This window comes from Bos indicus, chromosome 5, assembly GCF_029378745.1.
Source record: "Bos indicus isolate NIAB-ARS_2022 breed Sahiwal x Tharparkar chromosome 5, NIAB-ARS_B.indTharparkar_mat_pri_1.0, whole genome shotgun sequence".
Lineage (NCBI taxonomy): Eukaryota > Metazoa > Chordata > Mammalia > Artiodactyla > Bovidae > Bos > Bos indicus.
Window position 1 is genome coordinate 100303561 of NC_091764.1, and position 72089 is coordinate 100375649.

The window sequence follows — 72089 nt, forward strand, 5'->3', positions numbered from 1 at the left end:
TTGTCCCCTTCTCCTCCGGCCCTCAATCTTTCCCAGTGTCAGGGTCTTTTCAAATGAGTCAGTTCTTCCCATCAGGTGGCCAAAATATTAGAATTTCATTCAACATAAGTCCTTCCAATGAACACCCAGGACTGATCTCCTTTAGGATGGACTGGCTGGATCTCCTTGCAGTCCAAGGGATTCTCAAGTCTTCTTCAACATCACAGTTCAAAAGCATAAATTCTTCAGCTTTCAGCTTTCTTTATAGTCCAACTCTCACATCCATAAATGACTACTGGAAAAGCCATAGCTTTGACTAGATGGACCTCTGTTGGACCTGTCTTATTTACCACATATTAAATATGAAGTGAACTTTTACTCCTCATATTAAATATTACTTTTTACATAATGCTATCCTCATACTTGAGTAAACTCCCCAATATGTTTCTATGTGCTGTGCTGTGCTTAGTTGCTTAGTCATTGTGATCCCATGGACTGTAGCCTGCTAAGCTCTTCTGTCCATGGAGATTCTCCAGGTAGGAATACTGGTTAGCTCTCTTTATTTTTAATTATGTGTTTGTCTGGCCAAACATCAGTGGAAATGGAGTTATGACCTACAGAAAGTTATCCCTTTATAAAGTCAACAAGAATATTAACTAAATTATCAAAATGAATTTTCTTAGGACACTGGAAATTCACAAAGACTTGCAAAAATCTACTACAACTTATTCAAGAAAACAGCTGCATCTCCTTAAGAACAGGGACTTCAGGGGAGTTTTCACTTTGTCATCCGTTTCTTCTCAGCCACATAGTAGACTTGGAACCCAACAGTCTTGCAACTACAGTAGCTGTGAAAACCAGTGACCGAACAGGAACTGGAAAGGACATTAACAATTTGGAGGTCCTCAAAACTGATTATCAGAGTAGTCATTATTTGAACCAGCTGGCACTTCCCTGGTAATTCCCACCTGTAGGGTAAATTTTTACTTGACCTGAAACAGTCAAACAGAGCTTGCTCAGTGAAGCCAGCTTTTTCCCCAAAGACATTTGTCAAAAACTATCAGTACCAGTTGTTGAAAATTATACCTTCCTGATGTGGAAGTAAGTGTTGGGGCAAAGAAAAGTCTGATAAAGGTAGTTTAAGAGAGAAACTTGGGGGATACGACTGTCATAGAAGGCTTTGAAAAATTTAACATGCTTTTAGAAATATGGAAAGTGACATTCAAGTATAAGGCTGTGAACATGTTCAAGAAAGACGTGATAAGGCACTAAATTCTCACTTCTGACTGACAAGGCTCTATACAAATATTAACACAAAGCTTTTCAGTTGGCTATTTTAAATATTTTCAAAGGAATAAGGCAACCATGCTCTCAAGCATGTATGAGAATAATGTCTTAGCAAGTAGAAAATCTCAGTAAAGATACAGAGAAACAAAAATACACAAAAGAAACAAATAGAATTTCTGGAGTTGAAAATTACAAGAAATGAAACTAAAAACTGACTAGCAGGGCATAACAGTGGTTTTGGCTAAAGAATCAATGAACTTGAGAGTAAATTGACTGAGAGTATCCAGTCTGGGAAAGAGAAGAAAAAAAAGAAGAAGAAAAACCTCACAGAGGTTTGGAACACTAACAAGCAAATCTATGTAGGCATATAGGAGCACCAGAGGGGGAGGGATGGAAAGGAGTAGAAAGTTTTTAATTATAATTACATAAATTTCAGGTGTACAGCATTATAATTCAATGTATATGTACACAACAGAGTGATCACTAAATACTAACCATCATCATGCAGTTGCCCTTCTTCAGTCATTTAACCCATCCCACCATCACCTTCCCCTCTGGTAACCAATAATCTGACTGCTATACCTATAAGTTTGTTTTTGTTTATTTTTGTTTGTTGCTAAATTTTTTTGATTCCACATATAAGTGAAATCATATGATATTTGTCTTTCTACCTCTGAATGTTTCACTCAGGCTAATGCCCACATATGTAGATGTTTATTTCTGGCCTCTCAGTTCTGTTTGAGCAATCTCTGTGTCTCTTTTTGTGTTGGTACCACACTATATAACTATAGTATATATAGCAGTTTCTCATTGTTTTGTAGTATGGTTCAACATCAGGCTGAGTAATATTTTCAGCATTGTTGTTCTTTCTCAAGATTGCTTTGACTATTCATGGTCTTTTTGATTCCATACAAACTTTAGAATTATTTGTTCCAGTTTTGTGAAAAATGTCATGAGTATCTTGATAAGCACTACATTGTAGTTGTAGTCTGTTTTTGGCTTCCCTGGTGGCTCAGACGGTAAAGCGTCTGGCTGCAGTGCTGGAGACCCAGGTTCGATCCCTGGGTTGGGAAGATCCCCTGGAGAAGGAAATGGCAACTCACTCCAGCACTCTTGCCTGGAAAATGCCATGGACTGAGGAGCCTGGGAGGCTATAGTCCATGGGGTCACAAAGAGTTGGACATGACTGAGCGACTTCACTTTTTGGGTTACAGACATTTTAACAATATTAGTTCCCAATCTATGAGCACAGAATATTTTCCATTTATTTGTGTTTTCTTCAATTTCTTTCACCAATACCTTATAGCTTTAAGTACAAACCTTTTACCTACTTGGATAAGTTTGTTCCTAGGTCTTTTATTCTTTCTGGGTAGTTGAAATGGAACTTATTTTCTCTTTTGGATAGCTTGTTATTAGTATGTAAAAATGCCAGACATTTCTATATATTGATTCTGTATCCTGTAACTTTGCCAAATTCACTTACTACTTCTAGCAGGATTTGGAGGTGGAATTTTTAGGGTTTTTCTATATATAGCATTGCTCAGTCATGTCTGACTCTTTGCGGCCCCATGAACCACAGCATTCCAGGCCTCCCTGTCCATCAAACCCACGTCATGGAGTCCACCCAAACCCATGTCCACTGAGTCAGTGATGCCATCCAACCATCTCATGCTCTGTCATCACTTTCTCCTTCTGCCCTCAATCTTTCCCAGCATCAGGGTCTTTTCAAATGAGTCAGCTCTTCGCATCAGGTGGCCAAAGTATTGGACTTTCAGCTTCAGCATCAGTCCTTCCAATGAACACTCAGGACTGATCTCCTTTCGGATGGACTGGTTGGATCTCCTTGCAGTCCAAGGGACTCTCAAGAGTCTTCTCCAACACCACAATTCAAAAGCATCAATTCTTCTGGGCTCAGTTTTCTTTATAGTCCAAATCTCACATCCATAAATGACTACTGGAAAAACAATAGCGCTGACTAGACAGACCTTTATTGGCAAAGTATTGTCTCTGCTTTTTAATATGCTGTCTAGGTTGGTCATAACTTTCCTTCCAAGGAGTAAGCGTCTTTTGATTTCATGGCTGCAATCACCATCTGCAGTGATTTTGGAGGCCCCCAAAATAAAGTCAGCTACTGTTTCCACTGTTTCACAATCCATTTGCCATGAAGTGATGGGACCAGATGCCATGGTCTTAGTTTTCTGACTGTTGAGCTTTAAGCCAACTTTTTCACTATCCTCTTTCACTTTCATGAAGGGGCTCTCTAGTTCTTCTTCACTTTCTGACATAAGGGTGGTGTCATCTGCATATCTGAGGTCATTGATATTTCTCCCAGCAATCTTTTCTCCAGCTTGTTCTTCATCCAGCCTGGCATTTCTCATGATGTACTCTGCATATAAGTTAAATATGCAGGTGACAATATACAGCCTTGATGTACTCCTTTTCCTATTTGGAACCAGTCTGTTGTTCCATGTCCAGTTCTAACTGTTGCTTCCTAACCTGCATACAGGTTTCTCAAGAGGCAGGTCAGGTAGTCTGGTATTCCCATCTCTTGAAGAATTTTCCAGTTTGTTGTGATCCACACAGTCAAAGGCTTTAGCATAGTCAATAAAGCAGAAATAGATATTTTTCTGGAAATCTCTTGCTTTTTCCATGATCCAATGGATGTTGGCAATTTGATCTCTGGTTCCTCTGCCTTTTTTAAAACTAGCTTAAACATCTGTAAATTCACGGTTCATGTATTGTTGAAGCCTGGCTGGGAGAATTTTGAGCATTACTTTGCTAGCATGTAAGATGAGGGCAACTGTGCAGTAGTTTGAACATTCTTGGGCATTGTCTTTCTTTGGGATTGGAATGAAAACTGAGCTTTATTAGTCTTGTGGCCACTGCTGAGTTTTCCAAATTTGCTGACATACTGAGTGCAGCATTTTCACAGTATCATCTTTTAGGATTTGAAATAGCTCAACTGCAATTCCATCACCTCCACTAGCTTTGTTCATAGTGATGCTTCCTAAGGCCCACTTGACTTCACATTCCAGTATGTCTGGCTCTAGGTGAGTGGTCACACCATCATGATTATCTGGGTCGTGAAGATCTTTTTTTGTATAGTTCTTCTGTGTATTCTTGCCACCTCTTCTTACTATCTTCTGCTTCTGTTAGGTCCATCCCATTTCTGTCCTTTATTGAGCCCATCTTTATATGATGGTATCTAATTTTCTTGAATAGATCTCTAGTCTTTCCCACTCTATTGTTTTCCTGTATTTTTTTGCACTGATCACTGAGGAAAGCTTTCTTATCTCTCCTTGCTATTCTTTGTAACTGTGCATTAAAATTGGTATATCTTTCCTTTTCTCCTTTGCTTTTTGCTTCTCTTCTTTTCACAGATATTTGTAAGTCCTCCTCAGACAGCCATTTTGCTTTTTGGAATTTCTTTTTCTTGGGATTTGTCTTGATCCCTGTCTCCTGTACAGTGCCACAAACCTCTGTCTGTAGATAATCAGGCACTCTGTCTATCAGATCTAGTCCTTTAAATCTATTTGTCACTTCCACAGTATAATCATAAGGGATATGATTTAGGTCATAGCTGAATGGTATAGTGGTTTTCCCACTTCCTTCAATTTAAGTCTGAATTTGGCAATAAGGAGCTCGTGATCTGAGCCACAGTCAGCTCCTGGTCTTGTTTTTGCTGACTGTATAGAGCTTCTCCATCTTTGGCTGCAAAGAATATAATCAATCTGATTTCAGTGTTGACCATCTGGTGATGTCCATGTGTAGAGTCTTCTCTTGTGTTGTTGGAAGAGGGTGTTTGCTATGACCAGTGTGTTCTCTTGACAAAACTCTATTAGCCTTTGCCCTGCTTCATTCTGTACTCCAAGGCCAAATTTGCCTATTACTGCAGGTGTTTCTTGACTTCCTACTTTTGCATTCCAGTCTCCTATAATGAAAAGGACATCTTTTTTGGGTGTTAGTTTTGAAAGGTCTTGTAGGTCTTCATAGAACCATTGCACTTCAGCATTAGTGATCTGGGCATAGATTTGGATTACCATGATATTGAATGGTTTGCCTTGAAAATAAACAGAGAATGCATCCAAGTATTGGACTCTTTTGTTGACTATGATGGCTACTCCATTTCTTCTAAGGGATCCCTGCCCACAGTAGTAGATATAATGGTCATCTAAGTTAAATTCACCCATTCCAGTCCATTTTAACTTGCTGATTCCTAGAGTGTCGACATTTACCCTTGCCATCTCCTGTTTGATTACTTCCAATTTGCTTTGATTCATGGACCTAACATTTCAGGTTCTATGCAATATTGCTCTTTACAACATCGGACCTTGCTTCTTTCACCAGTCACATCCACAACTGGGTGGTATTCTTGCTTTGGTTCTGTCCTTTCATTCTTTCTGGAGTTATTTCTCCACTGATCTCTGGTAGCATATCGGGTACTTACTGACCAGGGAGTTCATCTTTAAGTGTCCTATCTTTTTGCATTTTCATACTATTCATGGGGTTCTCAAGGCAAGAATACTGAATTGGCTTGCCATTCCCTTCCCCAGTGGACCACATTTTGTCAGAACTCTCCACTATGACCTGTCCATCTTGGGTGCCCCTAAACAGCATGGCTTAGTTTCATTGAGTTAGACAAGGCTGTGATCCATGTGATCAGATTGGGTAGTTTTTGTGATTGTGGTTTCAGCCTGTCTGACCCCTGATGTCCTCTTTCAGCACTTACTGTCTTACCGGGCTTTCTCTTACCTTGAATGTGGGGTATCTCTCACAACCGCCACTCCTGACCGTGGACATGGGGTATCTCCTCTCAGCCACTGGCCACCCCAGCACCGTGCAGCCACCACTCACCAGGATATACTGGAACAAGTTATGGACATCACCAGATCAGATCAGATCAGATCAATCGCTCAGTCGTGTCTGACTCTTTGTGACCCCATGAATCGCAGTACGCCAGGCCTCCCTGTCCATCATCAACTCCCGGAGTTCACTGAGACTCACGTCCATCGAGTCAGTGATGCCATCCAGCCATCTCATCCTCTGTCATCCCCTTCTCCTCCTGCCCCCAATCCCTCCCAGCATCAAGGTCTTTTCCAATGAATCAACTCTTTGCATGAGGTGGCCAAAGTACTGGAGTTTCAGCATTAGCATCATTCCTTCCAAAGAAATCCCAGGGCTGATCTCCTTTAGAATGGACTGGTTGGATCTCCTTGTAGTCCAAGGGATTCTCAAGAGTCTTCTCCAACACCACAGTTCAAAAGTATCAATTCTTCAGCGCTCAACCTTCTTCACAGTCCAACTCTCACATCCATACATGACCACTGGAAAAAACATAGCCTTGACTAGATGAACCTTTTTTGGCAAAGTAGTATCTTTGCTTTTCAATATGCTATCTAGGTTGGTCATAACTTTCCTTCCAAGGAGTAAGCATCTTTTAATTTCATGGCTGCACTCACAATCTGTAGTGATTTTGGAGCCCAGAAAAACAAAGACTGACACTCTTTCCACTGTTTCCCCATCTATTTCCCATGAAGTGATGGGACCAAATGCCATGATCTTCGTTTTCTTAATGTTGAACTTTAAGCCAACTTTTTCACTTTCTTCTTTCACTTTCATCAAGAGGCTTTTTAGTTCCTCTTCACTTTCTGCCATAAGGGTGGTGTCATCTGCATATCTGAGGTAACTGATATTTCTCCCAGCAATCTTGATTCCAGCTTGTGTTTCTTCCAGTCCAGCATTTCTCATGATGTACTCTGCATATAAGTTAAATCAGCAGGGTGACAATATACAGCCTTGATGAACTCCTTTTCCTATTTGGAACCAGTCTGTTGTTCCATGTCCAGTTCTAACTGTTGCTTCCTGACCTGCATACAAATTTCTCAAGAGGCAGATCAACACCAAAATCAGATTGATTATATTCTTTGCAGCCAAAGATGGAGAAGCTCTATACAGTCAGCAAAAACAAGACTGGGAGCTGACTGCGGCTCAGATCATGAACTCCTTATTGCCAAGTTCAGACTTAAATTGAAGAAAGTAGGGAAAACCCACTAGACCATTCAGGTATGACCTAAATCAAATCCCTTATGATTATACAGTGGAAGTGAGAAATAGATTTAAGGGAGTAGACCTGATAGATAGAGTGCTTGATGAACTATGGACTGAGGTTCATGACATTGTACAGGAGACAGGGATCAAGACCATCCCCATGGAAAAGAAATGCAAAAAAGCAAAATGGTTGTCTGGGGAGGCCTTACAAATAGGTGTGAAAAGAAGAGAAGCAAAAAGCAAAGGAGAAAAGGAAAGATATAAGCATCTGAGTGTAGAGTTCCAAAGAATAGCAAAAAGAGATAAGAAAGCCTTCCTCAGTGATCAGTGCAAAGAAATAGAGGAAAACAACAGAATGGGAAAGACTAGAGATCTCTTCAAGAAAGATCTCTTCATTTTAGAAATACCAAAGGGACATTTCATGCAAATATGGGCTCAATAAAGAACAGAAATGGTATGGACCTAACAGAGGCAGGAGATATTAACAAGACGTGGCAAGAATACACAGAAGAACTGTATAGAAAAGATTTTCATGACCAAGATAATCACGATGGTATGATCACTCACCTAGAGCCAGACATCCTGGAATGTGAAGTCAAGTGGGCCTTAGAAAGTATCACTATGAACAAAGCTAGTGGAGGTGATGGAATTCCAGTTGAGCTATTTCCAGTCCTGAAAGATGATGCTGTGAAAGTGCTTCACTCAATATGCCAGCAAATTTGGAAAACTCAGCAATGGCCACAGGACTGGAAAAGGTCCATTTTCATCCCAATCCCAAAGAAAGGCAATGCCAAAGAATTCTCATACTACCACACAATTGCACTCATCTCACACGCTAGTAAAGTAATGCTCAAAATTCTCCAAGCCAGGCCTCAGCAATACGTGAACTGTGAACTTCCAGATGTTCAAGCTGGTTTTAGAAAAGGCTGAAGAACCAGAGATCAAATTGCCAACATCCACTAGATCATGGAAAAAGCAAGAGAGTTCCAGAAAAACATCTATTTCTGTTTTATTGACTATGCCAAAGCCTTTGACTGTGTGGATCACAATAAACTGTGGAAAATTCTTCAAGAGATGGGCAATCCAGACCACCTGACCTGCCTCTTGAGAAACTTGGACTGTGAAGAAGGCTGAGCGCCGAAGAATTGATGCTTTTGAACTGTGGTGTTGGAGAAGACTCTTGAGAATCCCTTGGACTGCAAGGAGATCCAACCAGTCCATTCTAAGGGAGATCATCCCTGGGTGTTCTTTGGAAGGAATGATGCTAAAGCTGAAACTCCAGTACTTTGGCCACCTCATGCGAAGAGTTGACTCATTGGAAAAGAGTCTGATGCTGGGAGGGATTGGGGCCAGGAAGAGAAGGGGACAACAGAAGATGAAATGGCTGGATGGGATCACCGACTCCATGGACATGAGTTTGAGTGAACTCCAGGAGGTGGTGATGGACAGGGAGGCCTGGCGTGCTGCGATTCATGCGGTCGCAAAGAGTCGGACACAACTGAGTGACTGAACTGAATGAACTGAACTGAGAGGGAAATGTAGTGATGTAAACACCTATAGTAAAAAAAAGAAGAGAGATCCAACTCAATAACCTAACTTTCACCCAGAAGATATTAGAAATAGAGCAGCCAACCAAATCTACAGCAAGATGATAGAAGGAAATAATGAAATATGAGAAGAAATGGAGAATAGGAAAACAATAGAGAAAGATCAGTGATACCAGAAGGGTCTTTTATAATCAGGAACATATTAAAACTTTGACTACAATGAGTAAAAGAGACAAAACTAAATTACTAAATATCTGCCTTACTTGACAGTCTGTGTACTCTTTATAAGCATAGGTGTCATGGTTGCTTTGCCAATTCTGTATCCCAAGGACCTATTTCAGTGTTATGCATAACGTAGGTGCTCATTAAATATTTGCTAAATGAATCATCCATTTGTGATTTCCTACCTAAGGGTCTACCACTTGTATCACAAGACATGTTAAACCTCTCAGTTTCTGGCTTGTATTACTGATATGAACTATCCTTATTTTGGTTCCTTTTATCTGGTTTTGTTGCTCCCCACCCATTTCCTTAAATTCTCTGCTATAGAAAATGTCTATGGTGTTTGGACAATAGTGCTTTAAATTTTTTTCTAGTTACCTGGTGTGGTTTTAAAATTTCCTGTTAGGAAACTAAGATAAACGTAAGCTAGGAACGTAAAGTTCCAGACTTGAACACGAAGATAAACAGAAAAGATTTCTTTTTGATAAATATTTTGCAGTAATCACTTCAGATCGTTATGGTTTACCAGCCCATAGACAATTCCTCACTTCATCCATCCTTACAGCAATCAGAATCAATAGGCTCTTCCATGTAACCCTGGTGTTTCAGGAGGCAGTGGCTACCATTTTTTAACTCAGAAAATAAATCCTAACTGGTCTCCATAATTATGATGATATCAGTTCTTTGCCAGCAATTGGATTATAAAAGATCAGTGAGGTATAACAGCTCACATTTGTTAAGCACCAACTTTAAGCCATGCACTATTATAAGTGTTTTACATGTATAAGCTATTTTTTTGCAACTACTTTATGTGATAAGTATAAATATTATTTCATTGTAAAGTTAATAAAATTGAGGTACAGTTAAAATTACTAAAATTTAATTAGTATAGATTTGATACTCCCTGATAAAGAGGAATTGCCCAAATTATCTGGAATAGACTTTCTCAGAGATATGCAACATCTAGGCTAAAATATTCAAATTACCAAAGATTTTTGAAGAACCTGAAAAAAAATACTCTAGTAACTAGAACATGAGTTATCTCCAGGCAGGAAGAAGTGTAAGAACTAAGAAGAGAAGAGAAGGTTATTTCAAAAGATATGCCAATAACAATGGCCTGAGTGGAGAAAACAGAAATGCTCTCAAGTTTCCAGCAAATTCCCACTGACAAATCACATTCACTTCATCTCAGTAGAAGTGAAAGGTTAGATATTATAGAATATAATATACATTTGCATATTTATTTCTCTTTTTTGCTGGTTGCCCTCATGTCTTCAATGTCAGGAATGAAAGAGTAACTATTATTGCATATCTTGTAGACATGAAAAGGATAATAAAAACATTTAATGAGCCAACAAATTTAGCAATTCCAATGAAATGGCCAAAATCCTTGAAATTGCAATTTAAAATGTCACAGAAAATTGCCTTATATCTTTTAAAAAACTTGAAATTGTCATCAAAAATCTTCCCTTACAAAACAGAACAAACAACAAAAATCTTCAAGTCTGATGATTTTATGTGTCAACTCCTGTAAACAATTAAAAAAATAATTTCAAATATAAAGTCTTTCATAAAAATAGTGAAACACTACCAAATCTGCATTTTCTAAGGCTCCAAAATCACTGCAGGTGGTGACTGCAGTCATATTAAAAGACGCTTGTTCTTTGGAAGAAAAGCTATGACAAAACTAGACAGAATAGTAAAAAGCAGACACACCACTTAGCTGACAAAGGTCTGTATAGTCAAAACTATGGTCTTTCCAGTAGTCATGTACAGATGTGAGAGTAGGACCAGAAAAAAGGCTGAGTGCCTAAGAATTGATGCTTTCTAACTGTGGTGCTGGAGAAGACCCCTGAGAGTCCCTTGGACTGCAAGAGATTAAACGAATCAATCCTAAAGGAAATTAAACCTGGATATTCATTGGAAGGACTGATACTGAAGTTAAAACTCGAAAACTTTGGCCACCTGATGCGAAGAGCTGACTCATTGGAAAAGACTAATGCTGGGAAAGATTGAGGGCAGGAGGATAAGGGGACAACAGAGGATGAGGTGGTTGGATGGCATCATGGACTCAATGGACATGAGTTTGAGCAAATTCCAGGAAATAGTGAAGGACAGGAAAGCCTGGTGGGCTGCAGTCTATGGTGTTGCAAAGAGACAGACACAACTCAGTGACTGAACAAAACAACAATCACTGTTTACATTTTCTAAGTTATCCAGCTCTTCTTACTAACAGTTTTCACATACACATTCTTCTACATGTGTAATCATCTAAGATATATCATATGTAATGATATAATTAACTTATTTCTACCTTCAGTTTCTACCCACTCCCCTCTTCCTCTCTGAGAAATGTCTACTACTGCTGTAGCCAGAAATTATTTATTTTTTCTATAAAAATTTTAAACTAAACCATTCATTTTGCAAATTATCTAGTATGACATTAGCACATATTTCTATTACTGCCTTACATGCTTTTCCAATCTTTATTGTATTTAGATTTGTGGGATTATATCTCCTATCTATGTTGTTGGGTCTTAGAGAACTGTGATTAGATCACAGATTTCTCTGTGTCCTGTACGACACACCCGTCACAGTGTTTGGAACCTTGCAAACAATAAAAGTATTTTGTTCAAGGACTAATTTATTGATTAACTACAGGTGTATTAGCGTTTAAGATAACTGAAGTGTTTCTTTCTATAGATAGGGGAAAATACAGTGTAATTCTTTTCTCTTAGTAAATTTCCTACTGCCATAGGTTTACACAAAAGATTTAGCTATAAAGCCCAATTTATACAGCACTGCTTCAGCTGAATTTGTTCTATTAGTCCTGGACAATTATATTACCTACAGACATTAATAATCATGGCCCAGATAATCATGATGGTGTGATCACTCACCTAGAGTCAGACATCCTGGAGTGTGAAGTCAAGTGGGCCTTAGGAAGCATCACTATGAACAAAGCCAGTGGAGGTGACTGAATTCCAGTTGAGCTATTTCAAATCCTAAAAGATGATACTGTGAAAGTGCTGCACTCAGTATGCCAGCAAATTTGGAAAACTCAGCAGTGGCCACAAGACTAATAAAGGTCAGTTTTCATTCCAATCCCAAAGACAGGCAGTGCCAAAGAATGTTCAAACTATTGCACTCATCTCACATGCTAGTAAAGTAATGCTCAAAATTCTCCAAGCCAGGCCTCAGCAATATGTGAACCATGAACTTCCAGATGTTCAAGCTGGTTTTAGAAAAAGCAGAGGAACCAGAGATCAAATTGCCAACATCCACTGGATCATCAAAAAAGCAAGAGAGTTCCAGGAAAACATCTATTTCTGCTTTATTGACTATGCCAAAGCCTTTGACTGTGTGGATGACAATAAACTGTGGAAAATTCTTCAAGAGATGGGAATACCAGACCACCTGACCTGCCTCTTGAGAAACCTGTATGCAGGTCAGAAAGCAACAGTTAGAACTGGACATGGACCCTTTTCCCCTACCCCGTGTTTCCCCGTGTGTCCTGAGCACCACGGCGACACCATGTTGGGCATGATCAAGAACTCGCTGTTCGGGAGCGTAGAGACTTGGCCTTGGCAGGTCCTGAGCAAAGGGAGCAAGGGAGATGTCTTCTATGAGGAGAGGGCCTGTGAAGGCGGGAAGTTTGCCACAGTGGAAGTGACAGATAAGCCTGTGGATGAGGCTCTGAGGGAGGCAATGCCGAAAGTCATGAAGTATGTGGGAGGCTCCAATGATAAGGGACTCGGAATGGGGATGACAGTTCCTATTTCCTTTGCTGTGTTCCCCAGTGACGATGGGGACCTACAGAAGAAATTAAAAGTCTGGTTCTGGATTCCAAACAAGTTTCAAAGCGACCCACCAGCTCCCAGCGATGACAGCATTAAGATCGAAGACAGGGAAGGCATCACTGTCTATTCCACGCAGTTTGGTGGTTATGCTAAGGCAGCTGATTACGCTGCCCAAGCCATCCAGCTGCGGTCCGCCCTGGAGAGCACAGCCAAGTACCAGACTGACTTCTACTTCTGCACTGGGTATGACCCTCCCATGAAGCCCTACGGACATCGCAACGAGGTTTGGCTGGTGAAGAGCAGTGAATGAGTCACTGGCTGTGCCCCAAGCTCCGCGGGGGTCTGCATCTGTGCCCACTTCCCCTGGGAGGAAGCAGTGCACCCGTGCCGCTCCAGCAGAACCAACTTCCCTTCAGAGCCAGTCACTGCCAATTTCCTGAGATAAGCACGGTCCAGATGCTGAGGCTCTGTTTCTCTTGGTGGGAAATAACATACCCACGATACACATGCGTCCTTCTAACTGACTTATAGACAATTCAGTGGTAGGCCAGAAAAACCCAGCAGCATTTTTCCAGCTCTCTGGATCCCCTAAAAACAGATATTTACAAATCATGAAAACTGTATTTTTATTAATCCATGGAAGAAGTGTGATTTACGCGTGATCTTTCATATGTAATTCTTAGAAGAGCTTTCTTTAAAAAGAAGCCAAAAATAAAGATCTTTGACTTAAAACAGCTGAAACAAACAAAAAAAAAGAACTGGACATGGAACAACAGACTGGTTCCAAATAGGAAAAGGAGTACATCAAGGCTGTATATTGTCACCTGCATATTTAACTTATATGCAGAGTACATCATGAGAAATGCTGGACTCATTGAAGCACAAGCTGGAATCAAGATTGCTGGGAGAAATATCAATGTCCTCAGATATGCAGGTGACACCACCATTATGGCAGAAAGAGAAGAACTTAAGAGCCTCTTGATGAAAGTGAAAGAGGAGAGTGAAAAAGTTGGTTTAAAGCTCAACAGTCAGAAAACTAAGATCATGGCATCCAGTCCCATCACTTCCTGGGAAATAGATGGGGAAACAGTGGAAACAGTGGCTGACTTTATTTTGGGGGGGGCTCCAAAATCACTGAAGATGGTGACTGCAACCATGAAATTAAAAGATGCTTAATCCTTGGAAGGAAAGTTATGATGAACCTAGACAGCATATTAAAAAGCAGAGACATTACTTTGTCAACAAAGGTCTGTCTAGCCAAGGCTATGGTTTTTCCACTAGTCATGTATGGATGCGAGAGTTGGACTATAAAGAGAGCTGAGCGCTGAAGAATTGATGCTTTTGAACTGTGGTGTTGGAGAAGACTCTTGAGAGTCCCTTGGACTGCAAGGAGATCCAACCAGTCCATCCTAAAGGAGATCAGTCCTGAGTATTCATTGGAAGGACTTATGTTGAAGCTGAAACTCCAATAATTTGACCACCTGATGCAAAGAACTGACTCATTTGAAAAGACCCTGATACTGGGAAAGATTGAGGGCAGGAGGAGAAGGGGACGACAGAGGATGAGACGGTTGGATGGCATCACCGAATCAATGGATATGAGTTTGGGTAAACTCCGGGAGCAGTGATGGACAGGGAGGGCTGGTGTGCTGTGGTTTGTGGGGTCGCAAAAAGTTGGACATGACTGAGCGACTGAACTGAACTGAACAGACACTAATGTGCCTTTCTTAAGTTGGCCCAGGCACCCTACATATTTGTCTTTTTTTTTTTTTTTTTACTTCAGAAGAGCTTTAATCATGAAATATAGTCCAAGAAAAAGAGGTATCACTTGCATCAGTGCAACTCACATTTGCCTTGCCTTTCTCTTTTAACAGTCTTTGCTGTATTTGTCTTAGCAAAGTGACAAATTATTAGCCATTTGGAGTGTATGACATTAAAATTTCCCTGTAAGCAGAATTCACTTTTATTTAACAGGTCCATGGTGCTAATGATCCATCTTCTGGTGATCATTCATATTTTATAAATCACCAACTGAAAGCATTAGTTTTTAAAATAATTCTTGATCTTAAATTCTTGGTTTTAAAATCTACTATAAAGTTTGTATCTATAGTATTTAAATAACTTGCAATCAATTTATTGATTACATAACAAATTTCTAGTTGTCTAACTTAAGGGCAGTAATCTTGCAGGATGGAAATGCAGCAACAATGACAGCCACATAAAAAACACTATGTGAAACAAGAGTTGAAATATGGGTTCAAATGTCATATTGGTTAGTAAAACGCACCTCTAGTGAGCAAACTATTTATTTGAGGTTTAAAAAATCTCTTACATTTGTTTCTGTACAGTGTTCACAGTGCATATATTTAAATTGAGCTTGCTAAATGAATTAATTCTGAAATATTGAATTAAATCAATTAAATGTGTTTAGTTAAGAGTTTTTTTTAATGCTTCTCATATTTCCCTTTCACTGTTTGTGTCTTCTTACAATCATTTATCATAGAAATTCTTCTTAGATATATATATATAAAATATATAATATGTGACATATATTATATGTCATATAATTGAAACATTTCTCTAGCAATAGATATTTTAAGATATTTGAAAGAAAAGATGTTATGTGAAAGGATTAGAGAGATTACACCATTCATAGGAATGGGGAATATAGATATGTTATGAAGAACCATGTGAGATGGAAGGAGAAAATAAAATCATCAGTTAAGTAGCAGCATCAGTAGACAAGAAATAAAAATTATAAGCTTGACAATAAAGGATAATTAGTTTTGAGGTGACTTTTAAAAAGCAGTCAAAGTTCAAATTGAATATAATCAGAAATAATATATCCATGAATTATAGTTGTCAGGTATATTCACTTTCAAAATGACTATATATGTGTGTAATTGTGTGCTTTTGTATAGAAATATACGGTAGGAAAAAGGGAAGATAGTATTTCCACAGCAAGAGATTTTACCTTACATTTCTGTAAATATAACTGAATTATAATACTCTTCTTTTATCATAAACACAGAATTAGCTTGGGTAAACATTACATTAATACTAAATCTTTGTCAGTTTGCTTTTTGCATTTAGGTCTACAATCCATGAAGAAGTTATTTATGTATGGTATCATAGGGATCAAATTATCTTTTTTCATGTGATAGCTAAGCACTTCAGACCACAAAATTAACATAGGTTGCCTACACCTTACAACAAACACTACTTCTGTCTATTAAGGCAACATCAAGCTAGAAAAGAAAAACTAGGACCAGTGTCCAAGCCCAATTATTGGAAACAGGATCACCTAGTCAATACCTTGATATATCATTAAATAGTCTTTATTTGTGAATGGATATCTCCACTTTGTTCCATCAATTCAGTCAGTTTAGTCGCTCAGTCATGTCCAACTCTTTGCAACCCCATGGGCTCTATGCAGCACACCAGGCTTCACTGTCCATCACCAACTCTCGAAGCTTGCTCAAACTCATGTCCATCAAGTCAGTGATGCCCTCCAACCATCTCATCCTCTGTCGTCCCTTTCTCCTGCCTTCAATATTTCAGGGTTATCATAAGGGTTTTTCCCAGTGAGTCAGTTCTTCGTATCAGGTGGCCAAAGTATTGGAGCTTCAACTTCAGCAACAGTGCTTCCAGTGAATATTCAGGACTGATTTCCTCTAGGATGGACTGGTTTGATCTCCTTGCTGTCCAAAGGACTCTCAAAAGTCTTCTCCAACACCACAGTTCAAAAGGATCAATTCTTTAGTGCTCAGCTTTCTTTATGTTCCAACTCTTACATCCATACATGACTACCAGAAAAACCATAATATGACTATATGGACTTTATTGGTAAAGTATTATTTCCATTTTTTAATATGCTGTAAGTGTTGGTCATAGTTTTTCTTCCAGGGAGCAAGTGTCTTTTAATTTCAAGGCTGCAATCACCATCTGCAATGATTGTGGAGCCCAAGAAAATAGTATAGGACATAACTTTATTCTATATATCTGCTTTTCTTTCTGTAGCATGGCATTACACTCTCTAAATTACTATAGGTTTGTAACTATTGATGACTGGTAGAGCAAGTTTTACAATCTTGTCCTTTGTTAGGAGTGCCTGGCTTACTTACAGATGTGTGAAGAATTATGTAAACTTATGTCAGTTTGTCAACTTTATTTAAAAATTTGTTAAGATTTTTGAATGGGATTGCAATGAATTTAAAAATTAATTTGAGGTATTTCCCAAGATGGCGGAGGAGTAGGACAGGGAGAACACTTTCTCCCCCACAAATTCATCAAAAGAACATTTAAAGGCCGAGTAAATTCCACAGAACAACTATTGAATGCCAGCAGAGGACATCAGGCACCCAGAAAAGCAACCCAAGACTTCGAAAGGAGGTAGGAAAAAATATAAAAGACAAAAAAAGAGACAAAAGAGGGAGGGACGGAGTTTCATCCCAGGAAGGGAGTCTTAAAAAGAGAGAAGTTTCCAAACACAAGGAAACCTTCTCACTGCCAAATCTGTGCCGAGCCTTGGAAGCACAGAGGGCAACATAACAGGTAGGAAAAATAAATAAACAATTAAAACCTGCAGATTGCGAGCCTTATGGTAACTCCCCCAGAGGAGAAGCAGCGCAGACGCCTGCACACGCCACTAGCAAGCAGGGGCTGGGCAGGGAGGCGCTGCGTGGGCTGCATCGCTTAGAGTAAGGATCTGGCCTGAATACCCTGAGCCCTATCTGAGCGAAATAATTTGGGCTAGCAAACAAGACTGTGGGATATCTACCACGCGAAAAGCCAGCCCTAACCTAAGACACCACCAGGCCCATGCACAGAACAAAGGACTGAACAGAGATAGCCAGCTGCAGACCATCCCCCTCTGGTAACAGGCAGCCAGAGCCAGAAGGGGGCAATCGCAGCCCCAGAGAGACATTATCTATAAAACTGTAAGCAGGCTTCTTTGCTAACTAAAACTTCTTGGGGGTCTGGACAGTCAACATCTGCCTGAGAAGGTGTGCCGGTTGTACACCTAGATAACCTAGCGGCAGGGAGGTGATAAGTCGCAGCAATAGCGCTTGCCAAACACCTCATCACCTGAGCTGCTCGGACCTGGAACGGGCACAAAACGCAGGCCCAACCGAGTCTGCGCCTCTGAGGATTACCCGAGTGCCTAAACCCGAGCGGCTTGGACCTGGGAGGTGCAGGCAGCCCAGGGCCGGCCACGGATGGTTCCTGGCAGAGCAACCTAGAGCCTGAGCAGTGTGGGCAGGGAGGCTACACGCGCCGTGAGCTGGGGCAGATCCAGTGTGGCTGAGGCACTGTGAGCACACGCCAGTGTTACTTGTTTGCAGCATCCCTCCCTCCCTCCCCACAGCGCAACTGAACAAGTGAGCCTAAAAAAAAAAAAAAAAAAAAAAAAGTGTCCGCCACCGTCCCCTTTGATCAGAGCAGAAACCAGACACTGAAGAGACCAGCAAACAGAAGCTATAACAGAGGGAACCGCCTTGGAAGCTACAGGCAACAGATTAAAACCTTGTGGTTAGTACCGACTACATTAGGAAGGGGCCTATAGATCTTGAGAAATATAAGTCAGACCAAGGAACTAGCCAAAAATGAACTGAACCCACAATACTCACAACAAAACCAGAGAAAGTCCTAGATATATTTTTACTATTTTTACAATCATTCTTTTTTTTTCTTTTAATTTTTTAAAAAAATTTTAAGTCCTCTATTATTCCTTTAGTTTTCACTTTTATAACCTATTACTTTGTAAAAAAAAAAAAAACTTATTTTTTTAAAGCAAACTTCATATATACATTTTTTATAAATTTTTTGACCTTTTTTTTTTCTTCTTCTTTTCTTTAACATTGTATTTTTGAAATTCCAAACTCTACTCTAGATTTTTATTTATAGCCTTTTGGTATTTGTTATCAATTTTTTACCTATAGTTTTTTTTTTTTTTTATAATTTCTGTGACTTTTTTTTTCTCTGTTTCTTTCTCTTCTTCTTTTATATAACATTGTATATCTGAAATTCCAAACTGTACTCTAGATTTTTAATTTATGCTTCTTGGTATTTGTTATCAATTTTGTACCTGTATTTTCTTTATAATTTTTGCGACTTTGTTTTTGTTTGTTTGTTTGTTTTTCGCTCTTTATTTTTCGTCTTCCTTTTTTTAACACTGTATTTTTGAAATTCCAAACTACTCTAGGTTTTTAACTTTTGCTTTTTGGTATTAGTTATCAATTTTGTACCTATATTTTCTTTATAATTTTTGCGACCTTGTTTGTTTTTGTTTATTCATTTTTTCTCTCTTTCTTTTCCTTCTTCTTTTCTTTAACATCGTATTTTTGAAACTCCAAACTCTACTCTAGATTTTTAATTTTTGCTTTTATGTATTTGTTACCAATTTTGTACCTTTAAGAACCCAGTCTTCAGTACTCATTTTTCACTAGGGAGCGAGATCACTGGTTTGACTGCTCTCTCTCCCTTTGGACTCTCCTTTTTCTCCACCAGGTCGCCTGTGTCTTCTCCCTAACCCCTCTCTACTCTACCCAACTCTATGAATCTCTGTGTGTTCCAGATGGTGGAGAACACTTAAGGAACTGATTACTGGCTGGATCTATCTCCCTCCTTTTCATTCCCCCCTTTTATCCTCCTGGCCACCTCTGTCTCTTTCCTCCTTCTCTTCTCTGTATAACTCTGTGAACATCTCTGAGTGGTCCAGTTGTGAAGTGCACATAAGGAAGTGATTACTGGCTAGCCCACTCTCTCCTCTATTGATTCCATCTCATCTCATTCGGGTCACCTCTAAGTCCCTCCTCCCTCTTCTCTTCTCCATGTAATGCTGTGAACCTCTCTGGGTGACCCTCATGGTAGAGAAACTTTTCATCTGTAATGTAGATGTTTTATCAATGGTGCTGTATAGAAGGAAAAGTTTTGAAACTACTGTAAAAATAAGACTGATAACTGGAAGCAGGAGGCTTAAGTCCAAACCCTGACTCCAGGGAACTCCTGACTCCAAGGAACATTAATTGACAGGAGCTCATCAAATGCCTCCATACCTACACTGAAACAAAGCACCACACAAGGGCCAACAAGTTCCAGGGCAAGACATACCAAGCAAATTCTCCAGCAACAAAGGAACACAGCCCTGAGCTCCAAGATACAGGCTGCCCAAAGTCACCCCAAAACCATAGACATCTCATAACTCATTACTGGACACTTCATTTCACTCCAGAGAGAAGAAATACAGCTCCACCCACCAGAACAGAGACACAAGCTTCCCTAACCAGGAAACCTTGACAAGCCACCTGTACAAACCCACACACAGCGAGGAAATGCCACAATAAAGAGAACTCCACAAACTGCCAGAATACAGAAAGGACACCCCAAACTCAGCAATTTAAACAAGATGAAGAGACAGAGGAATACCCAGCAGATAAAGGAACAGGATAAATGCCCACCAAACCAAACAAAAAAGGAAGAGATAGGGAATCTACCTGATAAAGAATTCCAAATAATGATAGTGAAATTGATCCAAAATTTTGAAATCAAAATGAAATCACAGATAAATAGCCTGGAGACAAGGATTGAGAAGATGCAAGAAAGGTTTAACAAGGATCTAGAAGAAATAAAAAAGAGTCAATATATAATGAATAATGCAATAAATGAAATTAAAAACACTCTGGAGGCAACAAATAGTAGAATAACAGAGGCAGAAGATAGGATTAGTGAATTAGAATATAGAATGGTAAAAATAAATGAATCAGAGAGGATAAAAGAAAAACGAATTAAAAGAAATGAGGACAATCTCAGAGACCTCCAGGACAATATTAAACGCTACAACATTCGAATCATAGGGGTCCCAGAAGAAGAAGAAAAAAGAAACACCATGAGAAAATACTTGAGGAGATAATAGTTGAAAACTTCCCTAAAATGGGGAAGGAAATAATCACCCAAGTCCAAGAAACCCAGAGGGTCCCAAACAGGATAAACCCAAGGCGAAACACCCCAAGACACATATTAATCAAATTAACAAAGATCAAACACAAAGAACAAATATTAAAAGCAGCAACGGAAAAACAACAAATAACACACAAGGGAATTCCCATAAGGATAACAGCTGATCTTTCAATAGAAACTCTTCAAGCCAGGAGGGAATGGCAAGACATACTTAAAAAGATGAAAGAAAATAACCTACAGCTCAGATTATTGTACCCAGCAAGGATCTCATTCAAATATGAAGGAGAAATCAAAAGCTTTTCAGACAAGCAAAAACTGACAGAATTCTGCACCACAAAATCAGCTCTCCAACAAATACTAAAGGATATTCTCTAGACAGGAAACACAAAAACGGTATATAAATTCAAACCCAAAACAATAAAGTAAATGGCAACGGGATCATACTTATCAGTAATTACCTTAAACATAAGTGGGTTGAATGCCCCAACCAAAAGACAAAGACTGGCTGAATGGATACAGAAACAAGACCCCTACATATGTTATCTACAAGAGACCCACTTCAAAGGAGGGGACACATACAGACTGAAAGTGAAAGGCTGGAAAAAAATTTTCCATGCAAATAGGGACCAAAAGAAAGCAGGAGTAGCAATACTCATATCAGATAAAATAGACTTTAAAACAAAGGCTGTGAAAAGAGACAAAGATGGTCACTACATAATGATCAAAGGGTCAATCCAAGAAGAAGATATAACAATTATAAATATATGTGCACCCAACACGGGAGCACTGCAATATGTAAGACAAATGCTAACAAGTATGAAAGGAGAAATTAACAATAACACAGTAATAGTGGGAGACTTTAATACCCCACTCACACCTATGGATAGATCAAATAAACAGAAAATTAACAAGGAAACACAAACTTTAAATGATACAATAGACCAGTTAGACCTAATTGGTATCTATAGGACATTTCATCCCAAAACAATGAATTTCACCTTTTTCTCAAGCGCACATGGAACCTTTTCCAGGATAGATCACATCCTGGGCCATAAATCTAGCCTTGGTAAATTCAAAAAAATAGAAATCATTCCAAGCATCTTTTCTGACCACAATGCAGTAAGATTAGATCTCAATTACAGGAGAAAAACTATTAAAAATTCCAACATATGGGGGCTGAACAACACGCTGCTGAATAACCAACAAATCACAGATGAAATCAAAAAAGAAATCAAAATTTGCATAGAAACGAATGAAAATTAAAGCACAAAAACCCAAAACCTGTGGGACACTGTAAAAGCAGCCCTAAGGGGAAAGTTCATAGCAATACAGGCATACCTCAAGAAACAAGAAAAAAGTCAAATAAATAACCTAACTCTACACCTAAAGCAACTAGAAAAGGAAGAAATGAAGAACCCCAGGGTTAATAGAAGGAAAGAAATCTTAAAAATTAGGGCAGAAATAAATGCAAAAGAAACAAAAGAGACCATAGCAAAAATCAACAAAGCCAAAAGCTGGTTCTTTGAAAGGATAAATAAAATTGAAAAACCATTAGCCAGACTCATCAAGAAACAAAGGGAGAAAAATCAAATCAATAAAACTAGAAATGAAAATGGAGAGATCACAACAGACAACACACAAATACAAAGGATCATAAGAGACTACTATCAACAATTATATGCCAATAAAATGGGCAACGTGGAAGAAATGGACAAATTCTTAGAAAAGTACAACTTTCCAAAACTGGACCAGGAAGAAATAGAAAATCTTAACAGACCCATCACAAGCATGGAAATTGAAACTGTAATCAAAAATCTTCCAGCAAACAAAAGCCCAGGTCCAGACGGCTTCACAGCTGAATTCTACCAAAAATTTAGAGAAGAGCTAACACCTATCCTACTCAAACTCTTCCGGAAAATTGCAGAGGAAAGTAAACTTCCAAACTCATTCTATGAGGCCACCATCACCCTAATACCAAAACCTGACAAAGATCCCACAAAAAAAGAAAACTACAAGCCAATATCACTGATGAACATAGATGCAAAAATCCTTAACAAAATTCTAGCAATCAGAATCCAACAACACATTAAAAAGATCATACACCATGACCAAGTGGGCTTTATCCCAGGGATGCAAGGATTCTTCAATATCCGCAAATCAATCAATGTAATACACCACATTAACAAATTGAAAAATAAAAACCATATGATTATCTCAATAGATGCAGAGAAAGCCTTTGACAAAATTCAAAATCCATTTATGATAACAACTCTCCAGAAAGCAGGAATAGAAGGAACGTACCTCAACATAATAAAAGCTATATATGACAAACCCACAGCAAACATTATCCTCAATGGTGAAAAAATTGAAAGCATTTCCTCTAAAGTCAGGAACAAGACAAGGGTGCCCACTTTCACCATTACTATTCAATATAGTTTTGGAAGTTTTGGCCACAGCAATCAGAGCAGAAAAAGAAATAAAAGAAATCCAAATTGGAAAAGAAGAAGTAAAACTCTCACTGTTTGCAGATGACATGATCCTCTATATAGAAAACCCTAAAGACTCCACCAGAAAATTACTAGAACTAATCAATGATTATAGTAAAGTTGCAGGATATAAAATCAACACAGAGAAATCCCTTGCATTCCTATACACTAATAATGAGAAAACAGAAAGAGAAATTAAGGAAACAATTCCATTCACCATTGCAACGGAAAGAATAAAATACTTAGGAATATATCTACCTAAAGAAACTAAAGACCTATATATAGAAAACTATAAAACACTGGTGAAAGAAATCAAAGAGGACACTAATAGATGGAGAAATATACCATGTTCATGGATCAGAAGAATCAATATAGTGAAAATGAGTATACTACCCAAAGCAATTTATAGATTCAATGCAATCCCTATCAAGCTACCAACGGTATTCTTCACAGAACTAGAACAAATAATTTCACAATTTGTATGGAAATACAAAAAACCTCAAATAGCCAAAGCGATCTTGAGAAAGAAGAATGGAACTGGAGGAATCAACCTACCTGACTTTAGGCTCTACTACAAAGCCACAGTTATCAAGACAGTATGGTACTGGCACAAAGACAGAAATATAGATCAATGGAACAAAATAGAAAGCCCAGAGATAAATCCACCCACGTATGGACACCTTATCTTTGACAAAGGAGGCAAGAATATACAATGGATTAAAGACAATCTCTTTAACAAGTGGTGCTGGGAAATCTGGTCAACCACTTGTAAAAGAATGAAACTAGAACACTTTCTAACACCATGCACAAAAATAAACTCAAAATGGATTAAAGATCTAAACGTAAGACCAGAAACTATAAAACTCCTAGAGGAGAACATAGGCAAAACACTCTCTGACATACATCACAGCAGGATCCTCTATGACCCACCTCCCAGAATATTGGAAATAAAAGCAAAAATATACAAATGGGACCTAATTAAATTTAAAAGCTTCTGCACAACAAAGGAAACTATTAGCAAGGTGAAAAGGCAGCCTTCAGAATGGGAGAAAATAGTAGCAAATGAAACAACTGACAAACAACTAATCTCAAAAATATACAAGCAACTCCTACAGCTCAACTCCAGAAAAATAAATGACCCAATCAAAAAATGGGCCAAAGAACTAAATAGACATTTCTCCAAAGAAGACATACAGATGGCTAACAAACACATGAAAAGATGCTCAACATCACTCATTATCAGAGAAATGCAAATCAAAACCACTATGAGGTACCATTTCACGCCAGTCAGAATGGCTGCGATCCAAAAGTCTACAAGCAATAAATGCTGGAGAGGGTGTGGAGAAAAGGGAACCCTCTTACACTGTTGGTGGGAATGCAAACTAGTACAGCCACTATGGAGAACACTGTGGAGATTCCTTAAAAAAACTGGAAATAGAACTGCCTTATGACCCAGAAATCCCATTGCTGGGCATACACACTGAGGAAACCAGAAGGGAAAGAGACACGTGTACCCCAATGTTCATCGCAGCACTGTTTATAATAGCCAGGACATGAAAGCAACCTAGATGTCCATCAGCAGATGAATGGATAAGGAAACTATGGACCATATACACAATGGAGTATTACTCAGCCATTAGAAAGAATAAATTTGAATCAGTTCTCATGAGGTGGATGAAACTGGAGCCTATTATACAGAGTGAAGTAAGCCAGAAAGAAAAACACCAATACAGTATACTAACGCATATATATGGAATTTAGAAAGATGGTAACAATAATCCTGTGTATGAGACAGCAAAAGAGACACTAATGTATAGAACAGTCTTATGGACTCTGTGGGAGAGGGAGAGGGTGGGGAGATTTGGGACAATGGCATTGAAACATGTAAAATATCATGTATGAAATGAGTCGCCAGTCCAGGTTCGATGCACGATACTGGATGCTTGGGGCTGGTGCACTGGGACGACCCAGAGGGATGGTATGGGGAGGGAGGAGGGAGGAGGGTTCAGGATGGGGAACACATGTATACCTGTGGCGGATTCATTTCGATATTTGGCAAAACTAATACAATATTGTAAAGTTTAAAAATAAAATAAAATTAAAAAAAAATTAATTTGAGGCTTTCCTAGCAGTTCACTGGTTTAAGACTCCACTTCCACTGCAGCGGGCATGTGTTCAACCACCAGTTGGGAACCAAGATCCAGCATACTATGCACCATGGCCAAAAAGTTTTTTTAATTAATAAAGAAGTAAATTCAAGAAGAATGCCACACTTACAATATAAGCTCTCTAATCCTTAAACAGGATATGTCTATTATTTGTATCAATATTTCATAGTTTTGTTAAATGTCTTTTGCTAGACCTATTCCGTAATATTTGATTTTTGATACTGTTGAAATTATCTTTTTAAAAATATTATTTTATATTCTTTATTGGTTTCTATAAATTCAATTATATACATATAGTCTTCTACTTTCAAGAAAATTAGCTAAACTGTATTAAATATTCTGATAGATTATTTAACAGTTTGTAGATTCCTTGGCATTTCTTATGCACTCAATAATATCAACTATGAAAACTAAAATTTATGAATCTATTTCTAGGACTATATGAAGTATTTTCCCTATTCTCCCCACTTAAGTGCAACAAAATCCTTGAATATTACATATAAAAGTTCCACAAGAAAAATGAAAGATGGTGAGGATAAGACTGATTGGAAAACTCAGGACCAGAAAAATGGTACTGAGAGAGTCATTTCCTAGGCAGGTTGATAAGAAGTCTAGGGGTCCCCAAGGAGAGAGTGGTCTGGAGTTTTCAAGGAGGAAGAAAGGACAAACTTTTTTTTCCTTCTCTACATTCCTTAGAATTATATAACAATAATGTGTCCTGCCTGAGGACAGTCTCTGGATTAAACCTTCTGGCCAATTCTGTTATCTTAAAATGTAAATTATGGGAGTAGGTCTGGTGAGGTCTTTACAACCTCCAGACATTCTTTGGATTCATTGGAGAGTATATAACTTCATTGCTAACATTAGCAAGGGGGTACTCTTTCTGCCCCCTTCTGATGGCTATGTCAGAAGCTTTCTCTATCTCCTTTATACTTTAATAAAACTTTATTACACAAAGGCTCTGAGCAATCAAGCCTCGTATCTGGCCCTGGATTGAATTCTTCTCCTCTGGGGGCCAAGAATCCTGGTGTCTTCACGTGATTCAACAACAACCTTTCAGTACAGTGGTGGGTGTTCTCTTTTTGTCTCACTTGTCCCAGAGACACAGAGCTGAAGAATCCAGCAAGCCAAAAATGCTAACCAGTGCAAACAGGAAAATGTCCATACCACAAAACCCTGTTTTCCAGCAAAAATCCAAGAAAAGGCAAACTAGCAAAACAGCAAACTTTTAGTGAATAGCTACTCTACTCCAGTCAAGCACTGTGAAAAAAATTATGGTCCTACTGTCATCCACACTAGCACACTCCAAGGTTCAAACTTGAATTTCCACACTTTCCAGCCTATAAAAAACCTTCCAACTGCACCCTCTCCTGATGAGGTGGCATTAGAGAAAGCCATCCAGGGATCCAGGATCATGTTTTTGCATTTATTTTGTATTGGAATATACTTGCTTTACAAAGGTGTATTAGTTTCTGCTGTTGTTGTTCCATCAGTCACTCAACCATGTCCAACTCTTTGCAATCCCATGGACTGCAGCATGCCAGGCTTCCCTGTTCTTCACTGTCTCCCAGAATTTGTCAGACTCACGTCTATTGAGTCCATGATACCACGACAGAGTGACTAACACACACACACACACACACACACACACACACACACACACACACACACACATCTCTTCTTTAATGTTTGGTAGGTGGGAACATAAAACTGTATTTCCTTAGTCATGTCTGATTCCCTGCAACCTGTAGACTGTAGCCCACTAAGTTCCTCTATCTATGGAATTTTCCAGGCAAGAATACTGGCATGGGTTGCCATTTCCTTCTCCAGTGGATCTTTCTGCCCCTGGGATCAAACCTGCATCTCTTATGTCTCCTAAATTGGCAGGTTGGTTCTTTACCACTAGAGTCACCTGAGATGCCCCAAACTATCTGAGTATGGTGTGTTTTACTTATGTTTTTGTGTTTCATTTATTTCCCAAAGAAGATGTATTCAATTATGGATTCAATCTATTTAAAATTTATAAAACCATTAAGATTTTTAAAAATTCTTGTTTTAATTGTAGAAGAGGTTTATCTAGGATATGCCCATTTTGCTTAAATTGTCAAGTGTGTTAGCTTAAAACTATACATAATACACTTATGACATTTCATGCCTGCTTTGACCTTCCCTTTTTCATGGGTTTCATCTTCCTTCCCTAACATCTTGCCTCAGTAAAGGACAGAAAAATCTATCAAGAAATAGTTTAATACATTTGAACTTCAAATTTATTGAGCAAAAGAGTGGTCATAATTCCTGAGTGTCTTCTACCTGCCGACAAATGTTCGTACAGTCAAAGTTGTGGTTTTCCCAATAGTCATGTATGGATGTAAGAGTTGGACCATAAAGAAGGCTGAGTGCTGAAGAATTGATGCTTTAAACTGTGGTGTTGGAGAAGTTTCTTAGGCCCTTGGATTGCAAGGAGATCAAACCAGTCAATTCTAAAGGAAATCAACCCTAATATTTATTGGAAGGACTGATGCTGAAGCTCTAATATTTTGGCCACCTGATGTGAAGAACCAGCTCATTAGAAAAGACACTGATTCTGGGAAAGATTTTGAGAAGGGGGCAACAGAGCATAAGATGGTTAACTGGCATCACCATCTCAGTGGACATGATTTTGAGCAACTCTGGGAGATGAAGGACAGGGAAGTCTGGCATGCTGCAGTCCATGGGGTCACAAAGAGTTAGACACGACTGAGCAACTGAACGATGATGTCTTCTGCCTGGAGGTTTTTCTCTCACTATGTTAGTAGATATAAATATATCCAAAGGAGGTGAGAGAAGCAGTTCTGTTGAAATTCATCATGCATCTATCAAGATTCACATACAAATAGAATTATTTGTTTCATCATTTAGTGACACAGGCCCTTATCTACCTAAAATTTCTACATGTTATATTTGCTATTTCTATACTACTATCTTTGAGAATATTCTCCCAAAATATTTTCTACATGTAAGTAGACTGGAATTAATTTACATAAAGATATATCTTATCCTTGGTATAGTTCTTTTATGTCCTTTACTTTCAAAAATAGATTTTTCAGAGTCCAGGTTTACATAATAATGAACATTGTATTTCACCTTTACTATGTCAAGTTAGGAAGAAGAAACATACCAGCTCATACTTTCCAAACCAACTCATTTCTGTGTTTGAGAAGATATTTCACCAAAGAGGAAAATTAGAAAGTTCAAAGAGTCAATTCAAAGAGAAGAGAAGGTAAGAAAGTGGTTAGCAGTGGAAATTCCCCACTTATTTACTTAAGGCTACCTCTTCTGAGCTTTTATGGTAACCAATATGAGATCACTCACACACCTGTGATTTCAAAATAAATTTGACCAATTTGCATAATTTGTTTTAATTCAAACAAAAAATGGAAGCCGTGATTCTCAAGAAGATTAAAAGTTGTTTAGAAACCTAACTCACCCATTGAAAGAAAAAGGAAACTTAAAAAAAAAAAAAAAAAAGATGAACAGGTTGTCTCCGGAAATTGTATCAGGTCTGAAGTTTGCGGTTTCTGTAAACGTAGGCCACCAAAAAGGATTCTGCTGAACTGCTGCCCAATAAGGACTGTATATCCTGTCTTCTCTGTACCACTTTGCATGCAGCTCACATTACTTCATTTCCTTTCTGGAACCTTCCCCCGGATTCTTCATATAAGGTCAAACGTGAAGGAGAACTGTTTTGAGTTGTAGTGGCTTCTTCCAAATTTGTCCAGGCACTAATTTCTCTATCTAAGTCTCAGTTTTCTCAATTGAACTGTGAAATCTTAATGATAATCTTTGCCCTGTGATAGCCCTCAAAGTTTTGATATGTTCTTTATGAAATGAAACTTCAGAAAGATCTCTAAAAAAGTGAAAGTTATATATTATGACCATGTATGTTTTGTAAGGAAAGAGTGTATTTGCACAAGTTTGGTTTCTTTAGGGTTTTTATGTGTTTCTTTGCTTCAGAGAACTGAATCCATCAGGGGTGACCACACAGGAAGCTGGCTTCCATATTTAGATGAATAAAGAGCAACCGAAATACCCTCTGACCCCAAAGTCTCTCTTACATCGCCCTGACCCTGTACACTTTGCTTTGTCCTATTTAGTGCCATTTCATAGGTGAGCTATCTTTCTTTGATTTAACAAACACTGATTAGTAATATAAACATAGAATTCACATGGGAAGACACTCTTGCAAGAGAAACTATAGGCTTTTAATAATTACATCATGACAACAGGTATCAACCAGAATTGTGCTTGGTAACTCCTATTCATTGTTCACACCTCTGCATGGATTTAAGTTGACTGCTTTCTCAAATATAAGGCAGATTTCTTACACCTAAAAAAAAAACGACTGCAGAAGGGGAGGGAGGAGTAATGCGGATTCATTTCGATATTTGGCAAAACTAATACAATATTGTAAAGTTTAAAAATAAAATAAAATTTAAAAAATTAATTTTGCAATGAAATTCAAGTTATTGCAGAAGACTTGAATTATATCAGGTATGAGGTATTCAATTAAGTATTGAATTGAATAGTATGAGGGCCAGTGGATACACCTAAGAAGCCCATCAATAGTATATGTTCTTGGTAATTTGATTAGGTTTTATGTTTTCAGCGTCTGATTACTCCCACCTTGCAAAGTGTTAATTTCAACAAAATACTGCTTTCATAAAAAACAAATAGAGAAAAATGATTTAAGAACAAAAATAACAGATTTTGATCAATGTTATAACATTTAAAGACATTTATTTTCATAAAATCAGATCACCAGACATCAGTTTTCTGTGTACAATGGCACATGTAACATATAATACACATATTATACATATATATATAGGGAAGATCTATTACATGTATTACATAGTAGTGTATATAACATGTAGTACATATAGTATACATATGTTATTACATACACTATACATAAATATACAATACGTATAAAGTATTTATGCATGTGCATATATATATAACCATGTTTATATAAGTATATATGTATAGTATCCATTCACCTGATTATGACTGAAGAAATAAGAAAACTTGAACACAAATAAGTGTTTTGGTGTCACAAAAGCTGTTAGAGTTATAAGAGACTACAACTTCTTCACCTGTAGTCTAGACAGACAAGAGTCACATTAAGTCATATCAGCAACTATACTGTGACTGCTCAGTTATTATCTGTTAACATCTTCCATCAAAGGAGGAATTTTTCTTTCCCATGATCTTAATCAAACTGTTATTTCTTCACTTATTACTAAAGGCCTAATCTATGCAAACACAGTGGTAGAAAACTAATTTTCTCATTTATGATGTTTTCTTTATAAAAGCCTTATAAGTTGGATATTATATTTTCATTGTACACTTAACAAAGCCAAAGTCCAGTAGAGTTGTATATCTGCAAATCTGCATAGGTAACAAGTGCTTGAGTTGATATTCACATATATTATTTGATGTATCCATCCAGCAAGTATTCGTTGAACTCCTATGTTCTAAGCTCTATTCTAGGTACAAGAGATGCATTGTTGTAAAATACAACCATGTCCCTGCTCTTAAAGACCTTACTTCCCAGTGAGGGAAGTAAATAAAACAATTGATAGTTTAGAAAATATGCATTTATGTAAAAATTAAAAACAAAATCTCAGATGATGACATGTTCTATAAACTAAAAGAGTGAGATAATAGTGACTCAGTTAAGTTAGTCCCTCAGTTTTTCCAACTCTTTGCAACTCCATGGAGCACAGTATGCCAGGCCTCCCTGTCCATCACCAACTCCTGGAGTATAGTCAAACTCATGTCCATTGAATCGGGATGTGATCCAGCCATTTCATCCTCTGTTGTCCCCTTCTACTCCCACCTTCGATCTTTCCCAGCATCATGGTCTTTTCAAATGAGTCAGTTCTTCACATCAGGTGGCCAAAGTATTGGAGCTTCAGCTTAAGCATCAATCCTTCCAATGAATATTCAGGACCAATTTCCTTTAGGATGGACTAGTTGGATCTCCTTGCTGTCCAAGGGACTCTCAAGAGTCTTCTCCAACACCACAGTTCAAAAGCATCAATTATTAGGTGCTCAGCTTTCTTTATAGTCCAACTCTCACATCCACACATGACTAGTGGAAAAACCATAGTTTTGACTAGACGGACCTTTGTTGGCAAAGTAATGTCTCTGCTTTTTAAATGCTGTCTAGGTTGGTCATAACTTTCCTTCCAAGGAGTAAGCATCTTTTAATTTCATGGCTGCAGTCACCATCTGCAGTGATTTTGGAGCCCAAAAAGTAAAGTCTGTCACTGTTTCTATTGTTTCCCCATTTATTTGCCATGAAGTGATGGGGCTGGATGCCATGGTCTTAGTTTTCTGAATGTTGGGTTTTAAGCCAACTTTTTCACCCTCCTCTTTCACTTTCATCAAGATGCTCTTTAGTTCTTCTTCACTTTCTGCCATAATGGTGGTGTTAAATGATAATTACTAGCCTGCAGTGGTGGAGAAGGCAATGGCAACCCACTCCAGTACTCTTGCCTGGAAAATCCTATGCACGGAGGAGCCTGGTAGGCTGCAGTCCATGCGGTCGCGAAGAGTTGGACACTTACTGAGTGGCTTCACTTTCACTTTTCACTTTCATGCATTGGAGAAGAAAATGGCAACCCACTCCATTGTTCTTGCCTGGAGAATCCCAGGGACGGGGGAGCCTGGTGGGCTGCTATCTATGGGGTCGCACAGAGTCGGACATGACTGAAGCGACTTAGCAGCAGCAGCAGCAGTCTACAGTGGTGGTGTACTTGCTAAGTTGTGTCCGACTCTTGCAACTCCATGGACTGTAGCATGCCAGGCTCCTCTGTCCATGGGATTCTCCAGGCAAGAATACTGGACTGGGTTGCCATTTCCTCTTCCAGGGGATCTTCCCAAACCATGAATTGAACCTGGGTCTCCTGCATTGCAGACAGGTTCTTTACCAACTGAGCTACAGGAGAAGCCCAAGCCTACAGTAGATGTTAATTTCCTACCCACTTGACCATAACATTTTCACAAAGGCCTTATTCTGAAAACAGAATATCTTTATTCAAGTCACATTAATGACAAAATTTGAGTACTAAAATTATTAATTAGAGCAGTATTTTGATCCTCTCCTTAAATCACTGGATATAGACATTCTGTATTTATTTTTGCATTGAGCTTATTAATTTACCTGGATGACATTGATACTATGATAATATATTTTTATAGTAATTATACTCTAATCTAGCAAATGGAAGAAAAATAGAATAAAAAGATATTACTGAGGGGAAATAAGGCAGTCCAAATGACAGTAATATATAACCTGAAAATTGAGATAAATGAAATAGATCATTTAAGATAAACAATTTTAGAACATAGAAAGGAAGTTCCAGCCACAAGGTTTCTATTTCCTGCATTAAAGCAACTACTTACTAGATAATAACTTAAGAAATTAGTTCCCAGGGAAGAAGTGAATGGCACATTTCTAAAAGCCAGTTTATAGCTCGCTAAGTAAAACACTTCCAGACTGGAGAAAGATCCATGAGGATAGATTTTTTAACCAACAATAAATCTTCTAACCCCAAATGGTGTTGGGTTCATAGCAGATGTTCAATGCATATTAGTTGTTAAACGTATGATTTAATGAATGAATGAGATTCCAGGGAAATATGACTCTTCAAATTATTTCCATCTCAAATATAGGAATCTCTAACTTTTAATTCTTTACTTGGATATTCTATTTCCTAAACTATTTGTTTTCTACAAATTTAAAAAGGATATCTCAGATTCTGGGAAATTCCCGCTTGCCTCTTCATATTGCACCTACAGTTGTGAGAAAGCACATTTCAGATGGCAGGGGAAACCCATAGCTCACCACAACAACACATTGTAAACTGTCTGAGCCTCTGGAGCATAAATTAAAGAGAACAGGAGTATCTGAGCGATTAGGAGGTGAGAGGAAGGGGGTGGAGACAACATAGCTGAATATAAATGCTGAGGTATCTCAAAGACACAGAGACGGAACAAGAGCTCCAGCAGAGACTTTCACTGTAGGTTGGCTCCACGTGGGATTAATCAGGGGGATTGTGACAAGGATGAAGATGAATTCTGAAGATTTTTCTGCAACAGAGACCAGCTCCTTGCACCTGAAAAGAGAACAACAAAGTAAGTCGATTCTTTTTCTCTAAATACTGGTAATATCTACATCTATGTTTATATCTATCTATGATATACACCAGTAGTTAGGGAGAAAATCAAGCTTGCCTTTTGTGGAAAAACTTGGCTATGTTCTATTTGATCAGGATACAAGAGAAAGTGGGAAGAAGTAAATATTTCTTTATCTATGTGAACACAGAATACCTGAGACACAAAATGAAATCACAAAGGTGAATTTTAGAAACTTCTTAAAAATCTACGTCTTTGTTTTATTTTATACCATCTCAGTTTTTCAGATTTAATTAGAAAATCCCCTCCCTAGCCCAGTGAAGTATCATTTTTTCATAGCCATCTGGACATCCCTTAGGAAGCACTGCCTCTCTTTATGAAAAATTCTATTTTTCATTCTTGACTGGCTGAACCTTGTACCATTGTGTGATTTTCATGGGCTTTATCTTGTGTTCTCAAGAAAACATCCTCCAGTTGCTAGGAACACAGGTTTCCAGACTTTGAGAGAATAGCCATATAAGCATCTGAATATTTATAGTGTCCAAAGGCAATTTATTGTGAGAACCTCATAAAGAATTCTTGAAAACACAGTCTTCTTCTCTAGTCCTATGGGTACTCTTTCCCTCCATTTCACTTTTCTATTTGTTGTTGTTGCTGTTCAGTCACTAAGTTGTGTCTAACTCTTTGTGAACCCAAGGACTGCAGCATGTCAGGCTCCCCTGTCCTCCACTGTTTCCCAGAATTTGTGCATATTCATGTCTCTTGAGTCAGTGATGCTATCTAACCATCTCATTCTTTGCTGCCCCCTTCTCTTCCTGCCTTCAATCTTTACCAGCATCACGGTCTTTTCCAATGAGTCGGCCCTTTGCATCAGGTGGCCAAAGTATTGGAGCTTCAGCATCAGTCTTTCCAGTGAATATTCAGAGTTGATTTCCTTTAGGATTGACTGGTTTGATCTTGCCCTCCATGGGGCTCTCAAGAGTCCCCCAGCACCACAATTTGCAAGCATCACTTCTTTGGCACTCACTTTTCTATTTCACCTTTCTAATCGTGGACTTCAAATTCTATATGAATCAGACATTTTTCTTCCTTTCTTTTATTTTTCATCAAAATCTACACTTTTGCTGTATCACTTTTCTCATTTTCTGTTTGTCTAATCTATCCACAGACCTTTTCATCTCTTGTCACCAGGATTTTCCCATTGTTTTCCAATAACTTTTTTGGTGAAACTTTCTTGACTTATTTCATTTCTCTCTCTCTTCCTCTCATGTTAATGAGGTGCCCCAAACACTAGAAGGTAGGAACTAGAGTTTACTTGTAAACACAACTATCCAGTAACAAAGAATGTGTTCAGAACAACAGAGGTGAAAATACCTAAAGGAGGGGGTTGTTTTCTGAATATGTGTCTACTAGCATGGTTTGCTTTAGAAAAGCATTCATTGCCTCTGATAAAACTATCTTTCACTTAGGAACACAAAATCAAGTGTGGATATTGCAAGCCACACAAATTTTTTGGTGACCAGATACCCATAACTTGATGACTCAGCTGAACTTCCTGAAAGAAAATGTATATTTAAGAATAAAACCATTCAATAATAGCATAGTTGAAATAAGAAGGAATTAATTGTAGGAATTGTGAACTTTTCCTGAAATCATCCCAATCTTCTATTGAATACTTGATTTATGAATATTAAGTCTATGCTGCTCTTGTAGCTTTATCAGTGTGAACAATCTTTGAGCACCACCCTTGAGGGATTCAATATGTACTAGAGGATTTGTTTTCAAATTTCTCCATTAATGGACAGGGCTTGTAACCAAAGCGGAAGTATACTCTTAGGGGAATGTTTTGTTGCCTAGGTGATAAAACAAACTGTGAATAACAATAGCCCTAACTAATGAACTAATGATATAACTTAAAATCAGAGAATCACCTCCTCAGCTTATCCACTGGATGTCCAAGCCAACAGTGTGAGTCCAGTGGATAAGCCAGTGGACTCTGGCATCCATGAGCTACTTGGATGTGTTGATACCTGCTGAGGAGCCAGAGATGTTCCTGCATTGAGTTTGAGCCCCTTCATTGAGTCTCACATGGTGAGAAGTGAAACTAGACAGAGAGCTCTGAACTTGCTACCCTAACTACCAAGCGCTGCTTCTGGTAATAGTTGTATGCTGATGAGAAAATAAAGATTTGCTTTAACAAGTTGAGAGAAATAGAACCAGATAGGAGTGAAGAAAAGTCTTCTCTTGGAAAATTTGAAAGCAGATCTATGCTGGGAAAAACAACCTTCAGAAGAGGCAAAAGTTGTCTTAACATCCATTGCATAGTAAATTGCTTTGAAGGAAAACAGCATCTCTTTGTCTAGTTAAACCTTAAAGAATACAATTATAATATATGTTGATTTTCATAGCTACTCAGTACATATTTGGGCAAATATTTTATAATCTCATTATTGTGACTGGATTGTTTCATTTCTAGCCAAAAATAACTTATTCAAAATTTGAGGAAACGTAACTTATAAATTTCACATAAGAAGGTAGGGAGACATATATTTTTTTAAATGCCTCAAGAGAAAATCAAATATCTCTTTCTTACTTCTATAGCCTGCCTCATCATCCACTTTCTCTCTTCAGGTCATGCCACTGGGACTTATTCTGCAACATATCATGAAGGGTCCATTCAAGTTCCTATCCCATGTGCTGTAGTAAACGTGGTCTTCATCACCACTCTCATTATAGCTCTCGTTGCTCTATCAGGTGAGTCTGCACTTCATGAGTTCATCAAAAATTCTGATTAATCTTAAATCATCTCATTTTTCGTACATGGTCAATTTCCTAGGAAATATAAAATATGGTTCCACATTCCTTAGATAACTGATACAATACTTTTCTAGTTTTCTAGTGCTTTAGAACTATTAAAAATTGTCTATGATTTATATAATACCATGGGATAAAATTACATGTGAGAAGATATTTAACTCTGGAACAGAAAGGGTTGATTTAGATTCTAAACAAATTGATATTTAATTGGAAAAATGTGGGCTGCCCACTCATTGTTGATTAAAAAATGATATCTAAGCCATAGATTAATCAGGAATTGGACAGTCTCTTATCTCAAAAGACACACAATAGTGGGTATGGATAATTGAGATAATTAAGAATATATCTAGAAGCTTCCAAGAGCTAGTTTTGTTACGGTATTTGAAGCATACAGCTATACCAAGATTCATTTGTGTTTTATACACACATGAAATTTTACAATGTTAGGATACATTCCCCAGCCATAAACCTTTTTGTATTCTGAATTGCTACTCTGCTAGTATTCTCTCCTCCACCTTGCCATATAGAGTTATATCTATCACGTCTTCAAATTCTTCCCCCTCTGCATTCAAATGCAAAACCTTAATTGGAATTTATAATATAGGGCTGGCCATAAAATTCAGTTTTTCTGTTACCTTGAACCAACTTTTCAGCCAACCCCTATACCTTATACCCCTTTTCAACTAGAGTCAAAAGACTATTTTCAAGATTTTTAAATTTCCCCACCATTTTCTGACCAAAGTGACACCCTCTTATTTCTTAGACCTTGTACAATGATGATGAGGTACAATAAGAGATCAGATAAAGTGAAAAACTGCCTTCTTGCTCTCTATGGAATTTACCTTCCTTTTTTGATATCTTTAAATGGAGCATAACCTATAAAAATTCTGAATCAGTGTGCTGTACACCTGAAGCTAATATATTGTATGTCAACTATACTTCCATAAAATTTTTTTTTTAGTTCATCTTCTTTCCTCTCTTCCTTTATCACCTAGTAGAGTATCCCTGAACTACTTTGTACCCTATGGGTACTTGGTTCCTTGTGTTGCTAAAACACACCATTTTTATGTTCACAGTGGGCCAGTACAACTGTCCAGGACAATATGCATCATCAGCGCCACCAAACACCCATGTGTTTCCATGCTCAGATGATTGGATTGGACACAAGGGGAAATACTACCTTATTTCCAAGAAAACAAAGAACTGGACCTTGGCCCAAAACTTTTGCTCCAAACATGGTGCCACGCTTGCTGTCATTGATTCTAAAGAGGACATGGTAAGATGGCATTCAAAAAGAATTCCATAAAGTGTTGGTATTCTTTTTTATTTTATATAGCTAATCCGTGATTTTCTTCTGTTTCCTTCTAAGTGTAGATATTCTGTCTGTCTCTGACCCGGGAAAACTTAGTCACAAGAAACCACATGATCAGTCTAAGGTCCAAATGAGAGTCCAGTGTAGTCTTTAAGTGTGATGTGTTTAGCTTCAAAGATCAGAAATCCAAATGAGCTGAACCCACATCGCACTATTAATCATTAGTTAATACAAATGATCAGCTGAGCTACAATGCTTACTACTTGCAGATTTGAAAAACAGAATGTATTACATACATACCAAGAGGGGTGGTTTAACATACACTTCCTTTGTTCTTCCTTCAAGAACTTTTTAAAACAACATGTGGGTAGAGCTGAACACTGGATCGGGCTGAAAAATGAAGCTGGCCAGACGTGGAAATGGTCAAATGGCCAAGAATTTAACAACTGGTGAGTTTCAAGATATCTCTTTATGCTTCCAAGGCTGCCAGCTCCCAAAGCTGGCAGCTTTCCTGTTTTTTCTTTCAAAGTGTTGTTCTTTATGAGGGTTGTGCTCTTAGAAGCAGAGCTTTAACATTCTCTTTTGTATGTTATACTCTGTGGGAAGGGTCTCCAACCTCCAGGATCTAATGCCTGATGATTCAAAGCGGAGCTGATTAAAAAATATATAAAATAAAGTGTACCATAAATGTAATGTGTTCGAATCATCCCAAAACCATCCCCCTGCCCCAGTCCATGGAGAAATTATCTTCTATGAAACTTGTCCCTGGTACCAAAATGGTTGAGGACAGCTAAACTATGGAATTCTTAAAGAAGGGCTTTAATAGTAATATCCTTTTTTATCTGCTTGGAGTTCATACAATAAGTACTTCTAGTAACTTGATCTCAGTAAATTCTAGTGAAATAAGATTCAAATATTCCAGGTATAATTATGATGATGTGAAAAAAATTTCCAATCTAATATTTTTATTTAATTGACAAGATACTTTTTGGAAAGGAATTCCCTTTTAACTTTCCCAGTTCTCATATCCACAGGGATAAAGAACAATATTTCCAATACCTATTGATAATCAGAAGCTTCTATGGGTCTGAGAGAAAACTTGCCCCAAAATTAAAGATGCTTACTTAATTTCCATTACCTGTATATTTTCAAGTTTGAAGGACACCGTATAAGTTTAGTATTAATCTTTGTCACTCAGATGTGAATGAACTGTTAGGTCTCTAGTTTCATGAAAATGAGAGATTCAGAGAACTAGTTTAAATCTCTAGAAAAAGAATCCTTAGTATGCCCCACATCCACAAATGGGCACCAGGGGCTGTTACCCCCCATAACTGTATGAACTAATATGCATGATTGTTGAACGTGCGCACTTTCTGGGAAGTTTCTCGAAGGGTTTCTGCACTCAAAAATGAATAAGAGTCACTCTTGTAGTGACACACCAGCCAAATGAATGGAGCTCTTCACTCTTAAGTTTGTATCTTCTCTCCACATACTATTCTTTTCCATCTTTGTCTACTGTCTCTACAGATTGTTCTGTGATCATTTGACTGGCATACTTGCCTCATGCATTACATCTTAAAAAAAAAAAAACAACAAAAAAAGCAGAAGCCATCACCACCACCACAAAGTTGATTTTCATATAACTGAACGGAAATGATAGGCTGAAACTAATTCCGGTTTCTTTATTGTTTGACAGGTTCAACCTTACGGGGTCTGAGAACTGTGCAGTTCTGAACAGTGCAGAGATAAGCAGCACAGAATGTGACAAGAATTTACACTGGATATGTAGCAAACCCTCCAAATAAAGAGGAATCATATTTGCTTATAGACATTCTAACATGGAACTCTAGGAAATATGACAAGTGTGGGCAAATGCCGCTCTCTGGTCAGAAGTTTCCCATTAAGACTTTGTGAGAAAAAAACGTTTGTATTATTTGGGAAACTTTCTTCCACACAAGACTGGAAAAAAGGGAGAAAAATTCCAGGCATGTCTGCATTATGGAGTACTCCTGCCATGATCTGAAAGTGTCACAGGTGACTGATACATCTTGTCCAAGGATGAGATAAATGACTGCAAAGCTTTTGAGTGCACTTTATATATTTTTGATTCAGAGATAATAAAATAACTAGGTTTAGAGTTATTATTTATTGTTGAATGACTACAAACAATGTATGCCCTTCATGCATTTGTACTGTATGAAGGAATTAGATGGTGGTATTAAAAACTGAACATAAACAAAGAAAATTTTAACTAGCAGCACAGAGATTTAGTCTAAATGCATTTTGCTAACTCCAAGGACATTAGTAAATGGGCAAATGCTTATGAAATGAAGCTTTGTAATATTTCTCTCTTTTTAAAGAAGTTTGTCAAGTTTTTTTTTCTTTTTTTGTCATTTCTCCCCCAAAGAATGGGGTGGTTAGGTATTTATGTTATTTTTTTCACTTCTTCACTGTAAACTTGCCTTTTTCAAAAGTATATAAAGTATTGCCTTATATACAGTCTCTCACAAAGGTAAGGACAAGAAGAACATGAGGAATATTTGTAAAACAGATAAAAGTGTTGGAAAATGTGCAATATGTGATGTGGCAAATGTCTCTCAGGAAAAACTCTGTATTGTTCAAATCTGGAAAAATAATAGTTCTATCTGCTTATCAATTTGTGGCTTTCCTGATACAATTCTATCATGTGCAATACTTCATGTGAAATATTTCCTAAGTGCAATAAGGTGTGTTTATTTGTTTGTCTTTTGTATCCAGTGCAATTACAAGCTGCCTTTATGTATGTTAAAATAAAAGTAAAATAAACAAAATGGTTTCTAAGAAGTGGTGATTCCTACAAAATATATTAAAACTTACATCTCATACTAGAAAGAAAGAAACAGAATAATATAACATTTTTTGGAAGACATACCTATTATAAAACCTTAACTTTATAATGATTTGTACCTGGAAAGTTGTTTTCATGTGTGTTTTCAGAGAGCTCTATACAGAAAAAGTTCAGTAAATAGTCTAATTGACTTGAGAGGAATTTATGTCAGTTAAAAAATTTTCACTCTATAACTTCATTTTTTTCTTTTTTAAAACTTTTTTATTTTGTATTGGAGTATAGATGATTAATAATGTGATAGTTTCAGATGAACAACAAAGGGACTCAGCCATACCTATATATGCATCTCTCCTTCCCCCAAATCTCCTCCCATTAAGAATGCCACACAACATTGAGCACAGTTCTCTGTGTTATACAATAGGCCCTTGCTGGTCATCCTTTTTAAATATAGTAGCCTGTACATGTTGATGCAAATGTTGTCCAAGTGAGAGGGTCATTTTCTAGACAAGTTTCTCTCCCCAAGGAGAGAAGGGTCTGGAATTCTCAAGGAGGAAGAAAGAACAAACATTTTTTTCCCTCTACATTCCTTAGGATTATGTATCCTGCCTGAGGACAGTCTCTGGATTAAACCTTCTGGCCAATTCTGTTATTTTAGAATGTAAATTATGGGAGTAGGTCTGGTGAGGTCTTTACAACCTCCAGACATTCTTTGGATTCATTGGAGAGTATATAACTCCATTGCTAACACTAGCAAATGGGTACTCTTTCTACCCCCTTCTGATGCCTATGTCAGAAGCTTTCTTTATCTCCTTTATACTTTAATAAAATTTTATTACACAAAAGCTCTGAGCAATCAAGCCTCGTCTCTGGCCCCGGATTGAATTCTTCTCCTCCAGAGGCCAAGGATGCTGACATCTTTGCGTGGTTCAACAACAACCTTTCACGAGTTTCATCTCTACCTCACTAGTTGACCAGCTGTTTATTTAGAATTCGGTAGAAATTTCATTATTAGCTAGAAATTAAGTTAGCTAATACAAGAAAATGGACTTAGAACAGTACTTAGCTCAAACTGAACCCTAGTTCAGTTCAGTCACTCAGTCATGTCCGACACTTTGGACCCCACGGACTGCAGCATGCCAGGCTTTCCTATCCATCACCAACTCCCGGAGCTTGCTCAAACTCATGTCCATCAAGTCGGTGATGCCATCCAACCATCTCATCCTCTGTCATCCCCTTTGCCTCCTGCCTTCACTCTTTCCCAGCATCAGGGTCTTTTCAAATGAGTCAGTTCTTCACATCAGGTGGCCAAAATATTGGAGTTTCAGCTTCAGCATCAATCCTTCCAATGAACATTCAGGGCTGATTTCTTTTAGGATAGACTGATTGGATCTCCTTGCAGTCCAAGGGACTCTCAAGAGTCTTCTCCAATAACACAGATCAAAAGCATCAATTCTTTGGCGCTCAGCTTTCTTTATAGTTCAACTCTCACAGCGATGCATGACTACTGGAAAAATCATAGCTTTGACTAGACGGACATTTGTTGGCAAAGTAATGTCTCTGCTTTTTAATATGCTGTCTAGGATGGTCATAGCTTTTCTCCAAGGAGCAAGCGTCTTTTAATTTCAAGGCTGCTGTCACCATCTGCAGTGATTTTGGAGCCCCCCCCAAAACAAAGTCTGTCACTGTTTCCATTGTTTCCCCATATATTTGCCATGAAATGATGGGACTAGATGCCATGATCTTACTTTTCTGAATGTTGAGTTTTAAACCAACTTTTTCACTCTGCTCTTTCACTTTCATCAAGAGGCTCTTTAGTTCTTCTTCACTTTCTGCCATAAGGGTGGTGTCATCTGCATATCTGAGGTTATTGATATTTTCCCCAGCAATCTTTTCTCCAGCTTGTGCTTCATCCAGCCTGGCATTTCTCATGATGTACTCTGCATATAAATTAAATAAGCAGGGTGACAATATACAGCCTTGATGTGCTCCTTGTCCTATTTGGAACCAGTCTGTTGTTCCATGTCCAGTTCTAACTCTTGCTTCCTGACCTGCATACACATTTCTCAGGAGGTAAGGTGGTTTGGTATTCCCACCTCTTGAAGAATTTTCCACAGTTTGTTGTGATCCACACAGTCAAAGGCTTTGGTGTAGTCAATAAGGCAGAAGTAGATGTTTTTTCAGAACTCTTGCTTTCTCAATGATCCAACAGATGTTGGCAATTTGATCTCTGATTCCTCTGCCTTTTCTAAATCCAATTTGAACATCTGGAAGTTCATGGTTCACATATTGTTGAAGTCTGGCTTGGAGAATTTTGAGCATTACTTTGCTAGTGGGTGAGATGAGTGCAATTGTGCAGTAGTTTGAACATTCTTTGGCATTGCTTTTCTAAGGGATTGGAATGAAAGCTGACCTTTTCTAGTCGTATGGCCACTGCTGAGTTTTCCAAATTTGCTGGCATATTGAGTGAAGCACTTTCACAGCAACATCTTTTAGGATTTGAAGTAGTTCAGCTGGAATTCCATTACCTCCACTAGCTTTATTCATAGCAATGCTTCCTAACACTCACTTGACTTCGCATTCCAAGATGTTTGGCTCTAGATGGATGATCACATCATCATGATTATCTGGGTCGTGAAGGTCTTTTTTGTATAGTTCTTCCGTGTATTCTTGCCACATCTTCTTAATATCTTCTGCTTCTGTTAGGTCCATATCATTTTTGTCCTTTATTGTGCCCACCTTTGCATGAAATGTTCCCTTGGCATCTGTAGTTTTCTTGAAGAGATCTCTAGTCTTTCCCATTCTATTGTTTTCCTCTATTTATTTGCATTGATCATTGAGGAAGGCTTTCTTATCTCTCCTTGCTATTCTTTGGAACTCTGCATCCAAATGGTATATCTTCCCTTTTCTTCTTTGCCTTTCACTTCCCTTCTTTTCTCAGCTATTTGTAAGGCCTCCTCATACAACCTTTTTATATTTTTGCATTTCTTTTTATTGGGGATGGTCTTGATCACTGCTTCCTGTACAAGTCACGAACCTCCATTCATAGTTTCTTCAGGCACTCTATCACATCTAATCCCTTGAATCTATTTGTCACTTCCATTTATAACAGTAAGGGATTTGATTTAGGTCATACCTGAATGGTCTTGTGGTTTTCCCCACTTACTTCAATTTAAGTCTGAATTTGGCAATAATGATACGGTCCACAGGGTTGCAAAGAGTCAGACACAACTGAAGCAACTTAGCACACATCCCCACATTAGGCAAGATAATCCCCCCCCCCCAAAATTAATGATTTTGGAAAATATGAATATGTCATATTACAAGCAAGAAATTCTGATGGAATTACTGTTATAAGCTTTCAGATAGATTACCCTGAATTGTATAGGTAGCCACAAACTAATTACAAACATACTTTGTTTTATTGTGCTTTGCCTACTGCATTTTTCACATCTTGAAGTCTTGTGGCAACTCTGGATCAAACAACCTATCAGTGCCATATTTTCAACAGAATTTTCTCATTTCATGTCTCTGTGTCACTTTTTGGTAACTCTAACAATATTTCTTTATATTTATTATGATGATCTGGGGTCAGTAATCTTGGGTGTTTCTATTGCAAAGAGATTATGACTCACTGATGGTCCAGATGATGATTAGAATTTATCAGCAGAAGCTTTTAAGGTTAATTAGGTCCCATTTGTTTATTTTTGTTTTTATTTCCAATATTCTGGGAGGTGGGTCATAGAGGATCCTGCTGTGATATATGTCGGAGAGTGTTTTGCCTATGCTCTCCTCTAGGAGTTTTATAGTTTCTGGTCTTACGTTTAGATCTTTAATCCATTTTGAGTTTATTTTTGTGTATGGTGTTAGAAAGTGGTCCAGTTTCATTCTTTTACAAGTGGTTGACCAGATTTCCCAGCACCACTTGTTAAAGAGATTGTCTTTAATCCATTGTATATTCTTGCCTCCTTTGTCGAAGATAAGGTGTCCATATGTGCGTGGATTTATCTCTGGGCTTTCTATTTTATTCCATTGATCAATATTTCTGTCTTTGTGCCAGTACCATACTGTCTTGATAACTGTGGCTTTGTAGTAGAGCCTGAAGTCAGGTAGGTTGATTCCTCCAGTTCCATTCTTCTTTCTCAAGATCGCTTTGGCTATTCGAGGTTTTTTGTATTTCCATACAAATTGTGAAATTATTTGTTCTAGCTCTGTGAAGAATACTGTTGGTAGCTTGATAGGGATTGCGTTGAATCTATAAATTGCTTTGGGTAGTATACTCATTTTCACTATATTGATTCTTCCAATCCATGAACAATTAGCAAGGTGAAAAGACAGCCTTCAGAATGGGAGAAAATAATAGCAAATGAAGCAACCGACAAACAACTAATCTCAAAAATATACAAGCAACTCCTACAGCTCAACTCCAGAAAAATAAATGACTCAATCAAAAAATGGGCCAAAGAACTAAATAGACATTTCTCCAAAAAAGACATACAGATGGCTAACAAACACATGAAAAGATGCTCAACATCACTCATTATCAGAGAAATGCAAATCAAAACCACTATGAGGTACCATTTCACACCAGTCAGAATGGCTGCGATCCAAAAGTCCACAAATAATAAATGCTGGAGAGGGTGTGGAGAAAAGGGAACCCTCTTACACTGTTGGTGGGAATGCAAACTAGTACAGCCACTATGGAGAACAGTGTGGAGATTCCTTAAAAAACTGGAAATAGAACTGCCTTATGATCCAGCAACCCCACTGCTGGGCATACACACTGAGGAAACCAGAAGGGAAAGAGACACGTGTACCCCAATGTTCATCGCAGCACTGTTTATAATAGCCAAGACATGGAAGCAACCTAGATGTCCATCAGCAGATGAATGGATAAGAAAGCAGTGGTACATATACACAATGGAGTATTACTCAGCCATTAAAAAGAATACATTTGAATCAGTTCTAATGAGGTGGATGAAACTGGAGCCTATTATACAGAGTGAAGTAAGCCAGAAGGAAAAACATAAATACAGTATTCTAACGCATATATATGGAATTTAGAAAGATGGTAACAATAACCCTGTGTACGAGACAGCAAAAGAGACACTGATGTATAGAACAGTCTTATGGACTCTGTGGGAGAGGGAGAGGGTGGGAAGATTTGGGAGAATGACATTGTAACATGTAAAATATCATGTAAGAAACGAGTTGCCAGTCCAGGTTCGATCCACGATACTGGATGCTTGGGGCTAGTGCACTGGGACGACCCAGAGGGATGGTATGGGGAGGGAGGAGGGAGGAGGGTTCAGGATGGGGAACACATGTATACCTGTGGTGGATTCATTTTGATATTTGTCAAAACTAATACAATTATGTAAAGTTTAAAAATAAAATAAAATTAAAAAAAAAAAAAAAAAGAATTTATCAGCAGTATTTATTTAAGATTTTTTTTAATGTGGACCATTTTTAAAGTCTTTGTTGAATTTGTCTCTGTTTTACTTATTTATTTATTTATTGCCTCAAGGCATGTGCGATCTTGGCTCCCCAACCAGGGATGGAACTCACACCCTCTGCACTGGAAGGCAAAGTCCTAACCACTGGAGCGCCAGGGAAGTCCCAGAAGTAAAATATTTTTAAATTAAGGTATGTTCATTGATTTTTTTTCTTTAGACACAATGCTATTGCTCACTTAATAGACTACAGTATGATGTAAATATAACTTTTATATGCATCAGGAAACCAAAAAGTCTGCCTGACTTGTTTCCTTGTGACATATCCTTTATTGTGGTGGTCTGGAAACAAACCTGTACTATCTCTGAACTCTGCCTGTGTATGAGACTTTAAAAGCAGAGAAATGTCTCTGGCTAGAGTTAGAGAGACTGGCCTGAAGGAGAGGTCAGAGAGATTAGAAGCATTTTTGCTGGCTTGAAGATGGAGTAGGCAGCAGGATAAAGAAGGCCATTGGCCTTAAGAAGATGAGAGAGGCGGGCAGTCAGCAAGTAAGTGAAAATTAAACCACTTCAGCCAAAGAAACTGGCATTCCCAACTACTTGCACAAGCTTCAAAGAACACACATTGATAAAGAACATCGTAACACTGCTGGTAAAATCCATTATAAATCTCTGCTACCTACACTCAGCTTGGTTTAGTGATCCCTTATCCAACTCTGTTCTTTCTCCACCCCAAACATTGGCAGTTCAAACATTTCTCCACAGATGACTAATTAGATATCTTAGTTTACTGAGAGTTCATCTTAAGTTCCTGCTCTTTTAACCTTCAGGGAAGGGAAACCCTGCTGACACCTTGATTTTGGCCTCATAAACCCTAAGCAGAGAGAACTGAGTCACACTGAACGTGAACTTCTGAGTTATAGAAACATTAAGATAATAAATACATGTAATTTTAAAATGTGGGATTTGTGGTAATTTGTTATGGCATCAAGAGAAAACTAATAATTTTCATTTTCAGCTAGTTTCTGTTGAATAAAAATACAATTGATATTTTTTTTTTTTTAGTGTATATATCTCTTTATTATTTTTTTTTTATTCTTCCAATTTTATTTTATTTTTAAACTTTACATAATTGTATTAGTTTTGCCAAATATCAAAATGAATCCGCCACAGGTATACATGTGTTCCCCATCCCGAACCCTCCTCCCTCCTCCCTCCCCATACCATTAGCCAGACTCATCAAGAAACAAAGGGAGAAAAATCAAATCAACAAAATTAGAAACGAAAATGGAGAGATCACAACAGACAACACAGAAATACAAAGGATCATAAGAGACTACTATCAACAATTATGTACAATTGATATTTTTATATTCATTTTGCATATCCAGGGACCTCTCAACTCACTTATTAATTCTAATAATTTATCAGTAGGGTTACTTGAATTTTCTATAAGTGGGATTGCATCTATGGCTGATGTGTGCTGTGATTTTTCCTTTCAGATCTTTATAACTTTAAAAAATTTATTGTATTTGCTAAGGCCATCAGTAATCATGTTAAGTAAATGTGATGACAGTGAATATTTTGTCTTGTTCTCAATCTCAAAGAGAAAGTTTTCAACAATTACCTTTAACATGATGTTTAATATAGTTTTCTTTGCTTGTTTGGTTGTTTATTCTTTGCGGAGGGGTGGTGGTAGTGATACATATTATCAAACTAAGAAAAATTCTATTTCTTCTGAGATATTAATTTTATCATTATAATTTTTAGTTCTAAAATTCCATTTTCATCATTTTTTGTAATTTCCAAGTTTCAGCCTAAATTCTAATGTATTTTATTTCCTTGAACTCATTTTAAATATGCTATTATTTCAACTATTTGTATTTCTTTTTAAAATACAAAATATGTATATTTAAGAAATAATTATATGCAAGGCTAATTATCTTTAAATTATATTTGGATTTTCCTATGTCAAAGTCTGCTTGACTTTGTATTAATACTTTCAAGGTTATTAATACTTGTGGCTCAGCTGGCAAAGAATCCACCTGCAATGTGGGAGACCTGGGTTCTATCCCTGAGTTGAGAAGATCCTTGGAGAAGGGAAAGGCTACCCACTCCAGTATTCTGGCCTGAAGAATTCCATGGACTACTGTCCACGGGGTCACAAAGAGTTGGACACGATTGAGTGACCTTCATTTACTTACTTTACTTAGAGCCCTTGGAGGTCTTTAACTGCTATTATTTCTAATTGTTATTTTTCATGTTCCTTATTTACTCAAATACCCATTTTGTACCACTGTTGTGGAATACTAGATTCTGTCTGTGAAAGACTGTAATAAATGTCTTAGAACTAAAATAATATTATATTCTTTGACCAAGCCAGACTTAGTATTCCTCTTACAGTAACTAAATCTTAGGTTTCTTCCTGACTGCAGACTCCTGACCTCCCTCTTCTTAGAGCATTATTCAAAAAATTTTGTAATTGAAAATTCTTTCTCTGTTGCTTTCAGATATAAATTTTCTTCCAGCCTCTTGCAAGTTTGACAGCCCACAAATACTTTTCTCAGGCACCTGTGAGCCATCCCTTTGAAGTATAATCACCAAGGAGAGAGCAGCCCTGCCTCCCAGTCTCAATAGAAGCGTAGGAACCTAACCTAAGAGCAAAATGTATGTGCTGTGTTCAGCTGTATTCAACTTTTTGTGACCCCATAGACTGTAGCCCACAAGCTCCTCTGTCTATGGGATCTCCCAGGCAAGAATACTGGAGTGAGTTGCTATTTCCTTCTCCAGGGAGTCATCCCCACCCAGGGATCAAACCCAGGTCTTTCCCAATCCTGGCAGATTTTTTTTTTTAAAAAACCACAGAACCACCATAGAACAATGTGGCTAAAATACTGTTGAGCAAATAAGCACCAATAAGCCAACACAAATGGCCTAAGTACATTGACTACCTTCTAACATTCTCCAGCACCTTTGACTCCAACACTCAGAAATCCTCTTGCCTTTTGTTTCAGTAGAATTTATTTCAATTTCTTCACTTACTAAAATAGGCTTCAGTAAACTCTTCCTCTCCTATACAACTCATTCAGTATAATTTTTCTTTGGCATCTGGCAGAGGTTAAATTTGCTTCTAGCAAATCATCAGAGTCATGAACAATCTAGGATCCCTTCCTTTAACTTTAGATACTGAAGGGACTTGAAGTTGAGCTTGGTCTCCTTCAAAGACCAGCCTGCTTTCAGATCAGTCTTCCTCCTAGAGCGGTGTTTTTCAACCTGGGAGGATTTTGTTTCTCAAAGGATATTTAGCCATGTCTAGAGATATTTTTGATTCTTCAACATGGTACGGAGTAAAAGCAGGAGGAGGTTTGCTCCTGGCATCCAGAAGGTAGAAGTAAAGGAAATTTCTGAACAGGCCCCAACAACAAAGAATCATCTGACTTAAATTGTCAGTAGTTTCCAGACTGCAAACTCATGTCCTTGGGTGTAGATTTTGGTGAACCAACCCAGCCAGATATACTGATTTTTCAGTCCCTCAATCCCACTCGAAGACCAGAATTATTCTCACTTCTAAGACACCAAAGCCTTGTTCAGGAACTCAGTTTCTTTTGTCCGTCTTTGAAAATCTTCTATAGATAAAAGAGCTCTTCTTTCCTGGTTTCAGCTTCTTCTAGATTTGCATTATGCCAGTTTTCATTACTTTGCCATCTCACTGACGCCTTTAATATGGTTTAAAATATTTTACCTACTTTATAAGTTGCCCTCAGTAGGGACAGGCTTAGTATGACCTATTGAATGATTACCCATGCCTTTTATGACTAGCCAAATAAGACTACTTGAAGTCTCATGCTCCCTTTAAGAAATTTCTTCTGAATAATTCTCAAACTTATTGTTGAGTGCCTAGAAACTTGTTGGTTATTTTCTATCTCTGACACTGAACTGTTGTCCCAGGCTTTCCTTAGTCACATTTTGCTGAATTATACCTGATTCCATGTGGCACAAGTTTCAACTCATACTACTTGACTAAATTTGAGGACATCTGTTCCTTATATTATCCAAAGCACCAAAAATATAAAAGTGACAAAACTTCACACTGAATGATGATATTGTTCCAATAAACATAATTTTTAAATGCAATAATTATAACAGTTTTATTTGGTGCATCTCTCCGGTACTCTTGCCTGGAGAATTCCATGGACAGAGGAGCCTGGCGAGCTACAGTTATGGAGTCGCAAAGAGTCAAACATGACTGAGCGACAACTATTATTTATATCAGTGACTAAATAAATATGATCAATTTACTTAATTCTCACATTCTGACTCAGGTGTTACTGCTATTGGTGTTTTATGTAGAAGGAAACCAAGTCACAAGGAAATTAAGTACTTTGCCCAAAGTCTTTACATTTCAGATCTAGGACCCATAGTCAGACTGGGGGAAATTTGGCTTATTTAGGCATATAAAAATATGGAATATTTAAAACTGAGTGAAATTCCATGGACTGAGGAGCCTGGCAGGCTATAGCTCATGGGGTCGCAAAATAGCTTGCTGCTGCTGCTGCTGCTAAGTCGCTTCAGTTGTGTCCGACTCTGTGCGACCCCATAGATGGCAGCCCACCAGGCTCCCCCGTCCCTGGGATTGTCCAGGCAAGAACATTGGAGTGGGTTGCCATTTCCTTCTCCAATGCATGAAAGTGAAAAGTGAAAGTGAAGTCGCCAGTCTTGCCCGACTCTTAGCGACCCCATGGACTGCAGCCTACCAGGCTCCTCTGTCCATAGGATTTTCCAGGCAAGAGTACTGGAGTGGGGTGCCATTGCCTTCTCCAAATACCTTCAGATCAGATCAGATCAGTCACTCAGTCATGTCCGACTCTTTGTGACCCCATGAATCGCAGCAGGCCAGGCCTCCCTGTCCATCACCAACTCCCGGAGTTCACTCAGACTCATGTCCATCGAGTCAGTGATGCCATCCAGCCATCTCATCCTCTGTCGTCCCCTTCTCCTCCTGCCCCCAATCCCTCCCAGCATCAGAGTCTTTTCCAATGAGTCAACTCTTCGCATGAGGTGGCCAAAGTACTGGAGTTTCAGCTTTAGCATTATTCCTTCCAAAGAAATCCCAGGGCTGATCTCCTTTAGAATGGACTGGTTGGATCTCCTTGCAGTCCAAGGGACTCTCAAGAGTCTTCTCCAACACCACAGTTCAAAAGCATCAATTCTTCGGCGCTCAGCCTTCTTCACAGTCCAACTCTCACATCCATACATGACCACAGGAAAAACCATAGCCAAATAGCTTCCTACTGGCTAAACAAATCAGATTGCTGTTATTGTTTATGGTAACCACAATCGCACAGCGCCCTCTGCTGGTAGGAGGTTTTTTCCGCCGCAGTTTCCACTTTCTAAAACTTTCCAGTTCTTCAGGTGTGAAAGTGAAAGTGAAGTCAATCAGTCGTGTACGACTCTTTGCGACCCCATGGACTGTAGCCTACCAAGATCCTCCATCCATGGGATTTTCCAAGCAAGAATACTGGAGTGGGTTGCCATTTCCTTCTCCAAGAGATCTTCCTGACCCAGGAATGCACCCCAGTCTCTCGCATTGTAGGCAGACGCTTTATCGTCTGAGCCACCAGGGAAGGATCTCTTCAGGTGAGATCCTTTTAAAATCATCTACTCTTTTCCTAGGCTTCTCTAGTGGCTCAAACGATAAAGAATCTGCCTGCAATGCAGGAAACCTACGTTTGATCCCTGGGTCGGGAAGGTCCCCTGGAGAAGGGAATGGCAACCTACTCCAGTGTTCTTGCCTGGAGACTCCCATGGACAGAGGAGCCTGGTGGGCAACAGTCCATGGGTTTACAGAGTCAGAAATGATTGAGTGACTAACATAACAACAACTCTTTCCATAATCCCTATAGATCAGATCAGATCAGTCGCTCAGTCATGTTCGACTCTTTGTGACCCCATGAATCGCCGCACGCCAGGACTCCCTGTCCATCACCAACTCCCGGAGTTCACTCAGACTCACGTCCATCGAGTTAGTGATGCCATCCAGCCATCTCATCCTCTGTCGTCCCCTTCTCCTCTTGCCCCCAATCCCTCCCAGCATCAGAGTCTTTTCCAATGAGTCAACTCTTCCCATGAGGTAGCCAAAGTACTGGAGTTTCAGCTTTAGCATCATTCCTTCCAAAGAAATCCCAGGGCTGATCTCCTTCAGAATGGACTGGTTGGATCTCCTTGCAGTCCAAGGGACTCTCAAGAGTCTTCTCCAACACCACAGTTCAAAAGCATCAATTCTTCGGCGCTCAGCCTTCTTCACAGTCCAACTCTCACATCTATATATGACCACAGGAAAAACCATAGCCTTGACTAGACGAACCTTTGTTGGCAAAGTAATGTCTCTGCTTTTGAATATGCTATGTAGGTTGGTCATAACTTTCCTTCCAAGGAGTAAGCATCTTTTAATTTCATGGCTGCAGTCACCATCTGCAGTGATTTTGGAGCCCAGAAAAATAAAGTCTGACACTGTTTCCCCATCTATTTCCCATGAAGTGATGGGACCGGATGCCATGATCTTCATTTTCTGAATGTTGAGCTTTAAGCCAACTTTTTCACTCTCCACTTTCACCTTCGTCAAGAGGCTTTTTAGTTCCTCTTCACTTTCTGCCATAAGGGTGGTGTCATCTGTGTATCTGAGGTTATTGATATTTCTCCTGGCAATCTTGATTCCAGCTTGTGTTTCTTCCAGTCCAGCGTTTCTCATGATGTACTCTGCATATAAGTTAAATCAGCAGGGTGACAATATACAGCCTTGACGTACTCCTTTTCCTATTTGGAACCAGTCTGTTGTTCCATGTCCAGCTATAACTTTGCTTAGGTGTCTGTCAAAAACATCAGTGACAACTGCTTCATTTTCTAAAGCAGCAATACCATCCGTGGAGACAAAAAGCTGACCAAAATTTAAAAGGAAAAATTTTGCTCATTGGTAAATTTTTGATACTTATTTGTGCTGTTGCATGTGGATTTTGAAAAGTGGACTTTAAACCTATTCCTAGCAATCTGGAAGGTCATGCACATTTAGAGTATGAATGTCCAGGAATGATATCAAAAAGCCCAAAACTCTCACCTCTGACTGATCTTGAGATGCTGTACCAATCGGAATTGAAGGCCAAGGGAAGTTTTTAGCTGTCTGTGTGAGTGATGAAGCTGTGTCCATAGCCGCCCAGATTCTCTTAACAAAGACTGAGATTACACCTTAAAAAAAAGAAAAATCAATAAGAAAAAGATAGACAAGAAAATGCAAATTTTTAAAGGGGCAAAAGACTTGAAAGGGAGTTGCACAAAAAATAGACATCAAAATGTCACATCAGCTTTATCAAAACCCTCAAAATTGTCATCAGAGAAATGACATGAAAACTAAAAGGAGTGACTGTACATCTACTACAGTATCAAAATTTAAATTAAAAAATGAACAAGAATAAAAAGAGAATACCAAATGTTAGTGAGAATTTGTTTTAGTTGGAAAAAAGAAAAACTTCTAAAGGGAGTGTAAATTGAGGAGGACACCCTCAGTTTGACAATGTCTACTAAAACTGAACATGCAGGTAGCTCAGGATCCAGAAATTTGACTTATTTGCTAACAAAAATAAAAGTGGTATGCATATGAAGAATGGTGCAAAAACATTCACAGCAATTTTATTCATCACAGCCCTGAACTGGAAACAACACAGATGTCCATCAGCTATAAAACAGGTCAGTTGTAGTACAACTGTACTATGATGCTCTGTATCTGTGACAGCACAAATAAGGACTGAAAATCTGATGAGTAGAGCAGCTCGAAATAAAAGACTACAAACTGCGCAATTCTATTTTTATGAAGCTCTTTGAAACCCTGGAGTGACAAGGATTGCTATAAATCCTGAAGGTACTTCTTTACGGTACCTTTCTGCCTGGCTGGTCCATTTGTTCATCAGCCTTATTTGTTACTAAAACTAAATTAGTTTTTTTCTTTGATATTCAAGTCTCATTTCAAGTTTCTCTCTGATGAACTTCTAGGCTGCAGTAGAACCTCGTGCTTGCTCTGCTGGATAATTTTTTTGATTCATATATTAAATGTTAGTAAATGGTTCATCTAACTCACTAAAAACTCAGCTTCCTGGGGAGAGGATACTCTTTTGAATCTCAGCTTCTGGTTCCAAGAGAAGCCATTGAGTTTAGCCAGTGAGTTTGTATGTGTTGGTGTCAAATAATCTTTCAGATTTCTGATCAGCTCCTATCCTTCTGTGTGATTTTAGGTAAGTTACTTTGCTTCGTCATCAATAAATAAGGATAATAGTCACCTACCTTTTTATATTTGTTGCAATATGTGAGGTTTAAACAAGCTAATATCTGAAACACATGATGATCTTAATAAATGTTAATTTTTAGCTAATGCAATCTCCAGTATATTTTTACAGATTTAATGCAAATTAGTTTACTGTCTTTATGAGACTATCTATATTAAATTTGTGAAAAATTTATATAAATATTATAAGCTTTATATATATTTCATGAAAATTGATCTACTAATGGAAATACACTCAATGTTTCCCTGAACAGAAAATATTTGGAGATCTCTCTCTCTTTTGATGTATACCTCACAACATATAAATAAATCCAGCCAGGCACAGGAACATAAATTGGAATGATTCTGTGTATTTTAACAACAATGTGTCATCCGACAGAAAGTGCCACTAAAATACAGGGGAATTGTGACTACCCATCTAAACTTTCAAACTACATTTTAAGTTCACAAATATAAAAACCTATTCAGACAAATTACTAAAAACTGTCATTTCTCTAACATCATTTACGTTGTGTTTGTTGACAAAAATCTTTTGATTTTTGATTGAGAGAGTCAATTCCTAGGCAGGTTGATAAGAAGTCTGGGGGTCTTCAAGGAGAGAGAGGTCTGGAATTCTCAAGGAAGAGGAAAGGACAATTTTTTTTTTTTTTCCTCTACATTCCTTACCATACCGTTGACTGTTCAGTCGTGTCCGACTCTTTGCGACCCCATGGACTGTAGCCTACCAGGCTCCTCCGTCCATGGGATTCTCCAGGCAAGAATACTGGAGTGGGTTGCCATTTCCTTCTCCAAGGGATCTCCCCAACCCAGGGATCAAACCTGGGTCTCCTGCATTGCAGGCAGATGCTTTATCCTCTGAGCCACCAGGCAAGCCCCTACATTCCTTAGGATTATATAATAATAATGTATCCTGCTTGAAGACAGTTTCTGGGGAAAAAGCCTTCTGGCTAATCCTGTTATCTTAAAATGTAAATTATGAGAGTGGGTCTAGTAAGGTCTTTACAACCTCCAGACATTCTTTTGATTCACTGTAATAACTAATTAAAAGTATATAACCCCATTGCTAACACTAGTGAGGGGGCACTCTTTCTGCCCCCTTCTGATGCCTATGTCAGAAGCTTTCTCTATCTCTTTTGTATTTTAATAAGACTTTATTACACAAAAGCTCTGAGTGATCAAGCCTCGTCTCTGGACCTGGATTGAATCTTTCTCCTCCAGAGGCCAAGAATCCTGGCATCTTTCATAGTTCAGCAACAACCTTTCACTATTTTGGACAAATTTCTGTGCTGATAAATAAAAGATGTCTCAGGTATTTTAAATCAATTACTAGTTAGAGACTACTGGTCCCTCCATTTTTGCTTAAACCTTAATCTCACTTCGTGTATTTGAAATTAAAGATTCTATTTTTCTTTTAATGTAAAATTTCACTTTACATCTTAGAACATATTTCCTCTTTTGTAACCATCTCACATTCCTGATTTGCACACTTTCCTGTTCTTACAACTCCCCAAAATGTGGTTAATTACTTAACCCACTGTATTATCTATGTCTTGGACGTTAACCATTACAGACCTTCATTTTTTTATCATGATGTTGCATCTTATTTTTCTTCATTGCAATTTAACAATGTTGGTAGAAAAAGGGACTTTTCTAAATTCTTAAGGATGCATGCAAGCTATTGTTAAATAATCAGTCTTCCTTAAGCATTACTATTTTTAGTCTCTCTTTCTAAACACAAAGGTACCTCTCTCAGAGGTAAGTAGAAGAAAAGTAAAGTACCACAAAAGGATAAGGAAGAAGTTAGAAAAATACTGGCAAAGGAAGCCAGTGGTGTACAAGAAAAAGTAGGAATATTTGTATACTTTATTTATAGTTTATTAAACTATATCATATACTTTATTATATATTACAATGTTCAAAAATATAATAGTACTCTCATATGATTATATCTGTTATAGATTAGTACTTTGGCATTGAAAAGATAAATTTGTCCAAAGGTGTTTAACTGTTACATTTTGAAGTCAAGATTTAGGCCCAGGCTTTTAAAGTTCCAATCTAGCTTACAATAGACTGTGATGGAAACTTATAATCAAATAATGTAGAAAAAAAATGAAACTAAAACAATTTAGCCTTATAATATTCAACTTTTCAAACTTCTGTTTATAGAATACAATATGAATGAAAATGTGTTTAAAATGTAAACTCTATCAGCCACAATGAAATAACAAGAATCAGACTTATAATCAATTCGAAAATTTGTGGTTCCTGGAGAAGAAAACAGCAGCCCACTCTAGTATTTTTGCCTGGGAAATCCCATGAACAGAGGAGCCTGACAGGCTACAGTCCATGGGGTTCCCAAAAGAGTTGAACACAACTGAGAGACTGAGCACAGCACAGAAAAAATGAGAAATTAAAATCTATGCTTAATACATTGCATTCAGTGGTAAATTTCTGTGAACTTCATTTAAAAAATAAGATTTATTTTCTTTTATGACAGAACCTTGAGATATTTTGACATAGAGTTATTTCTATTTCATATAGATTATTTTTCAGTTTGGAAATCTTCTGCATAATATATGCTTCAACTTAGCTTGCTGTTAATATTATAAAGTGTACAAGAGAAGAAATAGCTTTAAAGGAATTTTAAAGTATTGCCTAGGTAATTACAATGCATTTCAAAGATGAGGATTCTGTCAATTCTTTCTACTACTTTCATTAAAAAAAAAAAATCCTCTTTTTCTTGTCCATCCTTCCCAGTTGTTATTCCACTTTAGAGAAAATGCTAGAAGGTCAAAGGGTTTCTGCCTGAAAATATGTCTGATCTAAAAGAGGAAGTGGTTTATAGAAGAAAGTGATGCAATCTCTTCTGTGGTACTATTGAAGTTCAAAATCATTCCAACTGAGGGCAGAAAACTAACTGAAGTGCAAGAAACTACTGCATGGAGAGTAGTTTTCTTTCAGATCATGCAAGTGTCCAATAATCTATTGCCTTGATTGATAAGGCTGAGCACATTGTTTTTATTTTTTATTCATTGAAGGAATCTACCAAACTTGGGAGAGAGGAAGGAAATTATCTGTCTCAATATATCTCATTTACAGGAGGTTTGCAAAAATATAGGATTCTTTTTAATTTCTGCAATGGCTGGAGAGATAGTCTATGCTGATATCAAACATACATCTTCAGAACATTCATCTTCACTCCAGAAATCTGGTAAGCTGAATCTAGAACTCTCCCTTGTTTCTGTCCTGTGTTTACATCTGTCTTACTGGAAATGTGCTAAGTCATTTTGTCGTGTCCAACTCTTTGCGACCCTATGGACTGTAGCCCACCAGTCTCCTCTGTCTGTGGGATTCTCTAGGCAAGAATCCTGGAGTTGGTTGCCACTTCCTTCTCCAGGAGATTTACTGGAAATAGGAGACTGGATGCAAAGCAAAATCTACTGAATGCCAGGGTAAAAGTGAAGGATTTTAATGACACAAAGTGTTCATAAGTTAATTGTAACTTTAGTCTTAATATGTAGACCTTTGCTTTTGGTTTCCATGAACTCTATTCCTTATATTTCTTGTGGTGGACATTTATTATATTCCTGTGGTGACATTGATACTCATAACCTCTTTCTGCTCTATAATTTTACTCATCCAAATCTGAAAATAACATGATAAACTCATTCACACTGAGGAAAATATCCCTGACAATTATTCACATTGTTATTTAGCCTTTTGGAAGTTGTGTATCGGTAGGATAAAAATGTTAAACTAAAATAAAAAGATATAAAATGTTAATATCTTATTCCTGAAGTTTAGAATTAATGATTATCTGAGTAACAGAATATTTTTGAAGCACAAGTAGATAGGCATACAGCTAAAGATAAGATTGTACCTTAATCACAAATCACCTAAAAACCAATAGCTTTTTCAAATCCAGTGTATGTTCTACATACATTCTATACAAATGAAGCTTTAGGGAAAATTCCATGTTGCATTTATATTATCTCCTCTAGGGTAAGAATTTTTGTATTGTTAAAGTTACATAAAATGTTTAAAGTCTCCACAAGCTTGTCCTTGTGGAATAAAATTGATGTCTTGCTTTCCTGTTATTCCCAAGTATCCATTTCTTCTTTCATATTTTTAAGCTTGCAGTTTTCAAGTGGATCTCATGTATGGTTTTCTCCAGTTGAAAGAAATTTCCTGTGTTTAAATGGTCTCTCTCTAACTTGCTCAATGGGGCTTCCCAGGTGGTGTTAGTGGTGAAGAACCCACCTGCCAATGCAGGGGATGTAAGAGATGTGGGTTTGGTCCCTGGGTCAGGCAGATCTCCTAGAGGAGGGCATGGCAAACCACTCCAGTATTCCTGTCTAGAGAATCCCATAGACAGAGGAATCTGGTGGGCTACAATCCATAGTGCCATAAAGAGTCAGACATGACTGAAGTGACTTAACACAGCACAGCACGACTTGCTCGATATGGGCTTATCTGCTTTCTTTTCTTGATAGACTGGGAGCTTTCATTTTATGTGAGCTAATGGAACTTAGTTTGAGAAGTAATATGGACGAAACCTGTATTCTTATTCCTCCATTTCCCACAAATCTCATATAACTGGTCCATTTTTCTAGAGATTGTTTTAACTCACTTTAAGCTACAAGATCAAGATTTTTGATTCTGCATGCCAGGATTTAATTTCGTCTATTCATGGAGAGAACATTACTTTTATCCTGGTCAAAAAAAAAAAAAAAAAGGAAAGAAAATGGTACAAATGAACCCATTTACAAAACAGATACAGAGTCACAGACTTAGTAAACAAATTTATGGTTACCAAGGGGAAAAGAAGGGAGGGATAAATTGGGAGATTGAGATTGACATACAAATTTATAAAATGGACTTCCCTGGTGGCTCAGTGGCAAAGAATCAGCCTGCCAATGCAGGAGACCTGGGTTCGATCCTTGGGTTGGGAAGATCCCCTGGAGAAGGCAATGGCAACCCACTCCAGTATTCTTGCATGGAGAATCCCATGGACAGAGGAGCCTGGCAGGCTACAGTCCAAAGGGTCATGAAGGGTCGGACACAACTAAGTGACTAAGCACACAAGTCAGCTATATTCCAATAAAAATTAATTTAAAAAAGAATAGAACAAGGAAAAGAGATTTGGGGACAATGTCTTTAATGTTATCTAGTCCAATTTTATTGTAATGTTAAAAATGAGGAAATATGAATGCATAAAAATTAAATTACCTACCTATAGTCATGACTAGAAGTCAAATATTTTATTACTCTTTCACTGCATATCTCTGTTGTGGATAAATGCAACTTCTGTTCCCATGTGTCATATTCAAGAGGGAAAGAAAGATGCTACAATCCAAAGTACAATCCAGATTTGCTACATTGGATTGTAATGTCCCACAGAGCCCTACACAATTGTCCCCGAGCTTTCTCTTCGAAGTTGCTAAATTTCACTTGTTTAACTCTGGTTGTTGACTTTCTCTTTCCTCTTTAGAATTATCATAGTCCTTCCTATTTCAGAGCTTCATGTCTGTTGAAACTCTCTCCCTGATCTCTTAATCTTTGTATTTCCACTGCCTCGCACAGTACTAAGTCCTTGGTGGGCAATGAATAGATGCTTGGTAGGCAGATGAATGTATAAATGGATTTTAAATAAATGGATCTCATTTATTTTAAATATTTTAAATATTATAGTTTCATTGGTTCTCCAAGACATAAAACAAGAGGGTACCCCCATGAAACTGAGTGAAATATCAGTGAGAAAAGGTAATACAATTAAGAATATTCTGGACTAAAACTCAGAAATTCATGATTTTCTTAAACTTTACTTCAGGGGCCTAAAGGAATGATATAGTACTCCTTGTATTAGTTCCATTCATGAACTCTGATGATTTATTCTCCAACTTTTTAGGTCTGAAATATCAGTTCTTCACCCTAGAAATGTGTGTTGGGATATTATCACATTCTTCTCACTATTGCCTAGTCAGGCACAATTTGCATCGTTTTGCCTGATAAAAGAAAATGCATGGACTTCTTTTAGTGTTTTGAGAATTTAATAAATTCTCATTAAAGATGTTTTACTTAATAATAATTTGAACAAGCACTCTCTAATAGTATTCTACTAAATAAGCATTCATGTTAGTCATTCTTGACATTTGATTTTGTAATTGGTTGTATTTTCACATCAGTTATAGTAGGCTCTCAGTTTGTGAAAGTATCAGTTGTGTCTGACTCTTTGCAACCTCATGGACTGTAGCCCACCAGGCTCCCCTATCCATGGAATTCTCCAGGCAAGAATGGTGGAGTGGGCAGCCATTCCCTTCTCCAGGGAATCTTCCCTATCCAGGGATTGAACCTGGGTCTCCCGCACTGTAGGCAGACATTTTACTGCCTGAGCCACCAGGGAAGCCCCATGTAGATGTGTATATATCACATATCTAGTGGAATTGATATACTGTAACTATTTTGGATAAGAGCCTCTTGGTTTTAGTCATCAATCAGCCCAGAGCTAAAAATGTCATTTCCTTTTTATGACTTATTTATCTGATTACAAGAGATAGAATGGATAGTGAACAAAGGTCTAATTTGGTAGTCAAGAAACCTGAGCTATGATCTCAACTCTACTATCAAGTAACTGTGTTTTGTGGACTTAAAAATCCCCATTTTAACATTCAAATGTTGGACAAGATTATCCCTAAAATTACTTTTATTTTAAAATGTATAATTTTATGAAATTGCAATTACATATAACAGGAAATAGGTTTATTGTATAAGAATGCATAAAAGAGACATAAAAGAATGGATCAACCCAAATAAGTGAGGGCTGTCAGTAAGTTTATTAGAGAATCTTGAGAATGTCAGTCTTATATAAAAACGTAGGAATGCAGAGAGTAAATCATAAGTTAAGATTATGAATGGTGAATCAAAAGGAAAAAAATATATTCATTCAGTTTTATAAATTCCCCCTTCTTCACAAATCAGGGGACCAAATTTGTATGTAAGAGGAATTTAGGTCTACATATTTCAAAGGAAAGTAACTCAAGAGCATAACCGACAAAGTTTATTCATCCCTTCCTTACCACCTAAGGAATTACTTAACTGGGCTTACTAGTGAAATTTATCCAATTTTATAGATTCTCACCACCACGGAATTTTCCTGAAAGTTGGGTGTGCAATGATTATCATTCTTCTTGTAATAGTAATTGTGCTGAGCATGCTTGGTAAGTAATTACCAATAACCTTTATTTACCCCAAAGTATTATTTTATCATGACCTGTTGTAATTGTGTTTGCTGTTAAAGTGGTTTCTACACAATTCAGTACAATTTCACAAAAAGCAGGAAATTTGGTACACAAATAAAATTAGAGATTTTCCATAGAACTTCATCATGTGATATTACATATATTATGGATTCATTTCATTGATATATGAAGGAGGCTAGATTTATATTTTATGATCAAAATCAGCTTCTCTGAACCATGTTCTGTGAAAGCAAACTAAACTATGAAGCATATTTCTGTTTAAGCTTATTCAAGATCTTATTCAAGCTTACTAAAATCATGGCATCCTAAAAGAAAAAAGAAAAAGAAAATCATGGCATCCTGAAAGTGAAGTGAAAGTCACTCTGTCGTATCCAACTCTTTGTGACCCCATAGACTATACAGTCTGTGGAATTCTCCAGGCCAGAATACTGGAGTGGGTAGCCTTTCCCTTCTCCAGGGGATCTTCCCAACCCAGGAATTGAACTGGGCCTCCTGCATTGCAGGCAGATTCTTTACCAGCTGAGCCACAAGGGAAGTCCCATTATCTACTCAGGGGCATCCTCAATCTTGCATCCATGGGTGAAAATTTTGTCTAAAACCAATCAATTCACTCAGGCACTTAAAAATTATACTCATATGCTGTGGATATAGTGAAATATAGTCCAACTTTATATGGCAATTATTTTAATTGTTTATTAAGTAAATGCTTGGAGAAAAACTTCCAGATGATGTATACTCTAAGGAATTCAGGTTTCCAGATTCAACCAAACCCTAGAACAGATCAAGGCAATATCTGCCTGTATTGTCCTTGTGAATGATATTAGTAATTATGTATGTCATTAGGTACTAGAGGTCAATGAGCAGAGTCAGAATTCTAGAACTGGACAGGGCCCTAGAAATCAACAAGGTCAAGCCTCCAGTTGAGGTGAACAGTGTAAAGCCCAGAGTGATAAGTGGTTTGAGTAGTTTAATATAACTAGGCAGTGGCCAAATTGGGACTTTAACATTGAAGGGATGAAGCAAAAAATACTTAACATTCAACACCTCTGCTGGGATTTCCCTGGCAGTCCAGTGGTTAAAACAACTCTGCATTTCCACTGCAGAGGGTGCAGGTTTGATCCCTGGTCAGGGAACTAATATCCCACATGCCATGGGGCATGGCCATTAAAAAAAAAATACTCTCTCTGTTATGTTTCTTTTTGGTATAGGTTAATAGATTTGCTTGTTATCAAAACAGTAGTTTGTTAGTAACGGATTTGTTACTATGATAGATTTTAAAGATTTAACTGATTAATACACACTATTGTGAAATTATAAATAACCAAAAGTAATTTCAGTGAAATGGCCATCAGAAAGACAAATGTCTTTCTCATGATAGAAAAGTACTCTGGGCTCACCCTGTCCTTCCATATGTAGACTTTAACAACCTCAAAAGGAACAGAATCATGAACTGAAATCAAAACACAGAAAGCTCTTTCCATGAATCAGGTGACACTTGGTACAGTTAATAGGAATTTACCAAACACAAACTATCCAAATGAAGCTTACATTCAAAGCTGGTTATTTTGTGTTTATTAAAATAAATATGAAAACTCCAGAAAAAAATCAAGTGAGTTTCCTTCTGGTCCCAGATCATATTTTACCAATTCCCCTAAATTTGATATTAATAAAATTAACATGAGTATGTGCAAAAGAAGGTCCAATCTTGGGAAAAGGAATTTTTTCCCATAAATTTTAATCACTTTAATTTCTCTGGAGTTTCCACATTAATCAACTTCACTGAGTCACTACAACCTAACTGTTTTCTGCTTTATATTTAATTAAGAAAAGATGTGTCTTCTTTCACTAGTTATTCAGTTCAAATCTGCAAGACAAACTGAAGTGGATAATGAATTAAAGAAGAAATATTGTACTGAGCAAAGTAAATCTGAAGCAAACAACTCAATAGGTAATGTTATTTTATATTGCCTAATTCTTGAGTTGACTATGATGGCTACTCCATTTCTTGTCAGGGATTCTTGCCCACAGTAGTAGATATAATGGTCATCTGAGTTAAATTCACCCATTCCAGTCCATTTTAGTTTGCTGATTCCCAAAATGTCGATGTTCACTCTTGCCATCTCCTGTTTGATCACTTCCAATTTGCCTTGATTCATGAACCTAACATTCCAGGATCTTATGCAATATTGCTCTTTACAGCATCAGACCTTGCTTCTATCACCAGTCACATCTACAACTGGATGTTGTTTTTGCTTTGGCTCTGTCTCTCCATACTGTCTGGAGTTATTTGTCCACTGATCTCCAGTAACTTATTGGGCACCTACTGACCTGGGGAGTTCATCTTTCAGCGTCCTGTCTTTTTGCCTTTTCATACTGTCATGGGACTCTCAAGGAAAGAATACTGAAGTGGTTTGCCATTCCTTTCTCCAGTGGATCACATTTTGTCAGGACTCTCCACCATCACCCGTCCGTGTTGCGTGGCCCTACACGCATGGCTCATAGTTTCACTGAGTTAGACAAGGCTGTGGTCCATATGATCAGATTGGTTAGTCTTCTGTGATTGTGGTTTTCATTCTGTCTGTCCTCTGATGGAGAAGGATAAGAGGTTTATGGAAGCTTCCTGATGGGAGAGACTGACTGAGGGGGAAACTGAGTCTTGTTCTGATGGGCGGGGCCATGCGCAGTAAATCTTTAATCCAAGTTTCTGTTGGAACAACAGACTGGTTCCAAATCAGGAAAGGAGTACATCAAGGCTGTATATTGTCATCCTACTTATTTAACTTATATGCAGAGTGCATCATGAGAAATGCCAGGCTGATGAAACACAAGCTGGAATCAAGATTGCCGGGAGAAATATCAATAGCCTCAGATATGCAGATGACACCACCCTTATAGCAGAAAGTGAAGAAAACCTAAAAGTCTTTTGATGAAAATGAAAGAGGAGAGTGAAAAAGTTGTCTTAAAGCTCAACGTTCAGAAAACTAAGATCATGGCATCCCGTCCCATCATTTCATGGCAAATAGATAGAGAAACAGTGGAAACAGTGGCTGACTTTTTATTTTGGGGGGCTCCAAAATCACTGCAGATGGTCACTGCAGCCCTGAAATTAAAAGACGCTTGCTCCTTGGAAGAAAAGTTATGGCCAATCTAGAGAGTGTATTAAAAAGCAGAGACATTACTTTGCCATCAAAGATCCATCTAGTCAAAGCTATGGTTTTTCCAGTAGTCATGTATGGATGTGAGAGTTGGACCATAAAGAAAGCTGAGCACCAAAGAATTAATGCTTTTGAACGGTGGTGTTGGAGAAGACTCTTGAGAGACCCTTGCACTGCAAGATCCAACCAGTCTATCCTAAAGAAAATCAGTCCTGAATATTCATTGGAAGGACTGATGCTGAAGCTGAAACTCCAATATGTTGGCCACCTGATGTGAAGAACTGACTAACTATAAAAGACCCTGATGCTGGGAAAGATTGAAGGCAGGAGAAGGGGACAACAGAGGATGAGATGGTTGGATGACATCATTGATTCAATGGACACAAGTTTGAGTAAACTCCTGGTGTGGGTGATGGACAGGAAGCCTGGTGTGCTGCCGTCCGTGGGGTCGCAGAGTTGGAAATGACTGAGTGACTGAACTGAACTGAACTGAACTGAATTCCTGAATAAGCAAGTGTGGACAGTAGCATGTATTTTACTTGGGTATATCTGAATAAAGGGGAAATTCCTCTACCCCTACAGAGGCATGGTTTAGACCATTGTTTTTCATGGGCCTATTACAGTTTTTGACAAAACTGTTTAAAGACTGAAGACAAATGAGAAAAATAAACTTGTATGTGTTTTAAATGAATTTAAAGGTACTATGTTGAAATCATTTTATTAGTATTTTTATTTCTACTGGGACATGTGCAGGTGTACAATATGGTAAAAAATATTTTCTTTCCTAAAATTCATGATCACACCACATAGCTTTTTGTCAGTTTTTTAATGGCACTACATGAAAAATGTTATAAATGATTATTTTATGCGTTTTTATCTTTCACATATTTATATATTTTTAAAAGTCAAGAAAACACTCAATTATTTAGCTTTTCTGTTTTCTTTTTCTTTCTGTTTCCTTTATTATTTTTAATCTGTTGATTTAAGTTTTTATTCTATATTGAAAAACTATATTCCTTTCTTTTTTTGAACCCGCATATATAATGTTATTAGAAAGACTTACCAGTCCATGTTATAGAGTAATTTCAACTTCTGGGAACTCATTAAAACTTTAAAATGGATTTTAATTTTTCCAAGTCTCCTCAACCTCATTCCAAAAACTTTAATTTTTTTAAACTAGTGAGACTATGATAGCAAATTTTCTGGGACATTATTCCCAACACAAAAGCACATTGTCCTCCTTCTACCCTTGATAGAGGTGGTAACATGGTGTTGAATAAAATTGCTTTAAATTCTGTCCAGACCCTTTTATACATAGGAAGATCAATCTATCTGAGTTTTAGAGATCACCTATCATACAAATTTTGCCCAATAAAAATTCTTCTCATGATTTTATCATTCTCAAAATTATAGTGATACATAATTCTCAAAATGTCTGGTTCATTGTTGAAATCACTAGTTGAAATCTCTAATTTCTACTTTTCCTCCCAAATTTTTATCTTCCTGAAGTTTGGATGTTGATCGCTTTATCCTAGTGTCTGTGCATTGCCTAGCTCATAGAAAACATAACATATTTTAAAGAGAATAAATTAAATGGGAGAAAGAAGAAAAGAGAGAAAGAAAAAAAAATACAATTGAAATTCTGTTAGGTTTTATTTGTTTCAAAATCCATCCTGAGAAAAGCACATACTTTTGTCAAAGAAGCTTAGGCCATAATTTAACAACTTTTGAGAGGCATTAATTATTATGCAATATTAGGGATGCATTCTCATGTTTCTTTTAATTATTTATCCTTTTTCCTTCCAGTTTCTTTCAATTCTTCCACTGTTCATACATCATGCCCCACCAAAGATTGGAAGCTACATGGGGGGAAATGCTACTGGGTTGCTGAACATGAAAATAAATCTTGGAATGAAAGTAAAAATGACTGTGTCACGAAAAAATCACATCTCATGGTGGTCCGAGACTTCACTGATACGGTGAGGTATAAAATTTTAAGATTATAGCATCCTTCACAACTGCAGTAGTTCTTTGTGCTACAAATTTGAAAATATCGGTGAAAAAAATTTAAACCTCATTGATATTAACTGCACAATTATTGGTTGAATGAATCACTGAAACTATATTATTATTTTAGTCTTCTTTTGCTTCCTTTGTGGCTCAGCTGGTAAAGAATCTGCCTGTGATGCGGGAGACCTGGGTTTGATCCCTGGGTTGAGAAGATCCCCTGGAAAAAGGAAAGGCTACCCACTCCAGTATTCTGGCCTGGAGAATTCCATGGACTATATAGCCCATGGGGTCGCAAAGAGTCAAACACGACTGAGCAACTTTTACTTTCACATTCACTTAGCTAGGGATAGAAGAAATCCTTTTAGTAGTATATACCTAAGTTCTTCTCTATAAGGTATCCATTTCCCAGATTGCATTTTAAATGTATGACATCACTCTCATCTCCCATATTTAATCCATCATTGCTCACAAAGTTTGTAGTCAGACAGCATGGCAGCTGAAATTAAAAATGATGTTCAGAGAAAGGAAATAGAGTATACCCTTCTTATTAAGCTTTGTTTTTTGTTGAAGAAAACAAATATTTTTCTAACTCTGGCTTAATTTAAATTGAAATTTCTTACACGAAGGTTGGACACTAAACCTAAATAAGACCAGTATAGATATTAGTTGGCAAACATCAAATAAGGATTCTTAGCATAAGAATTAGTATGTTGAAATTACAAACGATGTCAAAGGCTCAGCTTCAGAAAACTCAGTGATGAACAGTGCTTTACAAGCCTGGTTAAGTCTGGAGGGTTTATATAAAGACAGCTGTTGAAACTTTTGTAGGGGGAAGAAAAAATTCCTCTGAGTTTCATAGAAATCCACAAAAACAAGAAAATCAAAATGGGAAGTAAGTTATCTTCAGTGTAACCAATGTGACCACAAATATCAAACTGTAAAACTCTTTGTCAGATCCAGTCCAAATTGGTTTGAATATGAACCAAATCCAGAATGGGTGAAGAACTAAAAAAGAGACTTTTTTCTTCTCTTAGAAGTCAGCTTAAGACAAAAAAGGGGAAGAAGGTATCAACTTGAAAGGACCTAATAAAGTGAAGTCGCTCAGTCGTGTCCGACTCTTAGCGACCCCATGGACTGCAGCCTACCAGGCTCCTCCGTCCATGGGATTTTCCAGGCAAGAGTATTGGAGTGGGGTGCCATTGCCTTCTTCAACTAATTCACTAGTTTAGTATGCAATAAAATAACAGAGGCTTTGAATAAGTTAAACTGGCTAGTAACAACTAATCAGTTTTCTTCAGTGATCACTGTTCTACATAGGCAGGATAATTAACTCATGGATAGTCTTTCTGGTCTATCTTCAACTATTCTTACACTACATAATCAATTAGGGACATCTTTTTACAGATATGTGAAGAGAACACAGGTAGCTTTATGTAAGTTGAGTTTGTTAAATCTATTCATTATGACAGGGGATTTCTGACACAAAAATTGCTCACTGCACACTGAACCCCAGAGAAGTGATGAAAAAGACAGCTGATGTTAGGAGGTATATGGGAGTGGGGTAGGGTGAGAAGTCATGGATAAATTAAAAACTGGCAAGTATCTGCTGAAGCAGAGCCACTTTTTAGGACATAATAATAAGAAAGCATCTAATAAAAAGAGACTGAGTTACATAGCTTTGTATTTGGAAATGAACACACAGTTCCTCCTAGGTCTTTAAAGTGGAGTTTCAGTTCATTATTAAGTGATTGGTTAGGTTTCTTGTTGCCCAGGAAACACATCTTTTCTGCATTTCTGCCTTTTTCCATTTGATGATGAGCAGGAAACAGATAAGGTTTTTAGGGAAGTCTTTCATTGCACTGTTTCTCCATGCATTGATTTATTGTCTGTTTCTACCCAGGAATTGAGCCCAGATGTCCCACATTGCAAGCAGTTTCTTTACCATCTGAGCCACCAACAGAATAATAAAGGGGCTGTAAGGCTTTCCAGGTGGTGCTTGTGGTAAAGAACCTGCCTGCCAATGCAGGACATGCAAGTTTGATCCTTGGGTCAAGAAGATCCCCTGGAGGAGGGCATGGCAACCCCTCCAGGATTCTTGCCTGGAGAATGCTATGGATAGAGGAGCTGGGTGGCTACAGTCCATGGGGTTACAAAGAGTCAGACACAACTGAAGGGACTTAGCACACAAGCACCCAAAGGGGTTGTATGAGTTTGTCAGAGCTAACATAACAAAGTACCACAGACTTGACGGCTTAAGCATCAGAAATTCATTACTCACAGCTCTGAAGGCTAGACGTTCAAGATCAAGGTGTTGGCAGATTTGGTTCCTTACAAGGCCTCTCTCCTTAGTTTCTAGATGGCCACCTGCTTGCTCTGTCTTCACACGGTCTTTCCTCTGTATGCATGCATCTGTGTCTCTCTGTATGTCCAAATTTCTGCTTCTTATAAGGACAGTAATCAGATTGGATTAAGATCTACCCTAACAGCCTCATTTCTGCTTAGTCACTGTCTCTAAAAGCTGTGTCTCCAAAGGCAGTCACATTTTGAAGCATGGGGGGTTAGAGCTTCAAATGCATACATTTTGAAGAGACACAGTTGAGGCCGTAATATTCTATCCTCTGGCTCCTGAAGCCTGTAATAGGGGTCAATTATACATGTGAAGCAACTGAGCACGGCATGGCATACATGTGAATTGGGCCGTGGTAAAGAATCTACCTCCCAATGCAGGAGACACAAGAGACACAGGGTTGATCCCTGGGCTGGGAAGACCTCCTGGAGGAGGAAATGGCAACCCACTCCAGTATTCTTGCCTTGGAAATCCCATGGACAGAGAAGTCTTGCAGGCTACAGTCAGTCCACAGGGTCACAAAGAGTCAGACAAAACTTGAGCAACTTAGCACATTATGGACAGCCATATACTTTGTTTCAGGGGTTATGTTATTGTACAAAAAGGAGATATTACCCACCTCCTAGAGTAATGGCCATAAAAACAAAAATAGACAAATGGGACTTAATTAAACTTAAAAGCTTTTGTACAGCAAAAGAAACGAGATTAAAAGACAACCCTCAGAATAGGAGAAAATAATTGCAAAGGAAAAAGCTGACAAAGGATTAATCTCCAGGATATATAAGCAGCTCATGCAGCTCAATATCAGGAAAACAAACAGCCCAAACAAACAAACAAAAAATGGGCAGAGGACCTAATCAGACATTTCTCCAAAGACATACAGATGGCTAATAAACACATGAAGAGGTGCTCAGCATCGCTCATCATTAGAAAAATGCAAATCAAAACTACAATAAGGTATCAACTCACATGGATCAGAATGGCCATCATCAAAATCTCTATAAACAATAAATGCTGGAGAGGGTGTGGAGAAAAGGGAATGCACTTGCAATGTTGGTGGAAATGTTAATTGATACAGCCACTGTGGAGAACAGTATGAAGATTCCTTTAAAAAACTAGGAATAAAACTATCATATAACCCAACAATCCCACTACTGGGCATATACGCTGAGAAAACCATAATTGAAAGAGACGCATGTATCTCAATGTTTGCTGCAGCACAATTTACAATAGCTAAGATATGGAAGGAGAAGGCAATGGCACCCCACTCTAGAACTCTTGCCTGGAAAATCCCGTGGACAGAGGAGCCTGGCAGGCTGCAGTCCATGAGGTCGCTAAGAGTCGGACACAACTGAGCAACTTCACATTCATTTTCACTTTTCACTTCATGCATTGGAGAAGGAAATGGCAACCCATTTCCAGTGTTCTTGCCTGGAGAATCCCAGGGATGGGGGAGCCTGGTGGAAGGCCGTCTATGGGGTCGCACAGAGTGGGACACGACTGAAGTGACTTAGCGGCGGCAGCAGCAGCAGCAAGATATGGAAGCAACCTAGATGTCCATCAATATATGAATGGATAAAGAAGTTATGGTAAATATATACAATGGAATATTACTCAGCCATAAATATAATACATTTGAGTCAGTTCTAGCAAGGTGGATGGACCTAGAGCCTGTTTTACAAAGTGAAGTAAGTCAGAAGGAGAAAAACAAATGTCATATATTAATGCATATATATGGAATATAGAAGGATGGTACTGATGATCCTATTTTCAGCAATGGAGATGCAGACATACAGAACAGACTGGTGGACATAGTCGGGAAAGGAGAGGGTGAGAGGAATTGAGAGAGTAGCATGCAAACACATAAATTACCACATCCAGTGGAAATTTGCTATATATGATGCAAGGAGCTCAAATCAGGTGTTCTTTGACAACCTAGAGAGGTGGGATAGGATGGGAGGTCGGAGGGAGATTAAAGAGGGAGGGGACACATGTATACCTATGGGTGATTCATGTTGATGTATAGCAGAAACCAACACAATATTGTAAAGCAATTGTCCTCCAATTAAAAAAAAAAAACTTATAAACAATATGTGCTCCATCAGCTCAGAGACTACTTTCTTTCTGTGTGTTTTTCCTGTGTGTTTTCTTGCTTCTAGATTATTGTTTAATACTTGTATTCAGTAATAATCACTATTATTTAGGCAAGAAGCATTCATTATGGGCCAAGCCGTGTTTAATATTACTTATTAACAAAACAATAACAGTTCTTTGAGATAGGTATGAATATTATCATAGTCAGAGTTTTAGTGACTGGAAAAATGCAGAAATAAAAAGAATAAATAACTGTGCAAAGATGTGTAGTAGTAATAGTAGCTGCAGCCTGACGCCACAGCCTTGGTGTCTACTAACACTGTCCATAATAGTTCTTTTTTTCTTTGCAGTCTCAGTTTATGTTTTTATATTGGAGTATATTTGGTGTACGTATATTCCCTCCCTCTTGATCCTCCCTCCCACTCTGCCATAATACCCCTTTAGGTCATCACAGAGCACTGAGCTGAGCTCCCTGTGCTATACAACAGCTTCCCACTAGCTATCTATTTTGCACATGGTAATATATATATATATATCCCAATCTCCCAATTTTTCCCACTCTCCCTGTCTTCTTGTGTTCACATGTTCTTACTCTATGTCTGCATTCCTGCCTTGCAAATAGGTACATCTAGATTTTTTTTTAATTTATGTTTAGATTCCTTATATATGTGTGTGTGTTAACATATGATATTTGTTTTTCTCTTTCTGCCTTACTTCACTCTGTATGACGAATGATAAAATTTCATTCTTTTTTATGGCTGAGTAATATTCCATTGTATATATGTGCCACATCTTTATCCATTCATTTG

General features: G+C 37.9%; 2 protein-coding genes and 1 pseudogene across 3 annotated transcripts in view; all 3 read left to right on the forward strand.

The window, feature by feature from the left end:
• The first annotated feature begins 12571 nt into the window (after positions 1-12571).
• LOC109558831 (heme-binding protein 1 pseudogene) lies at positions 12572-13617 on the forward strand (annotated as a pseudogene).
• Positions 13618-33458: 19841 nt separating this feature from the next.
• On the forward strand, positions 33459-40619 carry CD69 (CD69 molecule). Its single transcript, XM_019961593.2, has 5 exons — positions 33459-33680; positions 36312-36434; positions 37574-37773; positions 38155-38258; positions 39506-40619. The coding sequence occupies exons 1-5, from the start codon at positions 33611-33613 to the stop codon at positions 39612-39614; spliced, it is 606 nt and encodes a 201-aa protein (XP_019817152.1). The 5' UTR covers positions 33459-33610; the 3' UTR covers positions 39615-40619.
• A 16687-nt stretch (positions 40620-57306) lies between these two features.
• Positions 57307-72089, forward strand: part of CLECL1 (C-type lectin-like domain family 1) — a 16343-nt gene continuing 1560 nt past the window's right edge. Inside the window, exons 1-4 of one of the 2 annotated variants that reach the window (XM_019961594.2) lie at positions 57307-57626; positions 61546-61632; positions 63524-63622; positions 66636-66808. In XM_019961594.2, coding sequence (XP_019817153.2) covers positions 57554-57626; positions 61546-61632; positions 63524-63622; positions 66636-66808 — 432 coding nt within the window. In that variant the 5' untranslated portion in view covers positions 57307-57553. The remainder of the gene's footprint in view (positions 57627-61545; positions 61633-63523; positions 63623-66635; positions 66809-72089) is intronic. The other variant, XM_019961595.2, reaches the window with a different exon arrangement.

Excerpts from the sequence above, each read along its gene's own strand:
- CD69 (XM_019961593.2), top strand. The coding sequence starts at position 33,611 with ATGAAGATGAATTCTGAAGATTTTTCTGCAACAGAGACCAGCTCCTTG. Across the intron at positions 33,681-36,311 it reads CCTGAAAAGAGAACAACAAA|GTCATGCCACTGGGACTTAT; the intron begins GTAAGTCGATTC and ends TTCTCTCTTCAG. Across the intron at positions 36,435-37,573 it reads AGCTCTCGTTGCTCTATCAG|TGGGCCAGTACAACTGTCCA; the intron begins GTGAGTCTGCAC and ends TTATGTTCACAG.